Raw genomic sequence first — 72,089 nt, forward strand, 5'->3', positions numbered from 1 at the left:
TATTATTATTACATTGACATTATTTTTAGGCTCTGTACAAAACATAATAATTCCTGACTATGCCTTTTAATCCCACAGTTTTAGTGGTGTTTACGCATCAATTTGAAAGTGGAATTTCAAAGTCCACTGAAAGTCTTTCTCTGAGGAGTGAATTGTCTTTATCCCTTAGCGTCTCTCCTGAAAGCTCTTATTTGGTGAGTAAATTTACAAGACGGGTGCTAGATAAGGGATTCATGTGGAGTTTGTCCTTAAAACACTTCTTTAATCTCGGCAGTTGCTGTGGAATTTGTGTCATTCTTGCTTGGGTGATCAGATTACATTTCATAAACAATATCCCCTATGTTTAAAAATCTTTAAACAGCCACTTGGAAGTAGCTTGATGTGGACTACAGTTAATGCCTTGTTTAATGTGACTCTTACATGGTAGGCAGGGCTGACAATCAACTGTGTATGCCCGCATCAGACTTCTAAGTAGATTCCTATATTTTACAGAATTTTTTTTCTTATTTGAACTAGTTTTTTGGTTTTCTAATATCCTTATATAGGATAATTTTGGTACAACGATGGTTCTTGTAAACTTCCAAAAATTGGAATTATTTTTATTGCTCTTTTTGCCCTTGTTAAATCTTGGTTTTCTTCATCCAGAACTTTCTTTCGAGATAGGGTCTCATTCTGTTGCCCAGGCTAGACTGCAGTGGTGTAGTCTTTGCTCACTGCAGCCTCAACCTCCCAGGCTCAAGCCATTCTCCCATCTCAGCCTCCTGAGTAGTTGGGATTACAGGTGTGTGCCACTAAACCAGGATAATTTATATTTTATATATACATTCTTTTGAGGCAGAGTCTCTCTCTGTCGCCCAGGCTGGAGTGCAATGGTGCAATCTCGTCTTGCTGCAACTTCCGCCTCCCAGGTTCAAGCAATTCTCCTGCCTCAGCCTCCCGAGTAGCTGAGATTACAGGTGCACGCCACTACACCCATCTAATTTTTGTATTTTTAGTAGAGACAGGTTTTCACCATGTTGGCCAGGATGGTGTTAATCTCCTGACCTTGTGATCCACCTGCCTTGGACTCCCAAAGTGTTGGGATTACAGATGCCTGGCCTGCCTGGCTCTTTTCTAACTGTTCCTGTTCAGCAAAACTGTTGCCTCCTCCAGAAGCCTTCCCTGACGTGCCTTGCCCCATGGCTTCGTAGCACTGAGCAGTATCTGGAATTGTCTTTTCTATTTAATTCTAACATTGTTTTCCCCCTCCCCTTCTAGAACAGAGTAGAATAGGAGCTCTCAATCTCAACACTCTTGACAGTTGGGCCCAGGTAACTTTTTGTTTCAGGAGCCGTTCTGTGCCTGACAGGGTCTGTAGTGTGTCCTTGGCCTTCAATCACTGGATGCCACCAGCGGCTTCTCCTTGCCCCCCACCAGCTGGACAAAAAAAAAAAATGTCTCCAGATATTACCAAATGTCTTCTGGGGCAAGGGGGCAAAATCGCACTGATCTAGAATTTAAGGTTTTTTTTTTTTTTTAAGAGACAGAGTCTTGCTCTGTTGTCCAGGCTAGAGTGCAGTGGCACGATCTCGGTTCACTACAACCTCTGCCTCCTGGGTTCAAGCAATTCTTCTGTCTCAGCCTCCTGAGTAACTGGGATTACAGGCATGCACCATCGCGTCTGGGTAATTTTTTGTATTTTTAAAAGAGACAGGATTTCACCATGTTGGCCAGGCTGGTCTCGAACTCCTGACCTCAGGTGATCCGCCCACCTCAGCCTCCCAAAGTGCTGAGATTACAGCATGAGCCACTGCGCCTGGCAATATCTGTCTGATTTTAGCGCCTGTTTTCTTAACCACTGTGCCACAGCACTTCTGTTAAAGCTATCAGGCAACAAATAAATCTTGTTTTAGCATTAAAAATACAAAAAATCATACTAAAAGATGGCCAGGTCTTCTGTTATTAAGACCTATGCTTCCTTCTTGTGCCTTTAAAAACATTCAATTGTTGCTGTTTATATTTTCTCTATTTTAAAATTTTAAACCATCCCCGCACAGCTTGCCTTGAAACTGTTAACACTGAAACATATAGGTTAAATTCGTACAAGCTGGCCTATTATAGTCTTTCCTGCAAAACGCACAGTGAATTGCAAATGTTTGCATTTCCCATTAACAAGAAAATTAGTGTCTCTAGGCATAGTAGTGTTCTCTGGGCCGGCATTAAATGCCTGGTTTGTTCTTTTCAAGTTGCTCGAGTTCACAATAGGGCTCTGGCCCTCATCTCTCTCTCTTTTTTTTTTTTTTTTGGATACGGAGTCCCGCTCTGTTGCCCAGGCTGGAGTGTGCAATGGCGCATTCTCAGCACACTGCAACCTCCGATTCCAGGGTTCAAGCGATTCTCCTGCCTTAGCCTCCCGAGTAGCTGGGACTACAGGTGACCACCACTACATCTTGCTAATTTTTTTGTATTTTTAGTAGACACGGGGTTTTGCCATGTTGACCAGGCTGGTCTCTAACTCCTGACCTCAGGTGATCTGCCTGCCTGAGCCTCCCAAAGTGCTGGGATGACAGGCATGAGCCACCGCGCCTGGCCTGGTCCCGATATCTTTCACTTACTCTTCACAATTGTGTGTGACATCTTTCCTGGTTGCAGGATTGGTTACAACCTCCTCTATTAAGCCTGAATTAATCTTTACTCTCTGCTTCCTGGACCACATCCTTGAATGCCTGCATCCTAACATCCAGTAAGACACTTCCATACCGCCTGTTTTATCCTGGCAAATCACAAACTGATACTTCTAGCACTTTGGGAACAAAATTCTTCTACAGGACACAAATGCATTGCTGCTAGGAAGCTCTTGATGCCTGAAAACATATGCCAGGACTCGGAGCTCAGGTGTGTGTGTGTGCGTTTGCGTGTGTTGGATTGTTATACATTTATTAATTTATTTTGGGCAGTTTTTGGAAAAGATAGCAAAACAGCCTCACAGGGAATCACTACTGTTCAGGGAAGTATTAAATATGAAATGAGTGGGCCGGGCGCAGTGGCTCACGCCTATCATCCCAGCACTTTGGGAGGCCACGGCGGGTGGATCACCTGAGGTCAGGAGTTTGAGACCAGCCTGGCTAACATGGTAAAACACCTTCTCTACCCAAACTACAAAAATTAGCCAGGCATGGTGTTGTACGCCTGTAATCCCAGCTACCCAAGAGGCTGAGGCATGAGAATCGCTTGAACTTGGGAGGCGAAGGCTTCAGTGAGCTGAGATAAAGAAAAAAAAAAAAAAAAAAAAAAAAAAAAAAAAAAAAAAAAAAAAAAAAAAAAAAAAAAAAAAAAAATGAGTGAATCTTTATGTATTTTGAAAGGTGTTGGCCAGGCGCACTGGCTCATGCCTGTAATCCCAGCACTTTGGGAGGGCAAGGCAAGTGAATCACGAGGTCAAGAGATTGAGACCATCCTGGCCAACATGGTGAAACTCCGTCTCCACTAAAAATAAAAAAATTAGCTGGGCGTGGTGGCGCACACCTGTCATCCCAGGTACTTGGGAGGCTGAGGCAGGAAAATTGCTTGAACCCGGGACGTGGAGGTTGCAGTGAGCCGAGATTGCTGCACTGAACTCTAGCCTGACAACAGAGTGAGATTCCGTCTCAAAAAAAAAAAAAAAAAAAAAAAAAAAGAAAGAAAGGTGTCAGTCTTGCTGACTGATTCGGATTTCCAGTTAGCCTCACAGTTCTTCAGTGAGATTCCAAGTCGGGAGGCATGCCGGTGTAGGGCAGAGGTCAGCCCACAGGTCAATCCAGGTTGCTGCCTAGTTTTGTAACTTAAAGATCATGTTTGAGCTGCATATTTGAGTAGGATTTTGCCATGCAGGTGGGGAAGCAAGAACATTCTAAGATGGCCTAGCAAACTCCAGTCTGGGGGCCAAACCAGTCACACTGCCTGTTTTTATAAAGAAGATTTTTTATTTGAACACAGCAACACTCATTATGTATTATCTCTGGTTGCTCTTACTCTACAATGGCAGAGACTGGATTGGCTCCAATGACTAAAAATATTTACTGTCTGGTCCTTTGCAGGAAAAAAAAAAAAAAAAAAATTCCACCCCTGGTGTAAGGCTTAAACATTTAGGCTATGAATCAACAGCCTGTGTTCAAATTCCAGCTCCACCAATCGACTTCTGTGTAATAGTGTGTAACCTTGGTTACACACTTATAAAATGGAAATATGAATTCCTCTGGGTTGATGTGAGAAGTAAAATCAGTAATCCTGGTAAGTGCTTATTCAGTGATAGTTATTATGATTCATCTAAATTAAAGAAGATTTTCAGAGGCTTCCCATACTCTTAATGCCCTAGATTATGATCACACTAGATGTTTTCTGTCCTTATAAAAATTAAACATCTAAAATATTTGAGGAATTTGGGCAGCCACCTTTCCTGTTCCAGGAATGAAAGGTTCGTAAAATACTGGCAGTACATTTTCAGTATATTTGATGTTGATTAATAGAGTCATGGAAACGTAGAAGTTCTCCAGGGGTGTGCCCTGGGACCCTGTCTTTGATCTATCCTGGATATCATTTTGATTCAGGACTAAAGAATTAAGGTTTTCAGATGAAATTTCTAGGAGACAAAATATTGGTATTAGAGGATCAAGATTCACAATGGTCTCCATAGCTTCACATGAAGGATTGGAAGAAATAAGAGCATTTACCAGGGATTGATGTGGATTCTGGCATCAATTACTCACGTCTGGGAATGGGGAGACTTGGCCAGACAGCAGTTCCTGGGAAGTAGTTCTGGGGCTTCTAGTTGGCCACAAGTTCAATTTGAGCCAGATGCATACAGCTGCCGACAAGCAAAGAATCTTAGGCTGCATTAATGGAGTTAGGATATGCCTTGTAGGCTCCAAAGACAATAAAGAAAGAAAACAATTTGAATGAGCTAGGCAACCCATGTTTGCAGAATGGAGGTTCGTTATGGAGACAAAGTACAATTTTTAATGAGGATCCTGCCAAAGTTTCATAGGTTGAGGGGGCGGTGGGGGAGGAGGCCAGTTGATGAGTCATCTGTGAACTATGTCATAATGAGGAATGGCTGAAGGATTTAGGGATGTTTCCCAGGAAAAGAGATGACCACAAGGGAAGAAAGCTTTGGGAAACCGCTGAAGGTCTTCCTTGTGGAAGAAGGTGCCTTATTATCTCTATTGCTTTTTGGCAAAACTTGGAGAAAATACATGTGAGTAACTTATCTTTTGGGATATCAGCTCAGCTCACAATGGTTCTTGTATCCCTGCCCTGAGTCCCCTGTCTCAGCTGAGGGGAGTCCCTGGAAGCCATATTTGTCCTTCATAACCCTGTTGATAGCTGATCCAACAAGAGATGAATGCCTGCTGGAAATAAGAACAATCGAGTTCTTTCCCCCAGGGAACATGACAGTTGCCTTGAGGACTGTCAGTCGGCCTCAGCAGAGGCAAAGTTTCTAGCTAAAACTAGGCACCTGCCAGGTCTCTAGGCTGGAGTGAAGCCGCCATTGCACAACTTCAAATGTCCCAGAACAAAGGTAGACATTGGCTGGCTGGGAAGCAGCTGTTGTTCTGCCTCGGGGTGACAGGCATCATCTTCTTGAGTTGCTAGCTCTTGGTAAAGGTCTGCTTTCTATAGTGGAGACCTAGATGTGCAAGTCACAGCAAGCCTGGAGCTTAGGGGATCCAAGTGCTAGCTGTGGTTTGATCACCCGTCATCGATGGCCTTAGGACTTTTTTTTTTTTCAAGATGGAGTCTCACTGTCACCAAGGCTGGCACGTAGTGGCGTGATCTTGACTCACTGCAACCTCCACCTCCTGGGTTCAAGCAATCCTCCTGCCTCAGCCTCCCTAGTGGCTGGGATTAGAGGCACTCACCGCCACGCCCTGCTAGGTTTTTTATTTTTAGTAGAGATGGGGTTTCGCCATGTTGACCAGGCTATTCTCAAATTCCTGGCCTCAAGTGATCTGCCCACCTCGGCCTCGCAAAGTGCTGGGATTACAGGAATGAGCTACCACGCCCAGCTGGGACTTTTTCCTTTTCTGGAATCAGTTTTCCCACCTGGCAAAGGGGCAAATTGGACGAGATCATGTAATCTATGGTTTATGTAGTTATTTTAATAAATAGACCAAAAGGAGATAAGGGAATTCCTTGCAAAATGTAGAATTTTTCATATTTTCTTAAGTGGTCCTAGAGGTATCTGAACACCAGAGTAAAATGTAAATGAAACTGTTTTTATAATATTCATGTTTTAAAAGTTAAAATTTCAGGCTGTAATCCCAGCACTTTGGGAGGCCGAGGCGGGTGATCATCTGAGGTCAGGAGTTTGAGACCAGCCTGACCAACATGGAGAAACCCCGTCTCTACTAAAAATACAAAATTAGCCGGGCGTGGTGGCACATGCCTGTAATCCCAGCTACTCGGGACGTTGAGGCAGAAGAATAACTTGAACCCGGGAGGCGGAGGTTGTGGTGAGCCAAGATTGTACCATTGTACTCCTGCCTGGGGGACAAGAGCAAAACTCTGTCTCAAAAAAAAAAAAAAGTTAAAATTTCAGACAAGTGAACATAGTTTCCCTCTCTTTTTTTGGTTGTGATCTCTTAGTTTTCATCTCCACAGACAAGCAGTTACAGGAGATCTTGCACAGGACAACTGCCCGTAGCAAAACATTATCTGTTGCAAAATATCAACAGTGCTAAGGTTGAGAAATCTTGTTTTACACATATATTAGCAAATATAAGTGTACATGCACAAACATAGGCACACATACCCTTTCATACACAAATCCTAGCTATATTGCACATATTTCTACATGTCGTTGTTTTTACCTAACCATGGAGATAGTTCTGTATCTGCACAGATAGACTCTTTCACACTGCAGAATACTGTATTCTCCTGTACAGATAGATCACTTATTTACTTAGTCCCCTATTGATAGATATTCAGATTGTTGCCAGTGTCTACAAATAATATTGCTATAATTATTCTTGTTCATAGCTTTGTGTGCAAATCCCATATGCTATTGTATCTGTCTGATCATGCCTCTAAACAGAATAACCAGATCAGAAAGTATGCCACTTTAAAATGTTGACAGACCTCACAAAAGTCCTCCAAAGATGACTGATTTATGTTCTTACCAACTATGTAGAGATAGATCTTGCTGACACCTTTATTAACAAAATAGAGCCTTCTGTCTCTAAGTTGACTTAGTTTCAACTAATGATGTATTTGAAACCACTCATTTTTCAACAAATATTTATCCTTTGTGTCAGGAACTGGGATGAGAGGAATGAGGGGATACCCTCACAAGTATCCCCATTAGACTAGAGGCACGGAGACAGGCCAACACATAGTTTGTACTGCAGTGTGACAAAGGCTATGAATTAGGTAACATAACATAAAGGATATTTCATGTAGCTTTTAATTTTCATGGAGACCCAGGGTGTGTCCAATCTTCTAATTTTCTTTTCTTTTTTTTTTTTGAGATGGAGTTTTGCTCTTGTTGCCCAGGCTGCAGTGCTATGGCACGATCTTGGCTCACTGCAAGCTCCACCTCCCGGGTTCAAGCGATTCTCCTGCCTCAGCCTCCTGAGTAGCTGGGATTACGGGCATGCACTACCATGCCTGGCTAATTTTTGTGTATTTTTAGTAGAGACGGGGTTTCTCCATGTTGGTCAGGCTAGTCTTGAACTACTGACCTCAGGTGATCTGTCTGCCTCAGTCTCCCAAAGTGCTGGGATTACAGGTGTGAGCCACCGCGCCTGGCCTTTTTCTTTCATTCTTTTTTTATTTTTTATTTTTTGAGACAGAGTCTCACTCTGTTGCCCAGGCTGGAGTGCAGTGGTGTGATCTCAGTTCACTGCAACCTCAACCTCTTGGGCTCAAGCAATCCTCCCGCCTCAGCCTCTCAAGTAGCTGGGACTACAGACACACCACCATGCCCAGCTAATTTTGTTTATTTTTTATAGAGGCCAGGTCCGACTGTGTTGCCCAGGCTGGTCTTGAACTCCTGGACTCAAGCAATCCTCCTGCCTTGGCCTCCCAAAGTGCCGGGATTATAGGCATGAGCCACCGCACTCAGCCTTAATTTTTCAAGAAAAGCCTGGAAACTAGGTTTTAATATCACAACTTTTAATTTTGAAATATTGGCCAAATATTTAAATATCATTTCACTTGACATAATGTCCTCAAGGTTCATCCATGTTGTAGCATTTTATTTAAGTTTTTGAGACTGAGTCTCACTCTGTCACCAGGCTGGAGTGCAGTGGCACGATCTGCAACATCTGCCTCCCGGTTTCCAGTGATTCTCCTTCCTCAGCCTCCTGAGGAGCTGGGATTACAGATGCATGCCACCATGCATTTTTAGTAGAGACCGGGTTTCACCAGATTGCCCAGGCTGGAGTGCAATGGCGTGATCTTGGCTCACCGCAACCTCCGCCTCCTGGGTTCAAGCGATTCTCTTGCCTCAGCCTCCTAAGTAGCTGGGATTACAGGCATGCTCCACCATGCCTGGCTAATTTTTTATTTTTAGTAGAGATGGTGTTTCTCCGTGTTGGTCAGGCTGGTCTTGAACTCTCGACCTCAGGTGATCCACCCACTTCAGCCTCCCAGGCTTAGCCACTGTGCCCGGCGCTTGAGCCACCGTGCCTGGCAGAGTCCCAGTTTTCAATTCTTTTAGATATATATATCTTGGAGTGGAATTGCTGAATTGTGTTCTAATTCTGTATTTACTTTTAAGATTTTTTAACTTAAAAAAATTTAATCTGTATTTAATGGAAAAACATAAAAAAAGAAAAATATCCCAGAGGAAAAATATGCAAATAAATTCTACCTCTGGTTAATATACAGTTATTAATAACAAAACTAGTGTGAGTTTAGAGAGAATGTTTAGCAAACACAGATATATGAAAATAAAAAAATTACCAAAAACCCTGTTTCTGCAAAACAACCACTGTTAATAGTGATCTTTATTTTCAGAGAATACAAATATAGATCAAGATTAATAGTGAAAATAAGGCCAACATTTAGAATGGCATATGTAAAATCATTACTTAAAAACAAACAAGGCTGGGCGCGGTGGCTCATGCCTGTAATCCCAGCACTTTGGGAGACTGAGGCGGGCGAATCACCTGAAGTATGAGTTCAAGACCAGCCTGGCCGACATGGTGAAACCCCGTCTCTACTAAAAATACAAAAAAATTAGTGGGGCATGGTGGTATGCGCCTGTAATCCCAGCTACTCATGAGGCTGAGGCAGGAGAATCACTTGAACCTGGAAGGGGGAGGTTGCGGTGAACCGAGATCGCACCATTGCACTCCAGCCTGGGCAACAAGAGTGAAACGCCGTCTCAAAAAAGAAGAAAGAAAGAAAAAGAGTGTGAAGGGACTGGAACTCTCATATACCACCGGTAGGAAAGAAACCTGTTGCAACCATTTAGGAAAATAGTTTGACAGTTTCTTTAAAAGTTCAATGTCCATCTACCCTATGATCTAGCCATTTCATGCCTTGGTATTTATCCAAGAGAAAAGGAAATAGATGTCCATACAAAGATTCGTACACAAATGTTTATAGTGGTTTTAATTGTAATAACTTCATACTGAAAATAAGCCATATGTCCATCAACAACTTAATAGATAAACAAATTGTGGTACATTGATACAATGGAATACCACTCAGCAATAAAAAGAAATGAACTATTGATACATGCAATGACATGAATCGTTCTCAAAATTATTATGCTGAGTGAAAGCTGTCAGACAAAAAAGAGTACATACCATTTGATTCCATTTGTATAAAACACTAAAAAGTATACACTAATCTGCATTTAGTGACACTAATCTATAGTAACAAAAAGTAGACCAGTGGTTGCCTGGTAATGGGGGGAGGAGTAAAATAAAGCAATTACAAAGAAAATTTTGGACTAATGGATATGGTCACTATATTGACTTGTAGTGATGATTTCATGGTCATATACATAGAACAGAGCAAATTGTACCTTTTCAATGTGTGTAGTTATTGTATGTTAATTACATGTCAATAAAGATGCTTTAAAAAATCCCCCCAAATAGTCCAGGTGCAGTGACTCATGCGTATAAGCCTAGCACTTTGAGAGGACAAGGTGGGAGGACTGCTTGAGCTCAGGAGTTTGAGACCAGCTTGGGCAACATGGTAAAACTCTGTCTCTACTGAAAATACAAAAATTAACTTGGCTACTCGGGAGGCTGAGATGGGAGGATTGCTGGACCCTAGAAAGTTGAGGCTGCAGCGAGCCATGATCATGCCATTGCACTCCAGCTTGGGTGAGAGAGTGAGAACCTGTCTCAAAAAAAAAAAAAAAAAAAAAAATTCCCCTCAGTACGGTTGGCCCTATGTATGTGTGGATTCTGTATCCACGGATTAACTAAACTCAACTGAAAATATTTGGGGTGCCGGGCGCGGTGGCTCAAGCCTGTAATCCCAGCACTTTGGGAGGCCGAGACGGGCGGATCACGAGGTCAGGAGATCGAGACCATCCTGGCTAACACGGTGAAACCCCGTTTCTACTAAAAAATACAAAAAACTAGCCGGGCGAGGTGGCGGGCGCCTGTAGTCCCAGCCACTCGGGAGGCTGAGGCAGGAGAATGGCGGGAACCCGGGAGGCGGAGCTTGCAGTGAGCTGAGATCCAGCCACTGCACTCCAGCCTGGGAGACAGAGCAAGACTCCGTCTCAAAAAAAAAAAAAAAAAAAAAATATTTGGGGAAAAAAAAAAAAATGATTGCCAGGCACGGTGGCTCACGCCTGTAATCCCAGCACTTTGGGAGGCTGAGGTGGGTGGATCACCTGAGGTCAGGAGTTCGAGACCAGTCTGACCAACATGGAGAAACCCCGTGTCTACTAAAAATACAAAAAAATTAGCCAGGCTTGGTGGCACACGCCTGTAATCCCAGCTACCTAGGAGGCTGAGGGAGAAGAATCACCTGAACCCAGGAGGTGGAGGTTGTGTTGAGCCGAGATTGTGCCATTGCATTCCAACCTGGGCAACAGTGTGGATGGAACTCTGTGTTTAAAAAAAAAAAGAAAAAGAAAAATTGCATCTGTACTGAACATGTACCAACTTTATTTCTTGTCATTTCCTAAATAATACTGTAAAGCAACTATTTATATAGGCTTAAGTGTTGTAAGTAATCTACAAGTAATTTAATGTGTACAGGAGGATGTGTATAGGCTATATGCAAATATACATTTCTCTTTTGTTTTTTGAGACAGGGTGTGGCTCTGTTGCCTAGGCTGGAGTGCAGTGGCAAGATCTTGACTCACTGCAATCTCCGCCTACTGGGCTTAAGCCATCCTCCCACCTCAGCCTCCCAAGTAGCAGGGACAACAGGGGGATACCACCATGCTGAGCTAATGTTTGTACTTTTGTAGAGATGGGGTTTCACCATGTTGTCCAGGCTGGGCTGGAACTCCTGAGCCGAAGTGATCCGCCTACGTTGGCCTCCCAAATATACCTTTTTCTGTCAGGAACTTGAGCATCTATGGATTTTGGTATCTGTGGGAGGCCCTGGAAAAAAATCCCCCAGGGATATGGAGGGACAACCGTATTACAATATTCTCATTGTTTTACTTAGTGTTGTTGTTTTCTTTTTTTTTTTTTTTTTTTGAGACAGAGTCTCGCTTTGCCGCCCAGGCTGGAGTGCAGTGGCGTGATCTTGGCTCACTGCAAGCTCCGCCTCCCGGGTTCATGCCATTCTCCTGCCTCAGCCTCCCGAGTAGCTGGGACTACAGGCGCCCGCCACCTCGCCCGGCTAGTTTTTTTTGTATTTTTTAGTAGAGACGGGGTTTCACCGTGTCAGCCAGGATGGTCTCGATCTCCTGACCTCGTGATCCGCCCGTCTCGGCCTCCCAAAGTGCTGGGATTACAGGCTTGAGCCACCGCGCTCGGCCAGTGTTGTTGTTTTCTAAGCAGGGGCACCGAATTTGGTCAGGCAGCCTGCCAGTTTCACAGTTCTCCACTTGGAGTGTCTATGTGGACACTCCAAATAGACATCCAAATAGACTAGGATGTGAACCACACCCCCTGAAGCTGTGGAATTCAGCAGCCTCGCCGATGAGCTGAACATCGTGGCATCTGTTGATCAGCCTTTTATATTTCTTTTACGGCTGCTGCCTTTATTTTGAGGATTTTATATCCGTAAGCTCTCTTTATATAGGATATTAGGTGTCTGTCCTACATGTTGCAAAGATGTTTTCCGGCCTTGCAATTTGGAGCTGACTTTTGACACCAATGAACCAGTGACAATTACTTCTGATCCGATAACTTATTTGTTGGCAAAAGCGCAGTCCTGTGAATTCCTTTCTTGGCACCTAGGATCATTGCTTCAGCATCTGTTCTTTTAGAAAACAGGTTTGTCCAGCAACTTGTATTTGTCATCTTCCTTGTGATTTGTTTGATCAAGTACATTGTCTGTTAAGTTGAGTTGCTGCCGGCTTTCAGGTCAAACGCATTAGGCTTTAATAGGCATTCTGAAGTGCTTACCAAAGCCAACTCTGTAGTAAAGGAACTGTTAGGAGTGCTTCTTTTCTCTTTTCCTTCTCCTACTTTTATTTCAGTTTGTTGAGTTCCTCCCATAATCTGCCTCTGGGTTAAAGGCTTTACATTATCTTTTCACATCTAATTCTCATAACCTTGTGATCCTAGGTGTGGCTAGTTCCGTTTTTTATTTAAGGAAACTAACTTGTGGAGAAGTATTAAGAAAAAAAAAAAAATTCTACCACGATCACATGGGTAGCAGGTGAGGAAAGTGACTTTTGAACTTCTATTGGTCAGACTCCAAAAGTCAAGCTCTTAACCTTCACCCTACTACCACAAACTTACTTACCCTGGCTTTCAATGAGTTGCTTGTGTGTTTCTTCATCTTTTAACCCTGATAAAGAGATCTGGTGCACAATAGGACCTGAGATCTATTGGGTTGAGGAAGAGAAAGAATATTCTATGTGGGGTGGGCTGAGGAGGTGTTTCCAAAATGTTTCCACTTCAGTTTCATACACAAACATACAATAGATGAAAAAGCAGGAAGGCAATAAGCTCACTTTGTTACACATTCCTTCTGCAATCAGCTTGTACATAATGCCGCTACCAGCAGTTTCTCAGCCTCAGCACTGTTGACATTTAGGGTGGATAATTCTTTGTTTCGTGTTGCTATCATGTGCCTGGGATGTTCAGCAGCATCCCTGGCCTCTACCCACTAGATGCCAGTAGCACCTCCACCCCTGCTGTGACAACGGAAAATGTTTCCAGACATTGCCAGATGTCCTCTGGGAGGAAGAATCGCCCCTGGTAAACAACCACTGGTCTATGATTAATAAAGGCTTAACAATGCCTTTCACAGCTCCACAGAAATATCCATAGATTACAAGGCCAATAAAGATACACTGGGTCACACACTTCTCTCCTCTCTCTCTCTCTCTCTCTCTTTTTTTTCCCACTAGCAGAACTTCCTAGTGGAAGCTAAATGTTTGATTAGCACATTTAGAAACTGGAGAAATGTTTATTTAAATATATGGTTAATGCAAAGAAAACATTTTTATCATTCTTTTCTCATTACAGATAATTTCTTTTTGTGTGTGTTGTGAGATGGAGTTTCGCTCTTGTTGCCCAGGCTGGAGTGCAATGGCATGATCTCAGCTTACTGCAACCTCCGCCTCCCTGGTTCAAGCGATTCTCCTGCCTCAGCCTCCCAAGTAGCTGGGACTTCAGGCATGTGCCACCACGCCCGGCTAATTTTGTATTTTTAGTAGAGACGGGGTTTCTTCATGTTGATCAGGCTAGTCTCGAACTCCTGACCTCAGGTGATCCGCCCGTCTCGGCCTCCCAAAGTGCTGGGATTACAGGTGTGAGCCACTGCACCCAGACATTACAGATCATTTTTATTGAAATCATACTGTTTGCCAATCCCAATGCTAAACCCCTTACTATGTATTATCTCATTTATGACTCACAGCTTTTAAAAATAGACATGAATGTTATGCCCATTTTACTGATGAGGAAATTGAGATTTATGGAGATTAAATAACTTCTTTAAGATCACTGGAAAGATTAATGAAGCTGAAAACCCAAGTTTGTTTTACACTGAGGTTTATTTACACTACTGACTTCCAAAATTAATATTCATTCACAGTAGGACAATTAAATACAACCATTAAAAACCAAATGAAGAGTGTAAAATCAATGGTATCTTACCACTCAGCAATAATCTGTATTGACATTTTGCTATTAATTCATTCAGTCTTCATTCTCTGCATTTAAAAACATACATGCAGGCCAGGCACAGTGGCTCACGCCTGTAATCCCAGCACTTTGGAAGACTGAGGTGGGGGGTACTTTTCCATCATGATGTTAAACATTCTTTACTAAGTACCATTTAAAAGGGCTATATAAAAATTAAAAAAATTAACCAGGCATAGTGGCATATACCTGTAGTCCCTGCTACTTGGGAGGCTGAAGTGGGAGGTTTGTTTGAGCTAAGGAGTTAGTGATCAGCCTAGACAACATAGTGAGACCCCCACCTCTAAAAAAGTAAAAATAATTAGCCAGGGGTAGTGGCGTGAGCCTGTTGTCCCAACTACTTGGGAGGCTGAGGCAGGAGGGTTGTTTGGAACCAAGAGTTTGAGTCTGCAGTGAGCTATGATCGTGCCACTGCGCTCCAACCTGGGTGACACAATAAGACCCTGTCTCAAAATGAATGAATGAATGAATGAATGAATATATGAAAAGGCTATTTCATATTCTACCAGGGAACATTTAAACAGTCTCCCATTGCCAGACATTCTGGTTGTATTTTTTTCCTCTCTCCCCCTCTCCTTCTCCCACCCGCTCTCTTTCTTTCTTTTTCATGTTAGTTACACAAGATAAATTCCTAACAGTGAAATACTGGAGTAAAAGCAATCATAAGTATTTTGAAGAGTGCCGATGTCATCAAAAAGTGATATATTTTTAAGGCTCATGATGCATGCTGTCAAATGCATCCCCCCTAAATGTTGTACTGATTTACATTTTACCTGCATTGGATGGGTGGAAATACTTTTTTCCTCCAAAAAACAAAGGACTTCTAACTAATTAAAAACAAAAAAAAAATGGCCACGCATGGTGGCTCACGCCTGCAATCCCAGCACTTTGAGAGGCTGAGGTGGGTGGATCACCTGAGGTCAGGAGTTCGAGAACAGCCTGGTCAACATTGCAAAATTCTGTCTCTACTAAAAATACAAAAATTAGCCAGGTATGGTGGCACATGCCTGTAGTCTCAGCTACTCATGAGGCTGAGGCAGGAAAATCACTTGAACCCGGGGGGCAGAGGTTGCAGTGAGCCAAGATCACACCACTGTACTTCAGCCTGGGTGACAGAGCGAGACTCCACCTCAAAAACAAACAAAAAAATACACACACATATGCATATTCACACACACACACACACGCTTGTAGATATCACAGAGAAAGGCATATTGGCTTTTATCTGCATTTCTTTGGCTGCTAGTAATATTTCTTTATGAAACATGAGAAATTTATGCACTTAACAAGAAGTAGCGGGGGAGTAGTAGTTAAAGATAGACTCTGGAATACGAGGAATAGTGAGACCCATTTCACAGATGAAAAAGCGTGTAGACCTAAAATGTTATGTGTATGTTTAATTATACAACGTAACTGCAAATCAATGTAAGAGACTAGGTTTAGACTCCTTACAAACTTAGTTCTTATATATCTCATAAATCTGAACCCTAAGACGAAAGCAAATTGACAGATTAATACAAACAAAACCATGAGGACTTTGAAACCCAAATTAGCAGCAATAATTTCATACGTGGATGAAACAACTGCACAGAAGTGCAATCTCTGTAAGCTTTGTGGATGCCTTGCCATGGCGCTTTCTGAGTCTGCAATGACTCAGCCCATCCTCCACTTTTCTCCTGAATCACGAAAAGCAAAGCCTTCCTGCTGGCACAAATGCATCCTTTGCTTACCCATCCTGCCTCTTTCTTCTTCCCATGCACTCCACAAGTAATATAACTTGGGGTCATTTATTGTAAACCCAAGTACACAATTAAGTGGGATGTTTAGTTAGCACACGGAAATATTTTTAGATCATTTGCGAAAGAGATTTGAAATGTAAACTACTTTCTTATAGGAAACTAAAACCCACCTAGTTAAACACTGAAAGCATAGACCAAGGATGAGACAGACTGAGCAAGTCAGAGCCACAGTGTTCTTATCTGTGAAATGGAGCAAATAATAGCTACCCCATAGGTTGTAGTAGATTGAGTCAGAATAATGCAGGTAGGCTGCTTACGACATGCAAACTATTATTACAACATGTTTTCCATTCATCAGTCGGTTTCTTAGAGACAACCCAGACTTTCGTCTTCTTTTTTTTCAGACAGAATCTTGCTCTGTAGCCCAGGCAGGAGTGCAGTGGCGCAATCTTGGCTTACTGCAACCTCTGCCTCCTGGGTTTAAATGATTCTTGTGCCTCAACCTCACGAGTAGCTGGAATTACAGGCGCACACTACCGCACCTGGTTAATTTTTTTGTATTTTTAGTAGAGATGGTGTTTTGCCACGTTGGCTAGGCTGGTCTCGAACTCCTGAGCTCAAGTGATCCGCCTGCCTTAGCCTTCCAAAGTGTTGGGATTACAGGCGTGAGCCACCATGTCGGTATCTCTTTTTGGCTGTCTCTTTTTTCCTCCCTGTATCCATACCCTTTGCACATATTACCTTTGTGATCCCTTCCATGAAGAAGTGAGATCTATTTCCCACGCCTTGAATAGCAGCTGGATTTTTGTCTTGCTTTGGTCAACGGAATCCTGTTGTATTTAAGGAGGAATGTTTCATTCCAAAACAAGATTATTTTAAAAGCCCCCAAAGCAGGAGATCTGTGTTCCATGATCCCCCCGCCCCTGCATTTGCTCCACTCAGCCAAGGGCTAGCTGGAGTGTTTTTTACACCAAGACTTCTGTTCATTTTCATTGATACAATTCAGTTGCACAGAGCGCTTCTTAATCTCTCTGCTCAAATAATTGGATGTGTTTTGAGTGATTTTCTGAGTGAGGGAATCGGTGGTTTCTATGCAGCATAAACACCGGGAACCTGATTCACAACTTTCTGATTTCTACAAAAGGCTCCCTACGGATCTTGACTCTCCTTCCTGGCATCTGACTCCAGGAAGGTGGTGTCTGAGCCACCTCCTGCCAACAAAATCCTGGGAAAATAAAGCTGGACCCATTCAAGGCAAAATTCCCCATAGCCACAGCAAGCTGGAATGAATTTACATGCACATTTAGTTGATATTTCCTGCTTGTCTCTTGAACACGTAAATGGATGCTACTCCCTTCTGTAGAAGCAGGGTCAGGTAAGGACACACTGAATGCCTACAGGTTTCCCCAAGGGCCCCCAGGCCCCCAATCTCCCAATCTCACACTTCCCTAATACGGTGACTCATGGAGCCTCACGCCCACGGTGAAACCCTGAAACCCTGCCAGTTCCTTCAAATATATATATATTTTTTTGAGACAGAGTCTTGCACTGTCGACCTGGCTGGAGTACAATGGCACAATCTTGGCTCACTGTACCCTCTGCCTCCCGGGTTCAAGTGATTCTCCTGCTTCAGCATCCCGAGTAGCTGGGATTATAGGCACCCACCACCACGCCTGGCTAATTTTTTGTATTTTTAGTAGAGACAGGGTTTTACTATGTTGGCCAGATTGGTCTCAAACTCCTGACCTTGTGATCCGCCTGCCTTGGCCTCTCAAAGTGCTGGGATTGTAGGCATGAGCCACAGCACCCGGCCTCCTCCAAATCTTTCTAAGAAAGCATTTTGAAGCGCAACTTCATTTTCATTATTATTATTAATTGGGGTCCAATTTTGCATACAATAAATTGAAAAGGTTTTTTTTTTTTCCAAATTTTTTATTTGAGATGGAGTTTCGCTCTTGTTGCCTGAGCTGGAATGCAATGGCGCGATCTTGGCTCACTGCAACCCATGCCTCCCTGGTTCAAGTGATTCTCCTACCTCAGCCTCTCAAGTAGCTGGGATTACAGGTGTACGCCACCCCTCCCGGCCAATTTTTTGTATTTTTAGTAGAAACAGGGTTTCACCATGTTAGCCAGGCTGGTCTTGAACTCCTGACCTCAGGTGATCCGCCTGCCTTGGGCTCCCAAAGTGCTGAGATTACAGGTGTGAGCTACCACACCTGGCAAAATTGCAAAGATTTTAAATGTAGTTTTATGTGTTTCAACAAAGCTCTACACCCTTGTAACCACTGCTCCAATTGACATAAGAACTCTTTTATCGCCGTACATTCCCTTATGTCATTTTCTAGTAACAATCCATCCTCTTCTGAGGTTTTGATTTCTAACACCATAGCTCAGTCTGGCCAGTTTTCGAACTTCATATAAATGGAACCAGACAAAATGATCACTTTTGTGTCTGGCTTCTTTGTATTGAAATGTTTTTGAGATGCTTCTGTGTTGTTATGTATGTCCTCAGTTCATTTTAAAATTACTTCTGAGCCAGGGTCTGCTTTAACAATTCATCCATTGATAGACAGTTTATTTATTTTTTCCAATTTTTGACTATTATGAATAAAGCTGCAATGAACCTTTCTGTATGCATGTATATATTTCTTTTTGGAAACGTGTGTTTATTTCTCCTGGGTAAATACTTAGAAATGGAATTGCTAGGTCAGGGGTTAAAGTATGGTTAATGTATGTATAAGAAACTGTCAAACTGTTCTCCAAAGTGGAGAACTTACTTGATTTCGAGACTTGGGATTAAATTATGTGCTGCATTTCCTGCCCTTTATGAACACAATAGCTTTTTTTTTTCTTCTTTGGCTGGGTAAGAGAGATTGTAAAAAGTGGCTGTATCTCTTTTTCCTCCCTGTATCCATACCCTTTGCACATATTTTTTGTGATCCCTTCTATGAAGAAGTAGGATCTCCCACTCCTTGAATAGCAGCTGGATTTTTGACTTGCTTTGGCCAACAGAATGCAGTAGAAATAGCAGTGTATCAGCACCAAGCTCCAGCCTCAGGACACCTCATGAAAGTCTGTATTTTGGAACGCTGCTACTGCCATAGGCACAAGCCTGGCCTGGCTAGACGGATGGGAGACCACGTGGAGAAGGGCCCAGTTGTCTCAGCTAAAGCTATCGTAGACCAACCTACTTCCTAACACATGAAAGAGCCCTGTCTGGATTAACAGAAACACCTACTCAACACAAAGCTGATTACAGAAGCATGAGCGATCAACTTTGAAGCGAAGAACCCCTTGGCAGAACCCATAAACTCATAAACAATAGCAAATGCTTATTGTTTTAAGTTGTGGAGTTTTGGGACAACATGTTATGCAGCCATATGTGACTGATACAGGCTAGATCTTTCCCTCTTCCCCAACCATTTGTGTAAACATAGTCAATGTAAACATAGTCAATGTAGTTAATATCTCTGAACTTAAAGATGTCTCATCTGTATGATAGGATCATGATGCTTACTTTAAAAAACAATTTGGAGGCTGGGCACGGTGGCTCACACCTATAATTCCAACACGTTGGGAGGCCAAGGTGGCAGATCACGAGGCCAGGGGTTCAAGATCAGCCTGGCCAACATGGTGAAACCCCGTCTCTATTAAAGATACAAAAAATTAGACAGGTGTGGTGGTGCGCTCCTGTAATCCCAGCTACTTGGGAGGCTGAGGCAGGAGAAACGCTTGAACCCAGGAGGCAGAGGTTGCAGTGAACCGAGATTGTACCACTGCACTCCAGCCGGGGAGACAAGACTCTGTAATCCCAGCACTTTGGGAGGTCAAGGCGAGTAGATCACTTGAGGACAGGAGTTCGAGACCAGCTTGGCCAACACGGTGAAATCCCATCTCTATTAAAAATACAAAAATTAGCCAGGTGTGGGGGCAGGCGCCTGTAATCTCAGCACTTTGGGAGGTCAAGGCGAGTGGATCATTTGAGGACAGGAGTTCGAGACCAGCTTGGCCAACATGGTGAAATCCCATCTCTATTAAAAATACAAAAATTAGCCAGGTGTGGGGGCAGGCGCCTGTAATCCCAGCTACTCGGGATTCTGTCTCAGAAAAAAAAAAAATAGCTTGGAGGATTAGATGAAAAACGGAAAGAACGTGAACAGAGCTGATAATAAGGCTCAATACATTCTTTATCTAAAAATAATAATGATAAAACCACCACCTGTTCTTTTTACCTTAACACATATTCTTTTTTTTTTTGAGACGAAGTCTCGCTCTGCCACTCGGGCTGGAGTGCAGTGGCCAGATCTCAGCTCACTGCAAGCTCCGCCTCCCAGGTTTACGCCATTCTCCTGCCTCAGCCTCCCGAGTAGCTGGGACTACAGGTGCCCGACACCTCGCCCGGCTAGTTTTTTGTATTTTTTAGTAGAGACGGGGTTTCACTGTGTTAGCCAGGATGGTCTCGATCTCCTGACCTCGTGATCCGCCCGTCTCAGCCTCCCAAAGTGCTGGGATTACAGGCTTGAGCCACCGCGCCCGGCCTTAACACATTTTCTTACAGTAAAATCTTCTATGACTTTGAGACTAGAAAGGCCCAGACAGGCTCAAGACTTGTCCTTCCAGTTTGGAGTATGAGTGCATTTTCCTTTGACAGATATTTCGTCATCACATGGTCTAGCTATTTATTTTCATTAATAGAGAAAAACCTGTGACAAATGCATAGTTGTAAAATCTCAGTTGTTTTGCCATGGATTTGTAGTTTATGAAATGACAATAGCCTTGCTAATGCCTTTAAAAGCTAGTGGTACACGAAAACCAAGATGCATTCGTTTGGTTTACAGATACTGTTCTGTGTGTATAACAAGTCACAGGATCCTTTCCTAGGATTTCCTAGCTTCTCAAACCCATCGCTTTCACTGCTGCAGGGGACTGGCCAACGGGCTGGAAACTGTTGATTAAGGCCAATAGCAATATGAGACGAGGCCCTTCGTGGACCAAACTTTCCTTAAGCTTGCTTAATTCTGACCTTGTCATGCCTCTAAATTCAGCTACTACCACCGTTTCGCTTGTTCATTTTGTTCTCTTTTTTTAGACAGAGTCTTGCTCTGTTGCCCAGGCTGGAGTGCAATGGTGCGATCTCGGCTCACTGCAACCTCCGGTTGAAGTGATTCTCCTGCCTCAGCCTCCTGAGTAGCTGCGATTACAGGCGCCCACCCCTAAACCTGGCTAATTGTTGTATTTTTAGTAGAGATGGGATTTCACCATGTTGGACAAGTTGGTCTTGAACTCCTGGCCTCAAGTGATCCACTCGCCTCGACCTCCCAAAGTGCTGGGATTACAGGAGTGAGCCACTGAGCCCTGCCTTGTTCATTTTTTTCTATCCACATTGGCCTTCTGGCTGTTCTTCAACCAGGCAAAATGAGGTTTTTTGCTACTTCCTCTGCCTGGGAAGCTTGCTCTTGGCTCTTCGCATAGCCAGCTCATTTTTCCCTTCAAATGTGTGCCCAAATATCACCACAGCCGCTGAACACGGAGGTGGGAGGAGATGAGCAATAAGACCATTCCTTACATGGTGTTCCCATGACACAGGAAAATCACTGCAAGAGCACAGACGATAGCAGCAAAGTATGGGGAAATCGTTAGGAAGGGATGAGTTTCCACTCTTCATTTCCTTTGTTATTTCTATTTTTAAATTTTATTTAAATTTTTTTATTTTTAATTTTTGTGGGTACATAGTAGGTGTGTATGTTTACGGGGTACATGAGATGTTTGGAGACAAGCACACAATGCATAAAAACCACATCATGGAGAATGGGGTATCCATCTTCTCAAGCATTTATCCTTTAAGTAGGAAACAATCCAATTATAGTCTTTGAGCTATTTTAAAATGTGCAATTAAGTTTTTTTTAACTATAGTCACCCTGTCGTGCTGTCCAATGGCAAGTCTTATTCATTCTATTTTTTCTTTTTGAGAAAGAGTCTTGCTCTGTCACCTAATTGGAGTGCAGTGGTGTGATCTTGGCTCACTGCAACCTCTGCCTCCCTGGTTCAAGCGATTCTCCTGCCTCAGCCTCCCAAGCAGCTGGGACTACAGGTACCTACCACCACGCCCGGCTAATTTTGTTGTATTTTAGCAGAGATGGAGTTTCACTATGTTGGCCAGGATGGTCTCGATCTCCTGACCTTGTGATCCACCTGCCTTGGCCTCCCAAAGTGTTGGGATTACAGGTGTGAGCCACTACACTTGGCCATTCTATTTTTTCTTTTTTGTACCATTTTTTTCTTTCTTTTTTTTTTTTTTTTTTAGAAACAAGGTCTTGCTCTCTCACTCAGGCTGGAGTGCAGTAGCAAGATCACAGCTCAGTGCAACCTGGAACCCTTGGGTTCAAATGATCCTCTCCCCTAATCCTCCTGTGAGGTTGAGACTATAGGTGTGCATCATTGTGTCTGGATACTTTTCTTAAAAAATTTTATTTTGTAGAGACAGGTCTTGCTACATTGCCCAGGCTGGTTTCAAACTCCTGGCCTCAAGCAATCCTCCCGCCTCAGCTTCCCAGAGTGCTGGGATTACATGCGTGAGCCACTTTGCTTGCCTTTTACATTTTTGTTTTTTTGGTACAGAGTCTCGCTGTCGCCCAGGTTGGAGTGCAGTGGCGTGATCTCGGCTCACAGCAAGCTCTGCTTCCTGGGTTCATGCCATTCTCCTGCCTCAGCCTCCTGAGTAGCTGGGACTACAGGCGCCCGCCACCGCGCCCGGCTAATTTTTTGTGTTTTTAGTAGAGATGGGGTTTCACCATGTTAGCCAGGATGATCCTGAGCATTAAGTATAGTCACAACGTTGCATCGACATCACCACTGTTTTCAGAACTTTTCTTTTAAATCACCTCAAACACCAACTCGTTGAACACTTAACTGCCTGTTCCCTTTCCCTTCCCTCCAGCCTCTAGGAATCTCTGTTCTACCTTCTGTCTCTATGAATTGGCCTATTTTAGATTATTAAGACTTCACTTAGATGTAGCCACCTCATGTAAGCAGAGTCGTACAGTATTTGTCCTTTTGTGTCTAGATTATGTCACTTGGAATATCCTTTGGTTTTATTTTTAATTTTATCTATTTATTTTTTTGAGATGGAGTTTTGCTCTTGTTGTCCAGGCTGGAGTGTAATGACGAGATCTCGGCTCACTGCAACTTTTGCCTCCCGGGTTCAAGCCATTCTCCTGACTATACTTAATGACTATACTTAATGCCACTGACTTACACACTGGTTAAAATGGTAAATGTCATGCTTTGTACATTTTATCACACACAGACACACACATACACACACACACACACACATTTAGGCCGGGCGCGGTGGCTCACGCCTGTAATCCCAGCACTTTGGGAGGCTGAGGCGGGTGGATCACGAGCTCATCACTTCAAGAAAGCCCAAACCCTTCCGTTATTACCCTCTTCCTTCACTGTCCTCCCATCCCTAAACAACCACTGGCCTACTTTCTGTCCCTAATGATTTACCCATTCTGAACATGTCATATAAATGGAATTACATAATACGTGGTCTTTGTGACTGGCTTCTTTCACTTACTGTAATGGTCAAGGTTCATCCATATTACAACATGTGTCAGAACCTCACTTCTTTCTGTGGATGAGCAATTGTCTGCATATGCTACATTTTGTCTATCCATTCATCCTGTATGTCTATCCATTCATCCTGTAATGGACATTTGGGTTGTCTCCACCTTCTGTCTATTGTAACTATTGCTGCTATAAACATTCATGTGCACGTCTTTGTGTGAACATGTGTTTTCATTTCTCTTGGGTAAAATACCTAGGAGTGGAATTGCCGGGTGATATGGTAACTCTATATTTAACCAAACAGGGAACTGCCAGAATGTTCTCCAAAGTAGCCATACCATTTTACGTGACCACAAGTGGTACAGGAGGAGTCCAATTGCTCCACATCCTCAACAACCAGAGTACACGCATTTGCCTGTCTATCACCTCCCGCTGGGAATATAAGTGGCCTGAAGGTTGGAGCTGCTCACCCCTGTACACGTCTCCTACCCTGGAACATAGCGGACCATGCATAGCAGATGAATGAGTAACATCCCTCTTCTCCTAGAACCTAGCATAGCACTTGGCAGAAGAAGGGCTTGTAGGCTGGGCGCAGAGGCTCACGCCTGCAATCCTAGCACTTTGGGAGGCCAAGGCGGACGGATCATGAGGTCAGGAGATCGAGACCATCCTGGCCAACATAGTGAAACCCCGTCTCTACTAAAAATACAAAAATTAGCTGGGCGTGGTAGCGCATGCCTGTAATCACAGCTACTCAGGAGGCTGAGGCAGGAGAATTGCTTGAACCTGGGAGGCAGAGTTTGCAGTGGGCCGAGATCGCACCACTGCACTCCAGCCTGGTGACAGAGTGAGACTCTGTCTCAAAAAAAAACCAAACAAACAAACAAAAAACAACGACAAAGAAAGAAGGACTTGGAAACTGTTGAAACTTGAAGTCTGGTGGTTATGGAGTCCGTTTGGCATGCATCCGATGCGCATTTAATTTTAGGCTGAATTTAAAAATCACTCATTCTCCTCCCTCCCCCAACACAAACACACACTCCACGCACACAAACAATGAAATCTCGCTCTCTCATTTAATTTTCACAACTGCAAACAAATCTATGAGCTCACATCAAGGTCATGGAGCCAAACCCCATGGCAAGCAAGGTGGCTTAGGCGGGCTCCACCGTCTGTCATGGAACGCTGGGATGTGGCAGCTGTAGTAAAGACAGGGTTGAGAATGTCACACCTGCAGGCACAGAGAGGTTTTTTGTGCTCATTTCTTTGGTCGAGCTCAGAGGATCTGCAAATCAGGGCAGTTGGTCAGGTGGTCTGGAATCAAGTCCAGACTCCATTGTTTACCATTTGTGCGGCCCTGGACAGGTTACTTTTTCTCTCCGGGCTTTACTTTTCTCTTTTTTTTTTGAGACAGAGTCTTGCTCTGTCGCCCAGGCTGGGGTGTAGTGGCCAGATCTCAGCTCACTGCAAGCTCCGCCTCCCGGGTTTACGCCATTCTCCTGCCTCAGTCTCCCGAGTAGCTGGGACTACAGGCGCCCGCCATCTCGCCCGGCTAGTTTTTTGTATTTTTTAGTAGAGACGGGGTTTCACCGGGTTAGCCAGGATGGTCTCGATCTCCTGATCTCGCGATCCGCCCGCCTCGGCCTTCCAAAGTGCTGGGATTACAGGCTTGAGCCACCACGCCTGGCCTCTTACTTTTCTCATGCATCAATGTGAATAACAATGTTTACCCCCAGAGTGTTATTATTAAGTATGATAATATTTTTATTTTTATTTTGAGATAGGTTCTCACTCGGTCGCCCAGGCTGGAGTATAGTGGCAGTGGTGTGATTATGGCTCATTGAGCCTCAACCTCCCGGACACAAATGATTCTCCCACCTCAGCCTCCTGAGTAGCTGGAACTACATGTGTGCGCTCCCACACCTGGCTAAATTATTTAAATTTTTGGTAGACATGGGGATCTTACTATGTTGTCCAGGCTGGTCTCAATCTCCCAAGCTCAGTCATCCTTCTGCCTCAGCCTCCCAAAGTCCTGGGGTTAGAAGTGAGAGCCACCAAACCTGGCCTATTAATATATAAATATAAGGATTAAGTGAACAGATATATAATCACCCCTTCAATAACTCCCCTCCCACTTAAAATAAAATCCAAAGTCAAAGAAACCAGGATGTCTGGTCATTCTAATTCTAGGTTACTTGGACTTCAAAGCTCATATGCAATAGTGATGCCTGAAACCTGGAAGAAAAGGACCAGAATTCCAGAGGGTCCAGACTTACTTTCTGAATTCTGCTAAGGAGAAACAATATCCTATAAACAGCTTGGCAGCTAAGGGAGAAGGCAGCCGTGGTCCTTATCAACAGTGACCATCTATAGGATCATCCAAATTGGGACACTCGTATGGATAAAACAGATACTATTAATAATCATATGGGGACCGCAAGCATTAACCAGGACAGTCCTGGGCAAATTGGGCTGCAGGCTCAGCCCAGTGTATCTATTTGCAGAATCTGGAGGGCGGGCCTCCTCAGCAAGCCTCTGGCGCATGTTTGAGTTGCTCTTAGGCTGTTAAGCTCTAAGCTCTCTCATCAAAGTGTTTTTCTGATAAGAAGCTCGAAGTCCACTGAGAAGAATCCAGTTGAGATAAATGGACTCTCTACTCTGTGTCTGTGTTACAGTTTTCAAGGTTCAATAGTTACCTGCCTAGGGTCTCCTCTGTAAGTCATCAATAACCCAGTTTGATTGTATTAAAAGCGCTGGAGTTTCTTAGGTCAAAAAGAACTGGCATAACTGATATAGAAATAGTGGTTATTATTTTCCCAGCAGCTCTTCCATGCCAGGCACTGTTCTGAGTCATTTCAGCATCGTGATCTTCCTTGGAGGTGGTCATTTTTAGACCCATTTTACGGGCGAGGACACTCAGGCTCAGAGTAAATAAGGAACTTGTCCGAGGTCACCCAGCTTATGAGGGGCAAGCATAAGAATATGAATCTGGGGAGGTCTGACAGCAGGTCCTGGGCTCTTTATCTGTGTGGCCTCTTTCTTGTGTGGAGGTCTTTGATCTGCACCTCCTGGAACCCTTGGGTTAACTGATCTCTCCACCGGAATCCTTAACCTGGTGTCCACAGACTCCCAAGCAATCCTGGGATGGACTTTATGATACATGGATTAACAGACAAACAAAAACACACATACACTCTAATCTGCATTTTCTCATTTTTCTACTTTTTTTTTGTTTGTTTGAGACAGAGTCTCGCTCTGTCACCCATGCGGGAGTTTAGTGGCACCATCCCGATTCACTGCAACCTCTGCCTGCCAGGCTCAAGCGATTCTTGTACCTCAGCCTCCTGAGTAGCTGGGACTACAGGCATGTGCTGCCACGCCCGGCTGATTTTTGTATTTTAAGTAGAGACAGGGTCATGCCATGTTGGCCAGGCTAGTTTCGAACTCCTGACCTCATGATCTGCTCACCTCGGCCTCCCAAAGTGCTGGGATTACAGGCGTGAGCCACCACGCCTGACCTATTTTCCACCTTTTGAATATAGGCAAATTATAGCAGAATTAGCAGTCCTTGAGACTTTGTTGCCAATGGAAACCAGATATTTTCATATTACACCAGAGTTACAAATAATAGGAAGTATCCTTTATAGTTATTGCTATTTCAAAATGACAGTTGTTAGAGTCCCCACTGCATCTTGTCACTTAATGTGTTAATAAAAATGCACACATATTACCATATTATACTTTGTTTTAACATTTTTAGGGGAACTGCATTTGAATGTGATTGGATTTCTTTGCAAGCCTGTGCATTTTTTGTCCTGAGAATGGGATCACAGGCTTCCTCACACAGCCAACAGGGTGCATGGTACAAAAAGATGGAACCACTGCAAAGAGTTGAGGAATGGGCCAGTTAGTAAACAAATCATTCACTCTTTATGTGCAAAATTTTATATAATTTCTCCCTAACATCACCAAAACTTGCACATGTAGGTAGGATTCTCTATTGCCCAGGCTGGGGTGCAGTGGCACGATCTCAGCTCACTGTAACCTCCGCCTCCTGGACTCAAGCGATTCTCCTGCCTCAGCCTCCCGAGTAGCTAGGGCCACAGGCACACGCCACCATGCGTGGCTAGGTTTTATATTTTTAGTAGAGACAGGGTTTTGCCATGTTGGCCAGGCTGGTCTCGAACTCTTAACCTCAGGTGATCTGCCCTCCTTGGCCTCCCAAAGTGCTGGGATTACAGGCATAAACCACCACGCCCAGAACATTTATTTCTTAAATGGACATTAATTGGGCACCTCGTGTGTACCAGGCCCTGTGAGTGGCATGGGAGATACAGGAGGGGACAGGACAAACATAGATGAAAGCCCCAGCTTTCGTGGAGCTGACATTGTAAGTGGTCAAGGCGACAATCAAACAATAATCACACATAGAATTAACTAACCCAAGTGTGATGAGCTGTGGTAGAATGCACTGAGAATTCTTTAACCAAGTACTGCTTGGCCAAGATCTGAAAGATGACCGAGCGCCAACAGGCAGAGAGGGTTAGGCAGAGCAGCCCAGGCCCAGCAGCAGGGAGCTGGAGTCGGTTCTCTCAGGCTCACCAGAGCCAACTGTTAAATTTCCAGGAATTTTGTGATCTGATTGTTAAACATAGCCATTATTAAAATTGTTATATAAACTTACAATTAAACAAATTATATTGAAAATAAATATCTCTAACACAGCTCCAGAGGTCTTAACAGCTGGAGACTGCTGTATTCTTATACCATGCAAGGATAATGGAACCCTCCTTTCCTCCCTCCCCCTCTCCCTTCTTTCTTTCCTTCCTTCCTTCCTTCCTTCTTTCTTTCATTTTTTTTTTCTGAGGCAGGGTCTTACTCTGTTGCCCAGGCTGGAGTGCAGTGGCTCAATCTTAGCTCACTGCAGCCTTGAACTCCTGGAATTAAGCAATTCTTTCACGTCAGTCTCCTGAGTAGTTGGGACTACAGGTGCATGTCACCATGTCCAGTTAATTTTTAAACTTTTGTAGAGATGTGATCTCACTGTGTTGCCAGGGCTGGTCTCAAACTCCTGGCCTCAAACAATCCTCCTGCATTGGCTTCCCAAATTACTGGCATTACAGGTGTGAGCCACCACACCCGATCTCCCATACATTCTATCCAGTTGTATCTTGAACACCACTCCTTTCAGCAGTGAAAATTATTTCTAGTATCCTTTCCAGCAAACCCTCTAGTGCAGGGTCCTGTAACATCTGAAATGCTTAAGCAACTACCACCACTGGGTGGGTTCCTGATTAGCATACTTTTTTTTTTTTTTTTTTTTTTGAGACGGAGTCTTGCTCTGTCACCCAGGCTGGAGTGCAGTGGCCAGATCTCGGCTCACTGCAAGCTCCGCCTCCCGGGTTCACGCCATTCTCCTGCCTCAGCCTCCCGAGTAGCTGGGACTACAGGCGCCCGCCACCTCGCCCAGCTAGTTTTTTGTATTTTTTAGTAGAGACGGGGTTTCACCGTGTTAGCCAGGATGGTCTCGATCTCCTGACCTCATGATCCACCCATCTTGGCCTCCCAAAGTGCTGGGATTACAGGCTTGAGCCACCGCGCCCGGCCAGCATACTTTAAATACTGACTCTGGGTTGCAAATTCAAGTTCATTAATACACACTTCCTCCCGCTTCACATTATTCACTCTGGAGACTTTTTTTTTTGGAGGCAGGGTCTCACCCTGTCACCCAAGCGGAAGTGGAGTGGTGGGATCATGGCTCACAGCAGCCTTGAACTCCAGGGCTCAAGTGATGCTCCCACCTCAGCCTCCCAACGAAGTGGAACTACAGGTTCATGCCACCCATGTTGGGCTAATTTTTTTTTTTTTTTTGAGGCGGAGTCTCCCGCTGTTGCCCAGGCTGGAGTGTAGTGGTGCAATCTTGGCTCACTGCAACCTCCACCTCCTGGGTTCAAGCGATTCTCTTGCCTCAGCCTCCTGAGTAGCTGGGATTACAGGTGTACGTCACCACGCCTGGCTAATTTTTGTATTTTTAGTTGAGACAGGGTTTCACTATATTGGTCAGGCTGGTCTTGAACTCCTGACCTCGTGATCTGCCCGCCTCGGACTCCCAAAGTGTTGGGATTACAGGCGTGAGCCACCGCGCCTGGCCGTATCAGGCTAATTTTTAAAGTTGTTTTTGGAGAAACAAAGTCTCCCTGTGTTTCCCAGGCTGGTCTTGAATTTCTGGGCTCAAATGAATTGCTTGCCTCAGCCTCCCAAAGTGCTGGAATTATAGGCGTGAGCCACTGCTCCTGGTCACGTTATTTACTCTGAAGTACTCTTATAGTAAACAACAACACATATGAGATCACAATGTCTAACATCACCAGTTTATCCTGAGTTTTGTTACATTTCACTATTTCTTCTGTTCAGCATCAAATATCGAAGTCGGGTTGTGTTTTGGGGTACTATCATTCAAAATTTCTGTACCTTTAAACCCTACAATGACACACAGCGGAGTGAGAAGTTGTCACCGTGAGAGATAAAAAGGAGCCAGGACCCCACTGAGGAAACCAGGGATTCGTGCCTCTGACCTCCAGCTCACCCCAGGATGCACACCCAGTGATGAACTAATCCTAACCCTAAGCTGCATGCGTTACATTGTTCTCCCTCCCTGTCCCTTTTCTTTGTTCCATCTCTTTTGCAAAACTCATGCAACTTGAGTGTGTTTCATGGTGCAACTGTAATGTATACAGTTTTCCCATTTGTGTTTTCATTTGCAAACTGACAGCCGCTTAACCCTGGCACTCACGGAGAATATTGCATTGGAAAACGACCTCATCTGACTATGGCATCCACGAGCAGCGAATGAAACTGATAGTGGTTAAAACCTGCTTGCTCCTCTGCTTTTGCACAAGTGGTGCCTCTGCCTGGAATACCTTGACCTGCCTCCTGAACTGTGTATCCAAATCTCAGTTCTGCCATCCCTCCCTCTGCAATGCCATCCCGGAGATCTCCAGCGAAGTCATCACGGCCTCCTTTGTGCCTGCCTCTTACATCCACTGTAATACTTTTCCCGGAGGTCAAAACACAAATGCTTAGAATGCTCAATGTCCACAGAAGGCTAAGAAATGAACCAAGTGGGTTGGGGGTGAGGAACTGGGAACGATGGCACCAGAGTGAACCGGGAAGCCTGTGCTGGGTCCAAGGGTGCAGCGCTGCTCAGGCCTGGCCTGGTTTCTATGGGGAATGTGGGCTCAGGGTAGACAGAGCTCCTGATTTTTCATGAGAACTGGAAATCTGGACTTCTTTTTTTTTTTTTTGACATATGTCTATCTTTAAAGGCTGCAATTGTTCCAGATTTTAAAATGACTCCATTCAGAAGTGATAAATCACACACATTCACAGAATAAATCCACTCCATGGGCCACCAGTGACAGCCCAAGCTCTAGGCAAAACTCTCCTGAGTCTGAAGCTCTGTCCTTTCTTCCTCCAATTCCCAGTGCCTGGGGCACGGAAGCTGGCATGAAGAGGCACTTAAGAAATGTTTGTGAAGTGAATAAATGAGGCAGCAAATCAATCAGGATATTAAAATTCTTTCCACTTTGCATGAGCCACACATATAGCGTAATTTGTATACTTATATATGCTTTCCTTCGGGCCCATGAACAAAACCAGGTACTTGCCAAAGGGCAAAGAAAGTTTGATATTTGATATAATAAACCCAGGGCTAGCGCAGTGGCTCACACTTATAATTCCAGCACTTTGGGAGGCTGAGGCAGGCAGGCAGACTGCCTGAGCTCGGAAGTTCAAGACAAGCCTGGGCAACAGAGTGAAATCCTGTATCTACAAAAATTAAAAAAAAATTAGCTAGGTGCGCATGCCTGTAGTCCCAGCTACTCGGAAGGCTGAAGTGGGAGGATGGCTCGAGCCCAGAAGGTGAAGGTTGCAGTGAGCCGAGATTGCACCACTGCACTCCAGCCTGGGCGACACAGTAAAACCCTCTCGAAAATAATTAAATAAATAACAGTAAATTAAATTAAATAAAAATAGGACAGGCATGGTGGCTTATGCCTGTAATCCCAGCACTTTAGGAGGCCGAGGTAGGCAGATCACTTGAGCCCAGGAGCTCGAGACCAGCCTAGGTGGCGTGGTGAAACTTTGTCGCTACAATAAATAAATAAATAAATAAATAAATAAATAAATAAATAAATTCGCTGGACATGGTGGTGCATGCCTGTAGTCCCAGCTACTCAGGAGGAGGGTCACTTGAGCTCGGAAGGTTGAGGCTTCCGTAAGCTGTGACTGTGTCACTGCATTCTAGGCTGGGTGACAGAGTGAGACCCTGTCTCAGAAACAAACGAAAAACCAGTACAAATAAAAATAAAAAGAATAAACCCAGCAGCCAGGCGTGTGTCGTCCTCTCATACTGGTCATTATAATTCTCAGTTAATTCATAAAACTGCTCCACAAGGTAGGTCATCTTATCAGCTCCATTTTACAGAAGAGGAAAAATCTGGAAAGCTCAGATCAATTCACCTGCCCAAGGCCACACAGTTGGCAAGTTTCCTGTTATCCTCAGGGTAAAAGCCAAACTCTGTAAAACGACACTACGGGGTCCCCCTTTGCTCCCCATAGCCCCTCTGACTTCATCTCTCTCTCTCTTTCATTCAACACCTGTCTCCTTGACTTCCTCAGACATCCCACATGTGCTCTGGCCTCAGGGCCTTGTCACTGACCCTCTGTGGGGGATGCTGTTGCCTAAGATCTTTGCATGACTTCCTCTTACCTCCTTCCAGTCTTTGTTCAAATATCACCTCTTCACTGAGAACTATACTGGACTCCCCCGCCCACTTATCATCACAGCTCCCATTACCTTCTGTTTCCCTCCCTTGTTTGCTTCATTTTTCTCCATAGATTTTTTTTTTTAATCACTTTCGAACATCCTATGTAATGTAAGTATTCATTTTCTGCCTTCAACACTATCAGGTTAAACTCCATTAGGGCAATATATATATATGTGTGTGTGTATATATATTTTTCCTATTTTCTTCCCTGCTATATCTCTAGTTCTAGAACTGTGCCTGGCACATAGGAGGCCTCAATACATATTTGTTGGATGGGTGAATGTTGGGATTTGAACGCAGGCTTGATTATTTTATTTTATTTATTTTTTGAGATGGAGTTTTTGCTCTTGTTGCCCAGGCTGGAGTGCAATGGTATGGTCTCGGCTCACTGCAGCCTCTGCCTCCCAGGTTCAAGCCATTGTCCTGCCTTGACCTCCCAAGTAGCTGGGATTACAGGCACGCGCCACCATGCTTGGTTAAATTTTGTAATTTTAGTAGAGATGGGGTTTCACTGTGTTGGCCAGGCTGGCCTCGAACTCCCGACCTCAGGTGATCTGCCCACCTTGCCCTCTCAAAGTGCTGGGATTACAGGCATGAGCCACCATGCCTGGCCCAGACTTGATAATTTTAAAGTCTTCTTTTCTTTTTTTTTTTTTTTTTGAGACGGAGTCTCGCTCTGTCGCCCAGGCTGGGGTGCAGTGGCCAGATATCAGCTCACTGCAAGCTCCGCCTCCCGGGTTCACACCATTCTCCTGCCTCAGCCTCCCAAGTAGTTGGGATTACAGGCGCCCGCCACCTCGCCCGGCTAATTTTTTGTATTTTTTAGTAGAGACGGGGTTTCACCGTGTTAGCCAGGATGGTCTCGATCTCCTGACCTCGTGGTCCGCCCGTCTCAGCCTCCCAAAGTGCTGGGATTACAGGCTTGAGCCACCACGCTGGGCCAGGATAAGTATATTCTATTTAAAATGTACTACTTGGGGCATATATATACTAAAAAGTTATTCATCATTCATCTTAATTTCAAATGTAATTAGAGTCCTGTATTTTGTTTGCTAACTCTGGCAAACCTAGTTAAAAGATAAAAAAAATATGTTCTAGACCCAGTGAAATGGTAGTGTTTGTCTCATTAAGAAGTGTAGGTTGAATGAATGAATGAATGAATGTAAGAAAAGTCTGGGCCGGGCACAGTGGCTCATGTCTGTAATCCCAGCACTTTGGGAGGCTGAGGTGGGCAGGTCACCTGAGGTCAGGAGTTCGAGGCCAGCCTGGCCAATATGGCAAAAACCCATCTCTATTAAAAGTAGGAAAATTAGCTGGGTGAGTGGTGTGTGCCTGTAATCCCAGCGACTTGGGAGGCTGAGGTAGGAGAATTGCTTGAACCCGGGAGGCAGAGGTTGCAGTGAGCCAAGATTGCACCACTGTACTCCAGCCTGGGAGACAGAGTGAGAATCCATCTCAAAAATAAATAAATAAATAAATAAATAATAAATAAATAAAAATAAATAAATAAATCCTGGCACATAGTAGGTACTCAGTAAATGTTAGATGTTATTATAAAATAGCTAGGACCAGGCACATAGTAGGTTCAGTGCTTGGCACATATTGGGTACTCAGTAGATGTTAGATGTTACTATAAAATAGCTAGGACCAGGTCCATAATTCAACAGACTCATGTCTACCGGCCTGTAGCTCCTTGAAGGTGCTCCCTTTGATCCCCAAGGCTTGTCAAAGAGCTTCCCACACTGAAAGAACCCAGTAATATTTATTCAATGAATAGAGGCCCCTTTTTTGCTCAATGAATGGAGAAACCCCCTTTTATAAAAATTTAGTGATTGCAGAGCCCCCACTTTGTTTCTTACCCCTTTTCTGCACTGATTCATTCATGGTTGCAGTCCTTTGAATGCACAGTGGGGCCACTTTGCTGGGAATAGTCTCTGAAGTCTGGAAAGAGAATCCTTTTAGATAAAGCCCCCACAATTAGCTCCTCTCCTCATCTGCCTCCTCCACCTCCTCCAGAGGCTGCTGCCTTCTAGGTTCTACCTTTGAGAGCTCAGGTGCCTGCTGCCAATTACATTTCCACCCCACTTGTGAAACTGCTGTGTAATTAGCCTAATTACAGGATTGCAGGCAATGGCAGCAGGCTGCCTGGGAAGGGGTATTAACCCTGCATTTCCCATGCACGTTGCAAGCACTCAGGGTCCCAGGACTGGGGAGGTAGACTGCAGGCCATCCACCCAGGCTCTGGGAGGCCACTCTTCCCAAGTTGTTCCTTTTCAATGGCCAGAATATTCCACAGTCTTTTCAGAGTCTGTCCACTACAAAGCAACAACAGCAACGTAGTAATACTAGCAGCACATACTCAGGGCCAAACATTTCAACAGGACACAAGTATAAAGTGAGACATAAAAGTTGTCTGAACTTGCACAGTACCCTCTGATTCTAAAGTGAAAGTTGAAAAAAGAAAAAAAAAAACTGTCTGAACACTCATCACCTGCATTCAGCTCCACACCTCAGAAGTAACAATATCTAAAGTAACAATGCCTACCAAAGGTAGACAGAAATGTCCTCCACACACGCAAGCTATATATATAGATGTAGTCTTTGTTCTGCTAATGTTTAGTCTTTCTAAATAATAATAAAAAACTACATATAGTTGTGTTTTATATAGATATATTCACCCATAAATGTGCTCACTTTGCTTCGCACAATGAGATTATACAATACATATGCTTTTGTGACTTGCTTTTGTTGCTAAATAATATATCCTATGTCTTTAATGCCTACATATTAGTGCTAATTCATTCTTTTTTATAAGTCCGTGTAATATTCAACAGGAGGAACATGTCGTAAATTATTTAACTAGTCTTCCATTATGAAGCATTTAGATTGCAAACAGATTTATACCATAAAAAGAATACATAATCCCAGCACTTTGGGAGGCTGAGGTTAGTGGATTGCTTGAGCCTAGGAGTTTGAAACCAGCCTGGGCACCATGGTGAAACCCTGTCTCTACAAAAATACACATACAAAAAAAAATTAGCTGGGCAGGGTGGGGTGTGCCTATAGTCTTAGCTACTACGGAGGCTGAGGTGGGAAGATTCCTTGACCTTAGGAAGTTAAGGTTGCAGTGAGCTCAGATCGTGCCACTGCACTTCAGTCTGGGAAACAGCGAGACCTTGTCTCAAAAAAAAAAAGGGCATGAAATCACACAAATAAGTTCCTGGTGCTTGTGAAGGAGATGAGGGTGGGAGGCAGCTTCCAAATAGTTAGGTGTGGTTCAAGAAGCAGGGGTAGAGAGGTCCACTGTAAAGCTGCGTGTTAACCCTTTAGTTAGTTGTTGGATCCTAGGAAGCCCTAGATGATTCCAGGGAGAGGCATTGAAGGGCAGCTGTTGACTAAGCAGTATGGAAACCATCCTATATGTTAACTACCAGTGTGGTCTTCCTGGTCATAGCTTTTTTTTTTTTTTTTAATTTTTTTTAATTTTTATTTTTTGAGACGGAGTCTCGCTCTGTCGCCCAGGTTGGATTGCAGTGGTGCAATCTCCACTCACCGCAACCTCCGCCTCCCGGGTTCACTCCATTCTCCTGCCTCAGTTTCCCAAGTAGCTGGCACTACAGGCGCCCACCACCACGCCCAGCTAATTTTTTGTATTTTTGGTAGAGATGGGGTTTCACCATGTTAGCCAGGATGGTCTCGATCTCCTGACCTCCTCAGCCTTCCAAAGTGCTGGGATTATAGGCATGAGCCACCACGCCCAGCAGTCATATCTCTTGATGTTGGCTATATTTGAGTATATTCACAGGTTTCTAACCCTAGAATTCTTGGTTCAAATGGTGTAACTCTTTTAGTCTCAATGAGTCTGTTATCAAACTTTCCCTTGGAGTCTTTTTTTTTTTTCATAAAAATAAAACAGTAATAGTAATAGATTGCATTTATGAAAGCAAGGCAACACACTAAAGGCTTTTTATACTTGATGTCCTGCAATTTTCCCAAGAGGGCTATGCCACAGGCACTTTTATCACCCTCATTTTACAGATGGGGAATCTGAAACTCAGAGGCTAAATGACCTGTCAAGTTTTACACAGCAAATCAGAGGAGGTGCTGCGAATCCAATTCATTTCCCTGAAACCACCATCCTACTGGCTTTCTAAATCTTACTGAGCTGGAGACGGTGGCTCAAGCCTGTAATCCCAGCACTTTGGGAAGCTGAGGAGGGTGGATCACCTGAGGGCAGGAGTTCGAGACCAGCCTGGCCAACATGGCGAAACTCCGTCTCTATTAAAAACACCAAAAATTAGCCGGGTGTGGTGGCAGGCGCCTGTAATCCCAGCTTTTTGGGAGGCTGAGGCAGGAGAATTGCTTGAACTTGGGAGGCAGAGGTTGCAGTGAGCCAAGATCACACTATTGTGCTCCAGCCTGGGTGAAAGAGTGAGACTCTGTCTCAAAACAAACAAACAAAAAATCGTATTGGAACGTGAAGATCAGGAAGGAGGCTCACAGTCTTTCCACCACAGACTGGTGGAAAGCACCAGTCTGTGAGCACACCTGCGTACATGTACAAGGACGCGCTTGGATGGTCCGTGAGCAGACCTGCGTACATGTACAAGGACGCGCTTGGATGGTCCGTGAGCACACCTGCGTACATGTACAAGGACGCACTTGGATGGAGATGGAGAGAAGAAGCTGGGATGAAAACTAAAGATGGCGGGCCGGGCGCGGTGGCTCAAGCCTGTAATCCCAGCACTTTGGGAGGCCAAGACGGGTGGATCACGAGGTCAGGAGATCGAGACCATCCTGGCTAACACGGTGAAACCCCGTCTCTACTAAAAAATACAAAAAACTAGCCAGGCAAGGTGGCGGGCGCCTGTAGTCCCAGCTACTCGGGAGGCTGAGGCAGGAGAATGGCGTGAACCCGGGAGGCAGAGCTTGCAGTGAGCTGAGATCCGGCCACTGCACTCCAGCCTGGGCGACAGAGCGAGACTCCGTCTCAAAAAAAAAAAAAAAAGAAAAAAAAAAAAAAAGAAAACTAAAGATGGCAAAAAGAGAAACTGATGTCAGGTCACTGTCAACAGAAATTTGTGTCATAGTGAATGGCACTTCTGACGATTGGCTACACAACCTAGGCCTTTTCAGGCCTCAGATTTCTCATCAGTAAAATGGGAATGATTATCCAATCCAGTAGAACTGTTGAACAGAATTGAGTTAATCCATATGAAATGCCTGAGGCCTGGTAGGGCAATTCATAGTTACTATGAAGGTCTCTGTGCAATGACAGGAACATCTTAAACTCTTGACAGCGTAGTTCCATAATATGTAACCAAGGAGGAGGATTGCCCTTTACGGGTCTGTCATTCCCCTCAACAATCCAGCAACGGTCCTGCTCCAACCACATTAAAACTAGTCCAAAAAATTTCTCCAATCCTATGAATACTTACTTACCATTAAAAAAATCAGAGATCCTGGCTGGGCGCAGTGGCTCACGCCTGTAATCCCAGCACTTTGGGAGGCCGAGGCAGGTGGATCACGAAGTCAGGAATTCAAGACCAGCCTGGCCATGATGGTGAAACCCCGTCTCTACTAAAAATACAAAAAATTAGCCGGGTGTGGTGGCATGCACCTGTAATCCCAGCTACTCGGGAGGCTGAGGCAGAGAATTGCTTGAACTTGGGAGGCAGAGGTTGCAGTGAGCTGAGATCATGCTACTGCACTCCAGCCTGGAAAACAGAGAAAGACTCTGTTTCAAAAAATAATAATAATAATAATAATCAGAGGTTGGGAGCAGTGGCTTACAACTGTAATCCCAGCACTTTGGGAGGCTGAGGTGGGTAGATCACCTGAGGCCAGAAGTTTGAGACCAGCCTGGCCAACATGGTGAAACCTCTATCTCTACCAAAAAATACAAAAAATTAGCCAGGCATGGTGGCACACACCTGTAGTCCCAGCTATCTGGGAGGCTGAGGCAGGAGAATTGCTTAATCCCAGGAAGCAGAGGTTGCACTGAGCTGAGATCATGTCACTGCACTGCAGCCTGGGTGACAGAGTGAGACTCCCTCTCAAAAAAAAAAAAAAAAAAAAAAAAGAAAAACAAATCAGAAATGTATGATTAAATTTAAAAAAGATAAAGGTGAAAATTAACTGTAATGCAATCTACAGTACTGTTAACATTTTGACATTTATGTTGATATACTGTCATGTCCTTTAGTTTACTTTTTGATATAAAGAGCCAAATTCCACCTGATTTAGTGCTAAAACATAGGATGTATGTTACATACATCTGATGTCTGATTGCTCTAGCTAGGACTTCCGGTACTATGTTGAATAACAGTGGTGAAGGTGGACATCCTGGTCATGATCCAGATCTTTGAGGAAAGGTTTTCTATTTTTCTCCATTCCATATAATACTGTCATATGTGGCTTTTATTATGTTGACATATGTTCCTTCTATCCCCCTTTTTTTGAGGCTTTTTTTTTTTGAATCATTAAGGGATGTTGAATTTTGTCAAATACCTTCTCAGCATCAATTGAAATGATCATATAATTTTTGTCCTTCATTCTGTTGATGTGATTTGTCACATTGATTTGTGTATGTTAAGCCATCCTTGCATTCCAGGGATGAATTCCACTTGGTCATGATGAATGATCTTTTTAACATTTTGTTGAAGTTGGTTCACTAGTATTTTGTTAAGAATTTTGGCATCAATAGTCATCAGAGATAGTGGCCTGTAGTTACCTTTTTTTGGGTGTGTCTTTGGTTTTGGTTTCAGGTTAATACTGGCCTCATAGAATGAGATTGGAAGGATTCCTTACTTTTTTATTTTTTGGAATAGCTTGAGTAGGATTGGCATTGGTATGTTGTGTTTTCATTATCATTTGGTTCAAGAAATATTTCAATTTCCTTCCTCATTTCTTCATTGACCCACTGGCCGTTCAGGAGCTTATTGTTTAATTTCCATGTATTTGTATAGTTTCCCAAACTCCTCTTGTTATTGGCTTCTAGTTTTATTCCACTGTGGTCAGAGAAGGAGACTGATATTATTTCAATGTTTTTTGGATGTTTTAAGACTTGTTTTGTGATCTAACATATGGTTTATCCTTGAGAATAATCTATGTGCTGAGGAAAAGAATGTGTATTCTGCAGCTGTTGAATAAACTGTTCTGTAAACACCTATTATGTCCATTTGGACTACAGTGTAGATTAAGTCTAATGTTTCTTTGTTTACTTTCTGTCAACAAAGAACTGTACAGTGCTGAAAATAGAGTGCTGAAGTCTCCAGCTATTATTGTATTGGGGCTTAGCTCTCTCTTTAGCTCTAATAATATTTGCTTTATATATTTGGGTGCTCCAGTGTTAGGTGCATATATATTTACAATTGTTATATCTTCTTGCTGGGATTGATCCCTTTATCCTTATATAGTGACTTTCTTTGTCTCTTCTTAAACTTTTTGACTTGAAATCTATTTTGTCTGATATAGGTATAACTACTCCTATACTTTGTTTGGTTTCAATTAGCATGGAATATCTTTCTCCACCTCTTTATTTTTATTCTGTGTGTGTCTTTTTATTTATTTATTTAGACTTTATTTTTTTGAGATGAAATCTCACTCTGTGACCCAGGCTGGAGTGCAGTGGTGTGATCTCAGCTCACTGCAGCCTCAGCCTCCTGGGTTCAAGCAATTCTCCTTCCTCAGCCTCCCGAGTAGCTAGGATTACAGGCGCTGCCACCACACCTGGCAAATTTTTTGTATTTTTAGTAGAGATGGGGTTTCACCAATTTGACCAGGCTGGTCTTGAACTCCTGACCTCAGGTGATCCACCTGCCTCTGGCTCCCAAAATGCTGGGATTACAAGTGTGAGCCACCACGCCCGGCTCTATGTGTGTCTTTAGAGGTTAAGTGGGTCTCTTATAGGCAACAGATGAATTAGGTGTTTTTTTTTTTTTTTAATTGATAAGTAAGGACTTACCCCTGGCATTTTGTTCTTTGTTTTCTGGTTGTTCTGTGGTTTTCCTTCTTTCTTTCCTTCCTGTCTTTTTTTTAAATGAAGATGATTTTCTTTGGTGACAGGATTTAGTGTCTTGTTTTTTATTTTTTTGTATGTTTTTTGTATTCATTGTATGTTTTTTGGTTTGAACTTACCATGAGGCTTGCTAATACTATCTTATAACCCATTATTTTAATCTGATAACAATTTATCACTGTTTGCATAAACAAACAAACAAAAAGAAAACTAATAAAGACTCTACACCTTAATTTTTTCCACTCTTCTTTTTAACTTTCTATTGTTTCTCTTTATATCTTATTGTAGAGTCTGTGTCTTGAAAAGTTGTTGCAGTTATTATTTTTGATTGGTTCATTGTTTAGTTTTTCTACTTGGGATAAGAGTAGTTTACATACCACAATTACATTATTATAATATTCTGTGTTTTTTGTGTACTTACCAGTGAGTTTTATACCTTCAGATGCTTTCTTATTGCACATTAACCTCTTTTCTTTCTGACTGAAGTACTCCCATTAGCATTTCTTGCAGGGCAGGTCTGGTGTTGAGGAAATCCTTCAGCTTTTATTTATCTGGGAAAGTCTTTATTTCTCCTTCATGTCTGAAGGATATTTTTGCTGGATATACTATTCTAGAGTAAAAGGTTTTTCCTTCAGCACTTTAATATGTCATGCTGCTGTCTCCTGGCCTGTAAGGTTTCCACTAAAAAGTCTGCTGCCAAAAGTATTGGAACTCAATTGACTATTTGCTTCTTTTCTTTTTCTGCTTTTAATATTTCTTACTTATCCTTGACATTTGGGAGTTTAATGATTAAATGCCTTGAGTTAGTCTTCTTTGGGTTAAGTGGGCCTGGTGGTCTGTAACCTTCTTGTGGTAGGATATTGATGTCTTTCTCTAGGTTTGATGAGCTCTCTTTGTTATTATTTGATAAGCTGTCTCTCTCTGTTATTATTTGATAAGCTGTCTCTCTCTGTTATTATCCCTTTGAATAAACTTTTTACCCCTGTCTCTTTCTCTGCCTCCTCTTTAAGGCCAGTAACTCTTAGATTTGCCCTTTGGGGCTATTTTCTAGATCCTGAAGTCATGCTTTGTTGTTTTTTATTCTTTTTTTTTTTTTTTTTTTTTGTCTCCTCTGACTGTGTATTTTCTTTCTTTTTTTTTTTTTGAGACGGAGTTTTGCTCTTGTTTCTCAGGCTGGAGTGCAGTGGCGCGATCTCCACTCACTGCAACCTCTACCTCCCGGGTTCAAGCAATTCACCTGCCTTAGCCTCCTGAGTAGCTGGGATTACAGGCATGTGCCACCACGCCCGGCTAATTTTGTATTTTTAGTAGAGATGGGGTTTCTCCATGCTGGTCAGGCTGATCTCGAACTCCCGACCTCAGGTGATCCACCCACCTCAGCCTCCCAAAGTGCTGGGATTACAGGTGTGAGCCACCATACCTAGCCCCTGACTGTGTATTTTCAAATAGCCTGTCTTCAAGATCACTAATTCTTTCTTCTCTTAATCAATTCTGCTGTTAAAAGATTCTGATACATTCTTCAGTATGTCAGTTGCATTCTTCAGATCCAGAATTCCTGGGTAATTCTTTCTAATTATTTCAATTATCTTTGTTAAATTTACCCAATAGAATTTTGAATTCTTTCTCTTTTTTGTTTTTGTTTTTGAGACAGTGTCTTACTCTGTTGTTCAGGCTAAAGTGCAGTGGTGCAGTCATGGCTCACTGTACCCTTTATCTCCCAGGCTCAAATGATCTTTCCACCTCAGCCTCCTAAGGCGCTGGGACTAGAGTTGTAAACCACCATGACTGCCTAATTTTTAAATATTTTGTAGAAACAGCATTTCCCTATTTTGCCCAGGCTGGTGTCAAAGCCCTGGGTTCAAGCTATCCTCCTGCCTCGGCCTCCCAAAGTGCTGGGATTACAGGCATGAGCCACTATGCCTGGCATCCTTTCCTTTCTTATCTTGAATTTCTTTGAGTTTCCTCAAAACCGTTATTTTGAATTATCTGTCTGAAAGGTCACATATCTCTGTTTCTTCAGGATTGGTCCCGGGTGCCTTATTTAGTTCATTTGGTGAGGCCATGTTTGTCTGGATGGTGTTGATGCTTGTAGATGTTCTTAGGTGTCTGGGCATTGAAGAGTTAGATATTTATTGTAGTCTTTACAGACTGGGTTTGTTTGTGCCTGTCCTTGGGAAGGCTTTCTAGATATTCAAAAGGACTTGGGTCTTGTGATGTAGGTTGTGTCTGCTTTAGGGGGCCCAAAGCTCAGTAACACTGTGGTTCTTGCAGATTTGTAGAAGTGTTGCCTTGATGGTCTCAGACAGGAGGCAGTAGAATTCTCTGGATTACCAGACAGAGACTCTAATTCTCTTCTCTTACCTCCCCCCAAACAAATGGAAACTTTCTCTCTGTTCTGAGCCACTTGGAGCTGTGGATAGGGTGATACAAGCACCGCTGTGACCACCACCACTAGGACTGCACTGAGCCAGGCCTGAAGCCAGCATAGCACTGGCTCTTGCCCAAGACCTGCTGTAACAACTCCCTGGCTAAGGCTTATGTTCACTCAAGGCCCTGGGGCTGGATAATCAGCAGATGGTAAAGCCAGCCAGGCTTTTGTCCTTCCCTTCAGTGTGGCAAGTTGCCCCAGGCCCTGGGCATGTCCACAGGTGCTGTTTGGGAGCCAGGGACTAGAATTGAAAACCTTAAAAGTCTACCTGTTGTTCTATCATACTGTAGCTGAGCTGGCACTTCACCACAAGATGCAGTCCTTCCCACTTTTCCCTCTGCTTTCCAAAGGCAGAGGAGCCTGACCACATGGCTGCCAGCTCCACAGGCCCATGGGGAGTACTGCCAGATTACCACTGATGTTCCCCTAGAGCCCAAGGGCTCTTCGGTCAGCTTGTGGTAAATGCTGCCTGGCCCAGAGACTCACCCTTCAGGGCAGTGGGCTCCCCTCTCACCCAGGGCAGGTACAGAAATGTTGCTTAAGAGCCAGGCGTGCGCCACCACACCTGGGTAATTTTTGTACTTTTAGTAGAGACAGGGTTTCACCATATTGGCCAGGCTCGTCTCAAACTCCTGATCTCAGGCGATCCGTCCACCTCGGCCTCTCAAAGTGCTGAGATTACAGGTGTGAACCACTGCGCCTGGCCCTAGTCTATATTCTTTTCAAATTAAAAGTATTTATGAAAACATTTTATATTATTTTACCTTTTTTTTTTTTTTTTTTTAAAGACAGAGTCTCCCTCTGTCACCCAGGCTGGAGTGCAGTGGTGCCATCTTGGCTCACTGCAACCTGCACCTCTAAACACAACTAAAAACCAAAGCACCTACAATGACCACAAAAACAAAAAAAAAACAAACAAAATCAAGAACTTACATGTGGACTACAAATGGATATGAGAGGATTTTCTGGGGTGCTGAAATATTGTTTTGATCTAGCTGCCAGTTACCCAGGCGTGCTCCGTGTGATAATTTATTGGGCTATATTTTTAAGATTCAGCCTTAGCAAATGGAATCGTGCTTACAGCAAGATTGTCAGTTGCTGGTAAAAGGAGCTCTGGGGCCCAGCGCGGTGGCTTATGCCTATGATCCCAGCACTTTGGGAGGCAAAGGTGAATCACTTGAACCCCTACTCTACAAAAAATTACAAGAAATTGGCTGGGCATGGTGGTGCGCACCTGTAGTCCCAGCTGTTTGGGAGGCTGAGGTGGGAGGATGGCTCAAGGTGGGAGGTCGAGGCTGCAGTGAGCCACGATTGCACCCACTGCACTCTAGTCTGGGGGACAGAGCAAGACCCTGTTCCCCCACAAAAAGACAGTCGGATAGACACTGGAGGGAAGAGCATCCCCCAAAGTGGCTCCAAGCAGGGACAAAAGCTCTGAAGTCAGAGCCAGGCTTCGGGGCATATTGAGGGAATGAGAATGAGACCCAAGTGGCTGGAGCCCAAAGGGCCATGGGGAGGAGCGTGGCAATGAGGTGAAATAGATGGTTCAGGTGGGCAGGTGAAGAGACAGATCTTGGAGGGACTCAGGTTGTAGGAATGTTTATATTTACTCTGAGGGAAATAGGGAGCCATGCGAGGGGTGGGAGCACAGGATTTGTATGACCTGGCTTAGATCATTAAAAAGATCACCCTGGCCGCTATTAAGATGTTTATTGGGGGTAAGAATGGAATCAGGAAAACTAGTTTGGAGCCTATTACAACAATCTGAGTGGGAAAAAATTGTTCTTTTTCTGATATTTATTGTTGTTTAACAAACTACTTCAAAACTTGTGGCTTAAAACATCAATGGTTTTTATTTTTCATGATTCTGGAGGTTTCTGGCAATTCTGTGCTTCGTGAGTATTGGCTCAGTCATATTGTCTCCCTTCTTTGCTTGCCTAATAATTTTTATTTTTTTATTTTTATTTATTGTTTATTTTGAGACTGCGCCCAGCCAATTGCCTAGTAATTTTTAAAAAACTGTTTGCCAGTAAGGCACAGTGGCTCGTGCATGTAATCCCAGCACTTAGGGAGGCTGAGGCAGGAGGACAGCTTCAGCCTAGGAGTTTGAGAACAGCCTGGACAACATAGCTAGACCCTGTGTCTATTAGAAAATTATAATTTTTTTTAAAAAAATTGTTTACCAGGAATGTACTTTACTTTGTTGGGTGCAGGATATTATGTTTCTATGAATTATCTCAAGCTGTGTTCTGGGATGCAGTTAAGTTCCTTGGAAATAGTTTGATCCTTTTAGGGTCCAAGATGTGTTAAGTAGTATCAGAGCAGTGTTTAGTGCAGAGCTAATTATTCTCCACTACTGAGGCAAGACTCTTCTGAGGGCTCTGCCCAGTGCCTTGTGAATTGTGAGGTTGTCCAGGCTGCCTGTGTGAGCTCCAATACTCTTTCCTCTAATCCAATGCTCTAATCTAAGAAAATATGACTGAGCTGATTGTTGTGAAGCAGAATTGCCCAGGAAGCCCACAGACTCATGAGAAATAATAAAAATTTATTAAACAATAAATAACTGAAAAAAAACAAAAAGAGCTGGATCCAGGTCTTTGCACAACCTCAGGTAGGTGTTGCTAGTGTGTGCCGATCAGAGCTCAGCTGAAGACCTCTGGTGGGTCCTTTGCCGATCTCTGGAGCTCTCTCTGCAGTATTTTGCTCTCTGGTACGCTGTCCACCTGAATTCCCTCACTGCCTCAGTCTCCCCTGCCTCTCAGCTTCATCTCGTCTCAGACAGAGTCTGTCCTGACCCTCCTGGACATTTTGAGTTTAAGGTGCCTCTTACCATACTAGTGAAGATTCCTTGAAGTACTGTCTGGAAGAGGTCCCTTATAAACAAACCCCTAGACTTCATAACTCAGAAAGGGGAAACCAAACATCGTGTGTCCTCAGTAATAAGTGAGAGCTAAGCTTTGAGGATGCAAAGGCATAAGAATGATGCGATGGACACTGGGGACTCCGGGGGGAGGGTGGGAGGGGGATGAGGGATGAATGACACATTGGGTACAGTGTACACTACTCGGGTGATGGGTGCACCAAAATCTCAGAAATTACCACTAAAGAACTTATACATGTAACCAAATACCACCTGTGCCCCCAAAACTATTGAAACAAACAAACAAATAAAACTCCTGGACTTCAATTGTCCAAGGTGAGTCAAAGACTCAGGCAAACCTCCTATGGAATGGCAGGTTGTCTATCAATTAATTGCCTTGTCATTTGGGATCTGATTTGGGATCAAATTGGCATCTGTAACTCCTCAAATTATTTCAAGTACTGGGTCTTTGATTTGGTCTATGAGCCACAAAACCTTGTCTGTCTCCTTCCTGTTCAGCTAAAACAAACAAACAAATAAATAAATAGGTGATTCTGATAATGCCTTATTTCAAAAGTACATGTAACATGTAAGAGGTTTTACATGCGACCTATGAGCTGCATTGTTATTTGTTACTAATAGTAGCCGAAATACTGACATTGATGAATGATAGGCTTTTCAAAATATTAGTTAGATGTAGTTAGTGTGTTCTTATAATAGCACTCACTCACCAGCTTCTGTGTTAGCCAGGACTCTTGCTTGAAAATCATGGAAGTCAACTGAGAGTAGTTTAAGAAAAACTTCTGCAACAAATGCCCCTACAGAAATGAAATTTAGAGGCCCATTTAGCTCAAAAGCCTAAGAGGTAGGGCCTGATTCAGTCTTCAGATCTCTCTCCTTCCCTGTCAATTGTTTCCTTCTCCCTATCTTCATTTTCAGCCTGGTGGGACCAGATTTATGTCAGCCTTTAGGTTTTGATCTCTAAATAAATAAATAAAAGAATACTTTGTCTGATATCTCTGGCAATGTCCTGGTGAGGGGGAATCTCGGGTGGCTAGGTTTGGGTCCCATGCCCCTCCTAGGTGTGAGGTCGGAAGTGGTTAGGCCCACAGGGTCATGTGACTTCAGTAGGATTCCTGTGAAGTGGGCTTTTTCATCCTTGGCAACATTGATACCTTGGGCTGGATGATTGTCTGTTGTGAGGCTGTCCTGTGCATTACAGGATGTTTAGCAACCTCTCTGGGCTCTCCCCACTAAGATACCACCAGTAGTACCTCTCTCCTTTCCCTGTAGTTGTGACAATCAAAAATGTCTCTAGATGTTGCCAAATGTCTTCTGGTGGGCAAAATTGCCCCTATTAAGAAGTACTTCTATGAAGCAAGAGTACTTTCCCTTGGGTAGAGATGCTGGGCAAGGCAGGGCAGGGTGGCTCACGCCTAGAGTCCCAACACTTTGGGAGGCTGAGGCAGGAGGATCACTTGAGTTCAAGAGTTGGAGACCAGCCTGGGGCAACATAGTGAGACCCTGTGCCTACCAAAAATAAAATTTAAAAAAATAGCCAGGTGTGGTGGTGCATGCCTGTAGACTAGCTACTTGGAAGGCTGAGGCAGGAAGATTGCTTAAGCCCAAGAAATAGAGCCTGCAGTGTGCTATTATTATACCACTGCACTCCAGCTTGGACAACAGAGTGAGACCCTGTCTCAAGAAAAAAAGAAAAGAAAAGAAAAAAAGAGAAATTGGGTAGGAAGACAGGCCCACCACCCAAGTCAATATGTTTTCTGAGCAAAACAGGAGGAGGTGGCTCTACAGATGTGATCTGTTACTGTACCATGAACAATTTTAGTGGCTGCAACGTTGTGCAGTGCTTTAATTTCTCACAAAATAATTTTGAGAGAGGGTTCATAAAAACTGGGAAATACCTATGAAAATGTGAGATTAATGTAAGCATCATAGCAGAACCAGAATAAATGCAAACTCCCTGGTGTCATGATGAAAACTATTAACTATTACTATTAACTAAGACTGTGTCTGATTCATTGCTTATAACACAATCCTTGAAACTGGGTGATTTATAAGAAACAAAGTGTACTCCTTACAGTTCTGGAAGCTGGTTGAGAACAGTCATCTGGTGAGAGCCTTCTTGCTGACGGAGCCTCTGCAGAGCCGCAAGGCTGCACAGGGCATCACATGATCACATGGCTAAGAGGCTGAACATTCTAGCTGAGGTCTCTCTTCCTCTTCTTATAAAGACACCAGTTCCACTCCCATAATAACCCAATAACCCATTAATCCATGAAAGAATTCATTCATTAATGAGGACAGAGCACTTGTGACCCCAATCACCTCTTACAGGTCCAACCCCTCAATACTGCCACATTGGCAATTAAGTTTCAACGAGAGTTTTGGAGGTGACAAACAGTCAAACCATAGCAGACTGAAATACCAAGTTTTATTTTGGCTCGATATTGTACTAGGTGCATGATCATTCTTAAATTATCTGATCTTTTAAATCATTGGTTTCCTCCAATATAAAAGATGATTAATGATATCAGGCAACCAATTGCTGATGTATGTGAAACTGTGAAGTGCTAGGCAAATGGAGTATTATTTGAACATACTTTTCAATTAGTTGAATATGAAAGCTACTTTGGTGACTTCTGATTTTTTAAAATCAAATTTTTAGAATCAGAAAGTTTCCTCCCTCCTTCCTTTTGTCCCTCCCTCCCTCCTTTTTTTCTCCCCATCCTCCTCCCTCTTTGTCTCTTCTTAATTTTTTCTTTCCTTTTCTTTTTGGCTTGTTGGTTAATGTAGATATATCAGTGTTGTAACAAATAAGTTACTTTTATTTTCTAGTATGTTCCAAGAAGCAAAAAAAAAAAAAAAAAAAAGAAGAAAAACAATTGCTTGCCTGATTTATTATCAGTTTATTCTGTTCCTGCTGTTAAAAAATTAGAAAAAAAAAAAAAGGGAAAGGAAAGAAAAACATTTCCAGTTCGTTGAGCTAACTGGTGGGTGAGAGGCCGAGAAATGATACCATCCTTGCGAAGGCAGATATTATGTCCCAAGAGTACACGTATGTTCTCAACCTTCTGGCTCTGTTCCACCTTGGTAGTAATCCAACCAGTTAATTCAGTGGGATTTAAGCTTCTGGTCTTTGTCTGAACAAATGAGAAATTGCCAGAAAATGTTAGAACAAATTGTAGATCCCAGTTGTAGTGAAGGGTAGAATATATCCCAGAAACAAAACAAATGACCTAATCCACTGTCAGATGTGGGGGCTTTATGATTCATTTTTTAAAAGAGAGTTATGCTAGGGCTTACTTCCCAAGTGAAAGAAAGAATATGTGCTCTTCTTCCATCTAATCCAATTGTAGGAAAATTTCGGAATGTCAACTTATAGAGTAAACATTGCTTGACTCTTAGATTAGGTTTGTGATTTATTATGCAGGATCTCCTTTAGAGTTTTCAGTAAAGAATGCTGTATTTGTTCCTTTTCTGTTTGTAAAAATAGGCGTTTGGGTGTGACATCCCTTAGGGTGATCATTATCAGTGGATCATTTTACATATGCTTGTGCCAATTCTAAAAACTGCTGAAATAAACACATGTATTTCTCAACCAGTTGAGTATCTCCTAAATGAAGCTTTCTTCTCAGTGGGAAGCTTTGGATACTTATGAAAAAAAAAAAAATCAGCGTTCTTTAAGTTGGAGAGTCCACGCTGATATTCATCACAATTTACATTTGAATGGCACAAACTACAGGAAACCCTGGTGGGGCGGGGGAGGTGAAATTTTTATTATGTGCTTGGCGAGGAGTCTCTGAGTGTTTATAGTTTAGGAACGGATACTAGCAGAAGACTTTCTGTTGCTGTTAGGGACGGCTCGCATTCCCTTCCCACCCACTCACTGCCATCTACGGCTCAGCTTTGGAGTCAAAATAGCACTTTTCCTACATTCAGTAGGACTATGAGAGATTTTTTTTTTTTCTCCCCTTGGCGTATTCCTACAGCTGGATATTAGGGAAGCAAGGAAGCTGTTGAATGGCTTTCTAGCTAACCACATTCATAGTATTCTTTCTCATCTTCCTTCAGAGTTTCTGTTTTGTTTTGTTGTAAGCACCTATTTCCTGTCTAATGAAATTTTCGTAGGATCCTGTTGTTTGAATGTTTGTTTCTGGATCTTTTGAGTTTTCTTTACTGGCATTGTTATTTTGATTGGAAAGCCAATCTTGTATCTGTGAACTTTTGCAGATGCGTGAACAGTGAGTGAGATAGAGAGGTGAGATATATTTGAGTGTGTGGTACAGGGGAGACACAGTCACTTTTTGTGCTCTTCCAGGCACATCATCAAGCATACTGTGCTGTCCACACACAGCGAGTAGAATTATCCTAACTGTTTTTAAGTTTTAAAGTACCAACAAACAGAAAAAACAACCCAAATAATTTTCTCTTCAAGGATCTCTGAGAACTCTGGCCACACCTCATTTTTAAAAGCATAACATGTGAGTGACTAGGACAGAATTCTTTCCCTGGATTCCCTTAGAGAATGTCTCACGAAATAATGTCTCATGGCCATGAATCATCGGCTCAGGATCCGACCAGTAAGCCACTGGCCACATTTCTATAAGAGTCACTAGGAAAAGGTGGAAATAATTTTAGGAAATAAAGAAAATACTTTTTGACCTTTCTTTCATTTTCTTTTCATTTGGGAAGTTAGTGGAGAATGGGGGAAGAGATCTCACACTTTTGATTCATGTAAAGCCAAGTTCTGGAAACACAGCAAACACAGGAGAACTTTTTCTTAAGTGGTAGGAAGAGTCCTAATTCCCACAGTTTAGGTTATCTGGTCTATTTCAAGGTTTTGGTGTGTGAGGTTTGGTGTCAACAGCGTAATATGATCTGTGATATACTAAGGGTTTCCAAATATGAATGCAGAAACATTGAAATAATTTATTTTATTGGATTTGAATTCACTAAATATAGCCCTTGAGTCATGTATAAAATCTCATTGTTCTAATATGAAACAAATACTGAGTTTATTGTCAAGCCTAATTAACATGTCACGAACATGGGGCACCTGTATATGATAGAATCTGAGTTAACAACAGCTCTCTGACTGTGTGCACACGCTGTTTGAAGAGCTTCTTCATGCTCAAAGTTCAACGGCATTTAGAGTTTCAACAGTTCGCTGCTTCAATTTTTGTTTACTTTCGTTTCCCCTGGGCAGAACTCTCTAATCTGGGCTTAAGTTTTTATACTATACTTGTGAGAGGTGCTCAAATTACCCTACTCCAATAATAGCATACTCTTCATACGGGAAATGTGAAAAGTGCCTCTGCCCACTCTATACAGAATTTCCTCTGCTGTACATTTATCCTGCTGAGACAGGAAACACAATTATTGTTTGGCATTAAGCTAGACCCTTGAGGAACATGAAGTTCTGCTTATGGTTTCCCCACCCCCCTCCGTCAGCAGACATGGGTGTTGTTTTATCAGAATTAAATAAAAATGGATAATCTAGCTACAAATAGCTACAGGGAAGGAAAAATCTATTGGCAAGATTTTTATTACTTGTGCCTAAATAAGATAGTTCTCTGAACATTAGCTGACAGTTTACAAGAGAAAGTAATTATTCCTGGCTTGTAAGCCCGGCAGGCCATCACAGAAGAAGGTACAAACTATTTCCACTTTGTTTACTCCCTCAGTTTCTCTATGATTATTCATTGACTATTTTAGCTGGAGATACAATGAAGAAACAGAATCTAAGCAATTTCTCTAGGAATCAAGATTTATCTGCATCTTTTTTTTTTTTTTTTTGACCCAGAGTGGCACGATCTCGGTTCCCTGCAACCTCCGCCTCCCAGGTTCAAGCGATTCTCCTGCCTCAGCCTCCCAAGTAGCTGGGATTACAGGTACGTGCCACCAGGCTTGGCTAGTTTTTGTATTTTTAGTGGAGATGGGGTTTCGCCATATTGGTCAGGCTGGTCTTAAACTCCTGATCTCAGGTGATCTGCCCACCTTGGCCTTCCAAAGTGCTGGGATTATAGGCGTGAGCCACCGTGCCCGGCCTTGCATCTTTGGATAATCAAATATTACCTCTTCAGAAAAAATTGCCACAGAAGCCCCCTATGAAACACTGCCAGAGCCCTCACCTCCCATATGGCTCCATTTTCTTGTCCTGTTCACTTTCTTCAAAGCATTCATCACTCTGAAGTATTATATTAATATATGTATTATTTACTAGCTTATACGCCTGTAGGACGGTGCTACCCAATAGAAATATAATGCAAGCCACATAGGAATTTAAAATTTTCTGGGAGTCATATTAAGACGGTAAAAAGAGGCCAGGCATGGTGGCCCACCGCTGTTATCCCAGCATTTTGGGAGGCCAAGGCAGGCAGAGAGCTTGAGCTCAGAAGTTCGAGACCAGCCTGGGAAACATGGCAAAACTCCATCTCTACTAAAAATACAAAAGTCATACTAGCCGATCATGATGGTACACACCTGTAGTCCCAGCTACTCAGGAGGCTCATGTGGGAGGATCGCTTGATCTCAGGGAGGTCAAGGCTGCAGTGAGCCGTGATCACACCACTGCACTCCAGCCTGGATGACAGAGTGAGATCTTATCTCAAAAAAAAAAAAAAGAAGGTAAAAAGAAAACGAATACTATTATATTTATTATAATAGTACGTTTCATTAAACCCAGTGTGTCCATAATATTATCATTTTAACATGTAATCAACATAAAATAATTGTTGAGATATTTTATATGCATTTTTCGAACTAAGTCTTTGAAATCCAGTGTGTGTTTTACTCTCACAGCACATCTCAGTCCCGACCAGCCCCATTCAAGTGCTCAGTGGCCACTTGAGGCCTGTGGCTACTGTGTCAGCCCGCGTGGCTCATCTATAAACTCCAGGTGGTCAGCAACTTTGTTTTGTTCCCTAGAGCATTGACGCACACATACTAAAGACACAGTAAATAGTCAGTGAAGTAGCAAATCAATGCTAAAATTATAAAGACCACAACTATTTAGCCAAAGGTCTGTGTATTTGATGCCTTCCAGCATGTTGCAATGACATTTTTCTCTTTTTCCTAATGTTTCCCTCTTGTCCACCACTCTAAGAATATCAAAATGCAAGGAATGTCACTATAATCATTTATTTTGTCATTGAACTAGTTTTTCTGGGAAAAGCCAGATACCATATCCTGTGGTGATTCTCTGCCCACACACCCCTCTGAATGGGTTCATTAAAGTTCCATTCTTGCGCATTTTTTTCCTCTTGGCTCTATGCTCCATCCCTTTAATCAATTCTTGAGCTGCTTAATTAGCAATGGTTCAAAACATTTTTTAAAAGATCACGCATCCCTTGATATTTTGCCAGCACCTCCTTCCTTTCATCAAGTCCAATAAACAAAAATGCATTTGGCACCTTCTTTGTGCCAGATCCCATTGAAGTAGGAACTGCAGATATACATTAGGGTAGCATAGACCCCAGCCCTCTCCCTCAGTCCAGTGGGGAGAAAGTTTGTCATTACGATGAGGATCAGGAGAGGCTGGTGGTACAGACTCTGGTGATGGACAATGGAGGTTCAAATCCTGGTGCTGCCACTTACAGCTATATGGGCTTGAGCCTGTCACAAGATATCTCTAGCCCTTAGTTTTTCCATCTGTAAAATGGGGATAATAATAGTATGTACATGTGTTAGTCCATTTTTATACTGCTATGATGAAATAACAGACTAGGTAATGTATAAAGAAAAAGAGGTTTAATGGATTCACAATCATGGTGGAAGGCAAAGGAAGAGAAAGGCACATCTTACATGGTGGCAGGCAAGAGAGTGTGTGCAGGGGAACTGCCCTTTATAAAACCATCAGACCTTGTAAGACTTATTCGCTATCATGAGAGCAGCACGGGAAAAACTCACCCCCATGATTTGATTTAATTACCTCCTACTGGGTCCCTCCCATGACACATGGGGATTATGGGAGCTACAATTCAAGATGAGATTTGGATGGGGACACAGCCAAACCATATCAGGTACCTCATAGTGTTATTGTGAGGATTAAATTTTACATGTGTTCTGTGGTGAGCAGGTCTATGCAAACCTACCCCCAAGATCCTAAGAAGTTAAAAGGCCAAAGAAAGGGGCTGACACAATGATTTTCTTGGAAAGAAACATTTCATAGGGACTTACAAACAGAAAACATGTTTGTGTCTTGGGCGGTGGTGAGACAAGATGGTGGATCCTTGTGTCATTATCCCCTAGATCCAGTACTTCTTTGCCACAGGGAAAGGTGACTCCAAAGGGGTGTTTAGGACAACTGAAGTGCAATAACATCTAGATTGTTTGACCCCAGAGCAGGATTTACAGTAACTACCTGCTCTTACACAGGAACAATGGATAAACTGGAAATCTTAGAGGCCTTCTGGGGAACTAGTGTTAATCAGAAGCAAACATGGTGGATTAGCTTCCAAGATGGCACTGCTTTGGCTTCCACAATACATGTCTTTGTTACTCATTGTCTTTATTACACATCATAAACCCTGTTAAGGGGTGGCCTTGGCTCACTGCTAACAGTGGTTAAGAGACATACATATCTAATACATAAAAGTAATGGCAAAAACCACAATTACTTTTGCACCAACCTAATATTAATATTAAAACATGGCCCTTTAGAGAAATTCACAAGGCACACCAGCCCCGACACTGACGGGTCAGGTGACATTTCTTAGGGAAAGCACCGTCTCAACTGAAAGTGAGTGGCGAGTCCGAGTTGGCTGGATAAAATGTTTAATCGGGAGGGAAGTGCGTGTGCAAAGACCCGGGGTTGAGGAACTGTTCTGGCAGTTTGAGGAACTGGGATAAGTCAAGCCTGGCTAAGACACAAGCTCCAAAGCCTCTGGGGACTAGGTAGAATATATTAGGGTGAATCATATAATATTCAACCACTTTCAGACTGTAACAACAGCGATTACCTATGGTTTAGCCTAAAAGTATGGCTAAAGTGTGCTGTGTGTTAAAAACAAAAATATAAACCAGAACGACAGCAAGTTCCTTGATAAATCGTGGGGGCAAGAAACACTGGGTCTCACTGAGCAGCCGTGGCCTCTTGGGCAGGCAGAACACGCGGAGTAGAGCACCTGGCAAAGGGTGGCCCCAGTGCATTGCCACCATAGGCGCCCTGTGTGACTACGTACTCGGCTATGTGCATTTTTAAAGAGAAATCCAAAAAGTACACTTTGTAGGTTATCTGTTGATTTTAAAATGTTAGCGCTCTCTGTCTCTCTCTCTCTCTTTCTCTTTTGGCTAGGGGAGCAGAGTAGGGACCAGAGTATTTGTAGGCTGAATGTGGCCCCTAAACTACTCGAAGCCAATCTTTGGCCCAGAGTTTAGACTAAGGTGGGCAGGAATGAGGCACCTTCTGATTTTTCTTGCTCTGCTTGAAGTCTTTTCCTTTTATTTGTTGAGACAGAGTCTTGCTTTGTCACCCAGGCTGGAGTGCAGTGGCATGATCTCAGCTCCCTGCAACCTCCACCTCCTAGATTCAAGCAATTCTTCTGCCTCAGCCTCCAAAGAGCTGGGATTACAGGCATGCATCACTATGCCTGGCTAGTTTTTTTTTTTTGTTTTTCTTTTCATATTTTTAGTAGAGACAGGGTTTCGCCATGTTGGCCATGCTGGTCTCAAACTCTTGACGTCAGGTGATACACCTGCTTTGGCCTCCCAAAGTGCTGAGATTACAGGTGTGAGCCACCGCACCTGGCCAGTAAATCTTTTCCTTCTAAAGCCCTCCAGTGGCTACCACGGCACTTAGAATCAAGTTCAAATTCTTTGCCACGGTTTATAGGACTCTCTCCCGCCCTGACCTGTTATGCCCTGTAGTCTCTCAACTGTTGAGAGGAACCTCTTCTACGACGTTCCTCCCTAACAGTGCTCCAACTGCACTTAACTTTAAAACAATTTTTTTTTTTTTTTTTTTGAGACTGAGTCTTGCTCTGTCACCAGGCCGGAGTGCAGTGGCGTGATCCCAGCTCACTGCCACCTCTGCCTCCTGGGTTCAAGCGATTCTCCTGCCTCAGCCTCCTGAGTAGCTGGGACTACAGGCATGCGCTACCATGCCCAGCTAATTTTTGTACTTTTAGTAGAGACGGGGTTTCACCATGTTGACCAGGATGGTCTCGATCTCTTGACCTCGTGATCCGCCTGCCTTGGCCTCCCAAAGTGCTGGGATTACAGGCGTGAGCCACCGCGCCCGGCCGCATATTGTCGTTTATTTAATATAATCATAAAAGTTCTGTAACACTGTCATTCAGGTAGAATTTGTGTCATTAGGACAGCCGCGGTGGCTCACGCCTGTAATCCCAGCACCTTGGAAGGCCGAGAAGGGTGGATTACAAAGTCAGGAGATCGAGACTATACTGGCTAACACAGTGAAACCCTGTCTCTACTAAAAATATAAAAGAAATTAGCCGGGCATGGTGGCGGGCGCCTGTAGTCCCAGCTACACTACGCGGGAGGCTGAGACAGAAGAATAGCTGGAATCCAGGAGATTGCAGTAAGCCGAGATCACGCCATTGCACTACAGCCTGGGCAACAGAGCAAAACTCTGCCTCAAAAAGAAAAAAGAAATTATTTTGTATTTTGTCAAGTCACTCTTACAGTTAATGGTGGGAATCCTCCTGAGCTCCAAGCTTTCAGACAGTGGTCAAGGGCCCATAGCAAGCAGGTCTTTCTGAGGGCAGTCTCAGACTGCTATTTACACTCTTTTCTACATAGAGGGCTTCCCTGAGCACACCCCCAAAGTTACTCGCCACTCAGTCAGTTTCTGATCTATACCCCGGTTTTCTTTTCTTCTTGATCCTTACTACAGTCTGACATAATCCCATTTATTTCTTTGCTTACTGGTGGGCTGCCTGTCATGTAAAGATGTGAACTTCTTGTGAGAGGAAACCACGCCTGACGATTTGCTGTTTGAACCCTAGTGTCTCTAACATTGCCTGGCTCAGGTAATCAGCCAATATTTATTAAGTGAATTAACAAATGATTCACCTGTCCATTGCTCAAGGATAATGCTTGCTTCCTGATGGGACAAGAATGACTTCCTTTTACTTGTCCTAAGTGCTCCTCTTTCGTGGTTTGCACTTTGGCCTGTGGGTGCCCTGCTCAAGGTGTTGGCTGACTGCTCAGCTGAGAGGCAGCTCTCCTGGGTGGGAACAGTCTAGTTTATCCTCTCCCTGGCCAGGCGGACTGACTCTTCTTTTCTTTTTTCTTTTCTTTTCTTTTCTTGTGTTGTCTTGTCTTGTCTTTTCCTTTCCTTTCCTTTCCTTTTCTTTCCTCTCTTCTTTCCTTTTCTTTTCTTCTGCCTCCCTGCTTGCTTGCTTGCTTTCTCTTTCTTTCTTTCTTTCTTTCTTTCTTTCTTTCTTTCTTTCTTTCTTTCTTTCTTTCTTTCTTTCTCTCTCTTTCTTTCTTTTCTTTCCTTCTTTCTCTCTTTCTCTCTCTCTTCCTTCCTTTCTTCCTTCTTTTTCCTTTCTTCTTTCTTGGTTTTCTTTCTCTGTCTTTCGTGGTTTTGTTTCTTTCTTTCTGGGTTTTCTTTCTTTTCTTTAATTTTTAATTTTTATACATTTAGGCAGTACAAGTGCAGTTTTGGTCCATGGTTATATTGTGTCATGGTTGAGTCCGGGCTTTTAGTGCAGCCATCATGCAAATAATGTGTGTTGTACCCACAGATATCATCTTTCCAGACTGAAATGTTTTCAGTTTGTTTCTTTTTTCTTTCTTTTGAGATGGAGTCTCGCTCTGTCACCAGGCTGGAGTGCAGTGACACCATCTCTGCTCAATGCAACCTCTGACTCCCTAGTTCAAGCAATTCACCTGCCTCAGCCTCTCGAGCAGCTGGGATTACAGGCACCCGCCACCACACCCAGCCAATTTTTGTATTTTTAGTAGAGACAGGGTTTCACCATGTTGGCCAGGATGGTCTTGATCTTCTGACCTTGTGATCCACCCGCCTAGGCTTCCCAAAGTGCTGGGATTACAGGCATGAGCCACTGTACCCAGCTCAATTTGTTTCTTTTTAAATTTAATTTTAAATTTAAATTGTATTTATTTATTTATTTGTTTTTGAGACAGGGTCTCTCTCTCTGTCACCCAGGCTGGAGTGCAGTGGCGCGATCTCGGCTCTCTGCAGCCACCTCCTCCCAGGTTCAAGCGATTCTCCTGTTATTCTCGTTTTGTGGATGAGGAAACAGGTTTCTTGAAGGAATTTGCTTTGGGTTAGAACATAAAGCCAGCAAGTAGGGGAACTGGGATTCGAATTGAAGTCCGTTTGACTTAAGAGGCTCCACCTTTGACAATTAACATGCTGCCTACACAACACACACACACACACGCGCACACATTTTATAAGCGCTAAGGTTGTAAAAGGGTAACCTTTGATCCTTACGCTACCTTATACTTCACAGCAAACTTTTCCAGAGAGTTTCATCTCAACTTCTAAGAAACTCTTTTCCCAGCACTTTGGGAGGCTGAGGCCGATGGATCACCTGAGATCAGGAGTTCGAGACCAGCCTGGCCAACATGGTGAAACTCTACTAAAAAAAAAATACAAAAATTAGCCAGGCATGGTGGTGGGCACCTGTAATCCCAGCTACTCCAGGGGCCGAAGCAGGAGAATCACTTGAACCCAGGAGGCAGAGGTTGCAGTGAACTGAGATTGCGCCACTGCATTCTAGCCTGGGCAACAGATGGAGACTGCGTCTTAAAAAAAAAATAAAAAGGGGCCGGGTGTAGTGGCTCACGCCTGTAATTCCAGCACTTTGGGAGGTTGAGGTGGGAGGATCACCTGAAGTTGGGAGTTCGAGAGCAGCCTGACCGAAATGGAGAAACTCCGTCTCTACTAAAAATACAAAAATTAGCCGGGCGTAGTGGCGCATGACTGTAATCCCAGCTACTTGGGAGGCTGAGGCAGGAGAATCCCTTAAACCCGGGAGGCAGAGGTTGCAGTGAGCCGAGATCGTGTCATTGCACTCCAGCCTGGGCAAAAACAGCAAAACTCCATCTCAAAAATAAATAAATACATAAATAAAAAGGAAACTTCCTTTTTTTCTTTTTTTGCTTTTTCTTTCCTTCATGCTTTCCTTCTCTTTCATCCTTCATTCACTTTTCCTTCATCTTTCATGAAACGCAGCCAGGCACGATGCTGGTCACTAGGGAGACACGTGCGACCAAGACACACACCTGTAGTTTACTTCTTTGCAATCTGGCTTTAAGGTGCTGCAGGCATCGAAGCCACCAGGTTGGTAAATGGCAAGCCACAAGAATTTTGCAAAAGGTCCCAGAAAGTGAGGAAGCCACTGAGGTCATGACTGCAGGGCACTCCCACTGTGTGACCAAAAAGTGAGGCCACAGCTGCTAGGTGCCACCACAGGAGGAAGCAAAAATATCATCTCCTTCCTGCCAAGAGGCCGGAGAGGACGCAGCTGCCTGCAGCTCGGCATGTCCAGCCTGCATCCTGCTCCTTCTCACCCTGGCTAGGATGGTGCCTCCCCAGCTATGCAGTCAGTGGGCTGTGTGGGAGCCATTGTTCCCATGTCCACCTCCCAGAAACCTCAGGGCCAGGACTGGCCCTGCCTTTCACCCAGGTGTGGCTACCAACTACTTGACCTTTAGACATAAACGTTTTTCTTTTAACTTTTGGTGGCTGCTTCACAAACGTTTTCTTTTGATCTCCCTCTTCTTCTTCTTCTTCTTCTTTGCTCCCTCTTCTCCAAAGCCTCTGGAAAACAAAAGAGAAAACTAGAAAGAGGGGGATTTAAGGACTGTTGAAACCTCCCCTTGTGCTAAATGTTTAGGTTTTCATAGTCCTTATTAACCCTATCCATGGTTCCATTAATGAAGCATCCCTTAATTCCCAATAATGATAGCTAACTTTAGGCCAGATGCTGTGGCTCACGCCTGTAATCCCAGAACTTTGGGAGGCCAAGGCGGGTGGATCACCTAAAGTCAGGAGTTCGAGACCAGCCTGGCCGACATAGTGAAACCCTGTCTCTACTGAAAATACAAAAAATGAGCTGGGCATAGTGTTGCACACCTGTAATTCCAGCTACTTGGGAGGCTGAGGTGGGAGAATCACTTGAACCTGGGAGGTGGAGGTTGCAGTGAGCCAAGATGATGCCACTGCATTCCAGCCTGGGTGACACAGTGAGACTCCACCTAAAAAATAATACAACAACAACAACAACAACAACTACTACTACGACTACTACTAGTAATAGCTAACTTTAACCGAAGACCTTTTGTGAGCCTGCACTAGCTCACAGAATCCTTTCAATAACTATGCAACGTAGGGACTCTGATTATCTCCAATTACTGATAAGAAGCTCAGCCTTGGAGGGAGGACTGCCATCTGTCTAGCATTAATGGTTAAATAGCTAGAAAATGGTGAAGTCAGGCAGGTCAGACTCCAAATATATATGTGCATTTGTTGCAAACTCAGCTTTCATTTTCCTTCACCCGTGTATAGAACCCATCACAGGGGAAATGGATTTCATGTGAGTCACATGCATATTTTTTCTATAACATTTTGGAATACTTAAGCACCATCAATTAAAAAGTCACATATCTCTCTGGGTTCTTTGGTGATACTGAGTGGAAGTAGACATCTATGTTCTCTGTCCACAACTGATCAGCTCTAAATCTTTGTTAATTATTGTGCCCTGAGTTAACTTACTCATTATTTCTTTTTGAAAGAAAGGCTTCAAAATATGTCTAAGGAAAAATCATATGTGTGTGGATATTTTTTTTAGCCTTCTATGTAGATTCTTACTGCACCAGGGCATAGTCTCACAGGGTTAAATTATTCAACCTGCAAACAAAAACTTGTACCCAAATGTTTAGAGCAACATTGTTCATAGTAGTTAAAAGATGGAAACAATAAAAATGTCCATCGGTTGACTAATGGAGAAACAAAATGTGATCTGTTCACACAATGGAATATTATTGAGTCATAAAAAGAAATGTATTGATACATGCTACAACATTAATTAACCTTGAAAAAATGTTAAGTGAAAGAAACCAATCACAAAACACCATACACTATCTAATTCCATTCATATGAAAGTCCAGAATAGCCTGCAGGCTGACGTGGCTCATGCCTGCAATCCCAGCACTTTGGGAGGCCAAGGCAGGAGGATTGCTTGAGGCCAGGAGTTTGAGACCAGCCTGGGCAACATAGCAAGACTCTGTGTCTCCACCAAAAAATTAAAAAAATTAAAAACATAATATAAATAAATAAAAATTTAAAAAAGCTGGGTGTGGTGGCTTATGCCTATAACCACAGCACTTTGGGAGGCCAAGGTGGAAGCATCCCTTGAGGCAAGGTGTTCGAGACCAGGCTGGGCAACATAGTGAGACTCTGCCTCTACTAAAAGTAAGAATAAAATTACCTGGGCATCTGGGTGCACACCTATAGTCGCAACTACTTGGAAGGCTGAGGTAGGACGATTGCTTGAGCCCCGGAATTCAAGGCTGCAGTAAGTTATGGTCATGCTGCTGCACTCCAGGCTGGGTGACAGAGAGAGCCCCTATCTAAAAAATAAATAAAATAAAATAAAATGAGTCCAGAATAGGGCAATCTATAGGACAGAAAGTAGGTGGCCTAGGGCTGGCAGAGCAGGAGGAATGGGTACTGGGCGATTAGGGGATAGTAGGTAAAGGTTATAGGGATTTGTGTGAGGTGATAACAATGTTCTAAAAGTGACTGTGGTCGTGGTTGCACATATCTGTGAATACACCAAACACAATTGAATTATGTGCTTTAAAAGGGTGACGTTCATAATATGTGAATATATTCCAATGAAACTGTTTAAAAAGTCATTAAGCTGGCCATGGGTAGAGCTTATAATTCAAGCTTTATGTACAGGCATCCCTTGTTTTTAACTATGCTTCACTTTATTGCCCTTCTCGGGTACTGTTGTTTGTTACAGATTGAAGGTTTGTGGCAACCGTGTGACCAGAAAGTCTATCAGCACCATTTTCTCAACAGCACGTGCTCACTTTGTGTCTCTGTGTCACATTTTGGTAATGCTCACAATACTCAGACTTTGCCACTGTTATTCCATCTACTGTGACGATCTCTGATCAGTGATCTTTGAGTTACCCTTGTACTTATTTTGAGGTACCATGAACCATACCCATATAAGATGGCAAACTAAATTGATAAATATTGTGGGTGTTCTGAGTGCTCCACTGACCGACTCATCTCTCTCTTTCTTTCTTTCCCTCATCTCTCTCTTTCTTTCTAGGCTTCCCTAGACACTGAGACATAACAATATTGAAATTAGGCCAGTTACTAACCCTATGATGGCCTCTAAGTGTTCAAATGAAAGGAAAAGTTGTGAGTCTCTCACTCTAAATCAAAAGTTAGAAATGATTAAGGCATGTCAAAAGCCAAGATAAGACAAAAACTAGGCCTCTTGTCTGATTAACCAGCCTGTGAATGCACAGGAAAAGTTCTTGAAGGAAATTAAAAGTACCACTGCTGTGAACACATAAGTGATAAGAAAGTGAAACAACTTTATTGCTGACATGGAGAAAATTTTAGCGGTCTGGAGAGAAAATCAAATCAGCTGTAATATTTCCTAAAGCCAAAACCTAATTCAAAGCAAGGCTCTAACTCTCTTCAATTCTGTGGAAGGTAGAGAGGTGAAGACGTTGCAGAAGAAACATTGGAAGCTAGCAGAGGTTGGCTCATGAAGTTTAAGGAAATAAGCCATCTCCATAAGATAGAAGTGCAAGGCTGGGCACAGTGGCTCATGCTTGTAATCCCAGCACTTTGGGACGCTGAGGTGGGTGGATCACGAGGTCACGAGTTTGAGACCAGCCTTGCTAACACAGTGAAACCCTGTCGCTACTAAAAATACAAAAATTAGCTGGGCATGGTGTCAGGTGCCTGTAATCCCAGCTACTCAGGAGGCTGAGGCAGGAGAATTGCTTGAACCCGTGAGGCGGAGGTTGCAGTGAGCCAAAGATCGTACCACTGCACTCCAGCCTGGGTGACAGAGCTAGATTCCATCTCAAAAAAAAAAAAAAAAAAAAAGATAAAAGTGCAAGGTGAAGCAGCAGGTGCTGATGGAGAAGCTGCAGCAAGTTCTCCAGAAGCTCTAGCTAAGATCACTGATGGAGGTGACCACATTAAGCAATAGATTTTCAGTGTAGATGAAACAAACTTCAATTCGAAGAGCATAGCATCTAGGACTTTCACTGCTAGAAAGAAGTCAATGCCTAGCTTCAAAGCTTCAAAGGCTGACTCTTTTGTTAAGGGCTAATGTAGCTGGTAACTGTAAGTTGAAGCCAATGCTCATTTACCATTCTGAAAATCCTATGGCCCCTAAAAAATAATGCTAAATCTACTCTGCCCATGCTCCATAGGTGGAATGACAAAGTCTGGTTGACAGCACATCTGTTTACAGCTTGGTTTACTGAAAATTTTAAGTCCACTGTTGAAACCTACATCTCAGGGGGAAAAAAATTCAAAATATTACTGCCCCTTGACAATGTACCAGATCACTCCAGAGCTCTGACGGAGATGTTCAAAGAGGTGAATGTTGCTTTCCTGCCTGCTGACACAACGTCCATTCTGCAGCTCTTGGATCAAGGAGGAATTTTGACTTTCAAGTGTTATTATTTAAGAAATGCATTTCTAAGGCTATAGCTGCTATAGATCGTGATTCCTCTGATAGATCTGGGCAAAGTAAATTGAAAACCTTCTGGAAAGAATTCATGATTTTAGATGCCATTACAAACATTCTTGCTTCGTGGGAGGAGGTCAAAATATCAACATTAACGGGTTTGGAAGAAGCTGATTTCAGCCTTTATAGGTGACTTTGAGGGGTTTAAAGACTTCAGTGAAGGAAGTAACTGCAGATGTGATGGAAATGGCAAGAGAACTGGAATTATTAGTAGAAGTGGAGCCTGAAGATCTGACTGAATTGCTGCAATCTCATGGTAAAACTTGACCACATGAAGACTTGCTCCTTATGGATGAGCACAGAAAGTGATTTCTTAAGGCCAGATGGGGTGGCTGACGCCTGTAATCCCAGCACTTCGAGAGGCTGAGGTGGGTGGATCACTGGAGGCCAGGAGTTCGAGACCAGCCTGGCCAACATGGTGAAACCCCATCTCTACTAAAAATACAAAAATGGTTGGGCATAGTGGTGCACAACTGTAATCCCAGCTGCTCAGGAGGCTGAGGCAGGAGAGTCACTTGAACCCGGGGTAGGCAGTAGCAGTGAGCTGAGATGGCACCATTGCATTCCAGCCTGGGCGACAGAGTAACACTCTGCCTCAAAAAGAAAAAAAATAGGCTGGGCACGGTGGCTCACGCCTGTAATCCCAGCACTTTGGGAGGCCGAGGCGGGCGGATCACAAGGTCAGGAGATAGAGACCACGGTGAAACCCCGTCTCTACTAAAAATACAAAAAATTAGCTGGGCGTGGTGGCGGGGGCCTGTAGTCCCAGCTACTCGGGAGGCTGAGGCAGGAGAATGGCCTGAACCCGGGAGGCAGAGCTTGCAGTGAGCCGAGATCGTGCCACTGCACTCCAGCCTGGGGGACAGAGCGAGACTCCGTCTTGGAAAGAAAAAAAAAAAAAAAGAAAAAAAGAAAAAATATAAAGAGGTTTATTGAGATGGAATCTACTTCTGGTGAAGATGTGAACATTGTTGAAATGACAACAGAGGATTCAGAATATGACATAAACTTTGTTGACAAAGCAATGGCAGGGTTTGAAAGGATTGACTCTAATTTTTTAAAAAGTTCAATTGTGGGTAAAATGCTATCAAACAGCATCTCATGCTACAGAGAAATCTTTTGTGAAAGGAGTCAACTGAAGCAGCAAACTGCATAGCCTTATTTTAAGAAATTGGCACAGCCACCTCAACCTTCAGCAACCACCACCCTTGATCAGTCAGCAGCCACCGAGGCAAGATCCTCTGGCAGCAAGAAGATGACCACTCTCTGAAGTCTCCGATGATCATTAGCATTTTTTGCCAATAAAATATTTTTACATTAAGGTCTATAAATATTTTTAGACGTAATGTTATTGCACACTCAATGGACTACAGTATAGTGCAAACATAAATTTTATATGCACTGGGAAACAAAAAACGTGTGACTCACTTTATTGTGATGTTTGCTTTATTATGGGGGTCTGGAACAGAATCTGCAATACGTCTGAGATATGTCTGTGGTTTTTTTTTTTTTTTTTTGAGATGGAGTTTTGCTCTGTCACTGAGGCTGGAGTACAGTGGCATGAACTTGGCTCACTGCAACTTCTGCCTCCCGGGTTCAAGCAATTCTTTTGCCTCAGCCTCCCAAGTAACAGGGAATACATGTGAGCGCCATCCCATTCAGCTAATTTTTATATTTTTAGTAGAGGTGTGGTTTTGTCATGTTGACCAAGCTGGTCTTGAACTCCTGGCCTCAAGTGATCTTCCCGCCTTGGCCTCCCAAAGTGCTGGGGATATGGGCAGTATATAGCCTTTTCAGATTGGCTACTTGCTCTCAGTCATGTGCACTTACCTTTCCTCCATGTCTTTTCATGGCTTGATAGCAATTTTGTTTTAAGTGCTGAATAATATTCTATTGTCTGGATCTATTGTTTATCCATTCACCTACCAAAGGACATCTTGGTTACTTCCATGTTTTGGCAATTATAAATAAAGCTGCAATAAACATTCATGTTCAGATTTTTGTATAGACATACGTTTTCAACTCTTTGGGTAAATACCAAGGAGTACAATTGCTGGATCATATGGTAAGATTATGCTTAGCTTTGTAAGAAGCTGCCAAACTGTCTTCCAAAGTGCCTGGACCATTTTGCATTTCCACCAACAATGAATGACAGTTCTTATTGCTGTACATCCTCATTGGCATTTGGTAGCGTTGTTGTTCTGAGTCTTGGCCGTTCTAATAAGTGTGTCATGGTATTTCATTGTTGTATACTTGGCATTGCCCAGATGACATAAGATATGGAACATCTTTTCATTATTTATCTGTGATCTGTGTTTCTTCTTTGGTGAAATGTCTGTTAAGGTCTTTGGCCCATTTTAAAATTTCATTGTTTGTCTTCTTATTGAGTTTTAGGAGTTCTTTGTATATTTTAGATAATAGTTCTTTATCAGTTGTGTCTTTTGCAAATATTTTCTCTCACTCTGTGGCTTATCTTCTTATTCTCTTGTTGTCTTTCACGGAACCCCTGGAGTTTTTAACTTTCTGACTTGTCCACACTAAGCTTCGAGCCATGAATCAATTACACTTCAGGTGTGCCTACCCCGGCACCGGTTCCCACGGAGCTTTCTGCCCTGGTAAATTGTGATTCCGGATATTCGTCTGCTGGTCTCTCCAGTTTGGGGAGTAATGGTTTGCCCCATGACCTCTCTTCTCATAAGAATCTAAAAGAACTGTTTGGTTTTTACTTTGTTTAGCCTTCTCCCTGTTGTTAGGATGAAGTGGTGACTCCCAAGCTTCCTGATTGCTGGAAATTGGAAGTCTGCCTACAGTTTTAAGAACCTAAAAAGTGATGAACTGAAAATGTCAGGTAACGGGATTTCTTCTCTTTTTTGCCGTTTGGTTGGATTCTAAATATAAAATTTAGGCTTCTGGTAGAAGTTCTAAAGGTGCCTGAAAGAGGATAGTTTTGACTGATATATTTGTTGGCTACGCATGGGAAAATGGTGTTAGTGAAAAGCACATGAATCCTGGTGCCAGCAGAAAGTGGGCATGAATTCTTCTTCCGTCAATATCCAGCTTTGTGCCCCCCAGTAAGTCACGTCACTTCTCTGAGCTTCCTTTTTTAATCTTGGAACTCGGTATTGAGCCAGTTACTGGAAGTTGTGGTGAGGATTAGAGGAAATTTGTATATAGAGCATTACAGAAGGCATATTCCCCGTGACTGCACACATGATAAAAAAAAACACATCACAGAACATTATAGAAGGGAAATATTTTCTTTCCTTAAGTATGGAAAGAAACTGATGGAGTGTTTACTTAATTTTACAAGGATAAAAGAAACTATTCAAGGTTAACACAATGCAGACCAAACTGAAGAGCGTTATGTAGAAAGCCAATTTGAATAACGCAGAAAACACAACTCATTCTCAAAGCTGTCGAAAGTCTCTGGGCACATCGGGTAAAGGCTAAGAGGTTGAGCTTTCCCCCTTGGAGCCTTGTGTTCATTGGGAAGATTCTCCTTCGAGGGAATCATTTTATAATGTAGTAATTGAGTAGTAAGAGAGAAATGTCTTGCTAAAAGCAGTCAAGTAAGTGGTCGAGTAGCAGATCTTCATCAGTTATCAGATGAATCTCTTAAAAAGGCCTGTGTAATACTCAGCAACAGGGTCCCGCTATTGTGTTTGGGAGAATAAACTTATTTCAAGCACAAAGATTCCTCCTTCCTCTTTTAAAATCTCTGTTTTCCGTGCTCCTCCCCACTTTGAGGGAAGTGATACACTAAAATTAAGTGATGGCTTATTATCGTGGTTAACCAGTCTGTCTTGAATTTGCAGCCTGAGCTGACCAGCGCTTATCCTCATGTGACCTTGGGTGAATTGATGGACATCTCTGAACCTCCATTTTCTCCTGTGTAAATTAGCAGCTGCTGCAAAAATATCGATAATCTCTGAAAAGAGTTTTGCTCAGTGTTTGGTGAAGATTGCCTCTCCCGATGTCTAGAAAAGGGCTGGTTTGGTATGTATTCAAAATCTAAATGTTCTTTTGAAACAGCAACTGAGAAACACTGTATTGAAATTAAAGTGGCAGTTTAGAAGAAGTTTAAAAAGCTGAGAAAGTATGGATTTTGCGATAATCAGGTGTAATCTCGCCACCTGGAAGAGAAACCAAACATCCTGCTATGTTTTTGGCTTTGCTGTAATCACTTCGACATCTAGCCTGTAAGTGAACAAAGATGGGAAAAGATTAGCAAAGATCAAAATACAATTGGAGAAGAGTTTCAAGAAGAGGCCAGTGGAGAGGGGCAGCTTATCAGTTCTGGATAGAACCTGGTCATGAACACATACGGAGAAGACTGACAGGTGAATGCACGAGCAGCTCTTGCAGTTGTCCAGGCTCACATGAAGCCCTGGGCCACGCTGTGCTGCTGTGGCTGCACCTGCTACCAACTCTGACACTGCATGTTCCCTGTGGAAATGATACTGCCCTCGAAGGGGTAAAACTGGTTCTTGGGAAGAGGTGAGAGAATCTCACTTTAAAAAACATTAATAAGGCCGGGCGCGGTGGCTCAAGCCTGTAATCCTAGCACTTTGGGAGGCCGAGACGGGCGGATCACAAGGTCAGGAGATCGAGACCATCCTGGCTAACACGGTGAAACCCCGTCTCTACTAAAAATACAAAAAAACTAGCCGGGTGAGGTGGCGGGCGCCTGTAGTCCCAGCTACTCGGGAGGCTGAGGCAGGAGAATGGCATAAACCTGGGAGACAGAGCTTGCAGTGAGCTGAGATCCGGCCACTGTACTCCAGCCTGGGTGACAGAGCGAGACTCTGTCTCAAAAAAAAAAAAAAAAAAACAAAAAAAAAAAACAACATTAATATAGGCCAGGTACAGTGGCTCACGCCTATAATCCCAGCACTTTGGGAGGCCGAGGTGGGCAGATCACTTGAGGTCAGGAGTTCTAGACCAGCCTGGCCCAACATGGTGAAACCCCGTCTCTACCAAAAATATATATTAAAAAATTCACCGGGTATGGTGGTGCATGCCTGTAATCCCAGCTACTCAGGAGGCTGAGGCAGGAGAATCACTTGAACCTGGAAAGTGAAAGTTGCAGTGAGCTGAGATCATGCCACTGCACTCCAGCCTGGGTGACAGAACAAGACTCTGTCTCAAAAAAAAAAAAAAACCCTCTCTCTCTCTCTCTATATATATATATAAAATATATATAAATATATAGTATATATAAAAAATATTATCTATCTATATATATATACACATATATGCCGGACATGGTGGCTCACGCCTGTAATCACAGCACTTTGGGAGGCCGAGGCGGGTGGATCATCTGAGGTCAGCAGTTCGAGACCAGCCTGGCCAACATGGTGAAACCCCGACTCTACTAAAAATACAAAAAAATTAGCCAGGTGTGGTGGTGGGCACCTGTCATCCCAGCTACTCGGGAGGCTGAGGCAGGAGAATTGCTTGAACCCAGGAGGCGGAGGTTGCAGTGAGCCAAGATCGTGCCATTGCACTCCAGCCTGGGCGACAAGAGCGAAACTCTGTCTCAAAAAAAAAAAAATTATATATATATATAAAAAATACACAACATAAGTACCATACATAAACAGATTACACAGTATGTATGTGGTATTGAAGTATCATGGGGGACAATTTAAAAAAAAAAGTCTAAAAGGCTCTCCAGAGGATTACAGGTGAAAACAGTGTTGAGAAGCACTAACTCACACCACTAGAACAGGGCAGACGGAACATGGAAGAAGGGCAGGGGCCCGATACAGGACCTCAAGGAAGAAAGGAACTTGGGAGGACAGGAAAGTGGCAGTGGGCCTTGGGAATGGGGATTTTGTGTGTTCGGCAAATGGGAAATTCCCCTTGAGGTAGCAACGCAACCCTCTTGGCTTCCTCCTCCTCCCAGTTTGGAAGGCTGTGCTGCGTGGCAAGAAGAGAATAAACATCTTGGGAATTCTGGCTGTGCTGTATATTTGCTGTGTGGCCTTGGGCAAGCTACTGACTTCTCTGAATTCAGGATCTACAAACTGAGGATAAGTAACATGAGAATCTCTGTGAAGTACTTTAAAAACAGGAGATGTTTGGTAAATGTGCAGTCACTTTCATGACTCTTCAAGTTTCTTTTGAAATTTCTGACAATGCCGGGCGCAGTGGCTCATGCCTGTAATCCCAGCACTTTGGGAGGCTGAGGCAGAGAATTGCTTGAACCTGGGAGGCGGAGGTTGCAGTGAGCTGAGATTGCACCACTGCACTCCAGCCTGGGTGACAGAGTGAAACACGTCTCAAAAAAAAAAAAGAAAAAAAAAATCTGAAAATACATATATGGGGGATTAATTGCACATGTGCTGTTTTACATCCATTATTCTATTTAATCCTTACACCAGCCCTTTGAAGTGTCTACGATTAGTGTTATTGCCTTTTTACTGATAATAAACTCAAGCTCTGGAGGGTTAAGTGTAAGTGGTTCAAGCTCATATAGTGCCAGAGAGTGAAGATGTAAATTTGCCCACCCCATCAGCAGAGAGCCCCGTGCTCGTTACCACCATATTATTCGTGAACACTTGACATCAGCTGGGACTTTTTGCCCAGGAAATTACACATCTGTGCACAATTTTGCATACCATTGCAGAAGTCTGAGTCCATCCCAAACTCCTTGTTCTAAAGTAGAAGTTTCAACAAGGGACTGTAGCTCCCTCCAAAAACACAGTTTGGGAATTGGTAGAGGTGCTTTTGATGAACACATCAGTGTAGCACTAATATGTACTGGCATACACAGCAGAGATGATGGCTTGGCTGTATTTTTTGAAATGTATTTTAAAATTTTCATGCAGTAAAATTCACTCTTTTTGGTGTACAACACAATAAGTTTTGACACAGTATAGTAATTTGTTTTTTGAGAAATGGAGTCTTGCTCTATCGCCCAGACTGGAGTACAGTGGCATGATCTCAGTTTACTACGACTTCTGCCTCCTCCCAGTTTGGAAGGCTGTGTTCAAGCAATTCTCATGTCTCAGCCTCCTGAGTAGCTGGGACTACAGGTGCACGCCACCACGTCTGACTAATTTTTGTATTTTTAGTAGAGACAGGGTTTCACCTTGTTGGCCAGGCTGGTCTCGAACTCCTGGCCTCAAGCGATCCTCTTGCCTTGGCCTCCCAAAATGCTGGGATTACAGGTGTGAGCCATAGCGCTTGGCCTAAATCTTTTCCCCATTTTAAAAATGGGTAGTTTCTTTTCCTTTTCTTTTTCTTTTTTTTGATATAGAGTTTTGCTCTTGTTGCCCAGGATGGAGTTCTATGGTGTGATCTTGGCTCACTGCAATCTCCGCCTCCTGGGTTCAAGCGATTCTCCTGCGTCAGCCTCCCAATTACCTGAGATTACAGGCATGCGCCACCACACCTGGCTAATTTTGTATTTTTAGCAGAGATGGGATTTCGCCATGTTGACCAAGCTGGTCTTGAACACCTGACCTCAGGTGATCCACCTGTCTTGGCCTCCCAAAGTGGTGGGATTACAGGTGTGAGCCACTGTGCCCAGCCGGTTTATTTTCTTATTATTGAATTTTGAGAGTTTAAAAAACATATTCTCAAAATCCTTTGTCAAATATATGATTTGCAAATATTTTCTTCTAGTCTGTAGCTTGTCTTTTCATTCTCTTAACAGTGTTTTTCAGAGTGAATTTTGATAAAGTCTAATTTATCAAAACTTTCCTCTATGGATTGTGGTTTTGGTGTTGTAGCTAATATTTTTAAACACCATATACCAACCAAAATACAACTAGGGGTCATATTTACCCTGTGGGTTCCATATTTAGGTAGGATTTTTAGGCTACAAGGAACTTTAGGAGACATGGAAGACAGAAACATGTACCTCTTGTATTTCCTGCAGCAGGGACTGTAACTGACCGAGGGCCCTGCAATGGTGTGATCTGAAATCTATTATCACATTTGTGCCAAGGTCACGTTTCCCGTGGACTGCTCCTTACCCATGACTACATGCGACAGGGATACTAAGGCAGGCTTGTTTCTGGGGGACATGAGACTCCTCTGATACATGACTTTGGCTTTTTCAAAACTTTCTCAGAACTGCACCACCCTCTCAGACTTTCCCTACCAACCCGTCCTTTGTCCTTTCTTCCCTTCTTCCTCTGTGGGGGTTAGGCCAGCATTGTGGGAAAACTCCTTCCCCTTCTCCCTCCAGCTGTTTCTCCCAGGAAATGTCAGGCATGCTTTTTCCACTTTGCAGTCTGACAGTCTGCACCTCAAAGGAACCAAATGAATGCAGAGGATCCCCTGCCACAGGAATCACTGTCTCAAATGCCATGTCTGGCGGGTAAGGTACATGAGTAAACAGGGTCAGGTGAGGACTGAGGTGAACTGAAAATTCCATGCCCTGTTTTACGAGGACAGCGTCTACTTAGTTCTAACAGGCTGTTAATCAAGATGAAATGTGAGCCCACGGTTGAAAGTCACTAGATTTTGAAAGAGAAAAGCTACAAAATATTTACAACTTATAATTCAACTCTGTCATTTGTCAGAAGAAGATAGCAAGACAGAGAAAGGAAATGCTTTTCCTAAGATGATCTGAATAGAAGGTGCAAAGTGTGACTGGAATCCAGAGGTGCCACC

The sequence above is a fragment of the Papio anubis genome, chromosome 16, assembly GCF_008728515.1.
Source record: "Papio anubis isolate 15944 chromosome 16, Panubis1.0, whole genome shotgun sequence".
NCBI classification, from domain to species: Eukaryota; Metazoa; Chordata; class Mammalia; order Primates; family Cercopithecidae; genus Papio; species Papio anubis.